This window comes from Propithecus coquereli, unplaced genomic scaffold (assembly GCF_000956105.1).
Source record: "Propithecus coquereli isolate 6110/MARCELLA unplaced genomic scaffold, Pcoq_1.0 Scaffold438, whole genome shotgun sequence".
Taxonomy (NCBI): Eukaryota; Metazoa; Chordata; class Mammalia; order Primates; family Indriidae; genus Propithecus; species Propithecus coquereli.
Window position 1 is genome coordinate 1748477 of NW_012150152.1, and position 66379 is coordinate 1814855.

General features: G+C 57.3%; 6 protein-coding genes across 8 annotated transcripts in view; 3 read left to right on the top strand and 3 right to left on the bottom strand.

Annotated features, from left to right (window-relative positions):
* Nucleotides 1–2498: 2498 nt before the first annotated feature.
* BST2 (bone marrow stromal cell antigen 2) lies at nt 2499–4874 on the top strand. 2 transcript variants are annotated; one of them, XM_012654116.1, is made up of 5 exons: nt 2499–2854; nt 3672–3726; nt 3872–3918; nt 4172–4329; nt 4559–4874. In XM_012654116.1, exons 1-5 carry the CDS (start codon nt 2543–2545, stop codon nt 4797–4799), a joined length of 813 nt encoding a protein of 270 aa, XP_012509570.1. In that variant the 5' UTR covers nt 2499–2542; the 3' UTR covers nt 4800–4874. The 2 variants fall into 2 exon arrangements, with proteins under 2 accessions (XP_012509570.1, XP_012509571.1); XM_012654117.1 differs by having other exon boundaries at nt 3872–3932; nt 4559–4613.
* Nucleotides 4875–20870: 15996 nt separating this feature from the next.
* On the top strand, nt 20871–34037 carry PLVAP (plasmalemma vesicle associated protein). The gene is made up of 6 exons (XM_012654118.1): nt 20871–21227; nt 25761–25857; nt 25953–26665; nt 28833–28890; nt 29045–29126; nt 33949–34037. Exons 1-6 carry the CDS (start codon nt 20871–20873, stop codon nt 33953–33955), a joined length of 1314 nt encoding a protein of 437 aa, XP_012509572.1. The 3' UTR covers nt 33956–34037.
* A 5662-nt stretch (nt 34038–39699) lies between these two features.
* Nucleotides 39700–43070, bottom strand: GTPBP3 (GTP binding protein 3 (mitochondrial)). The gene is made up of 9 exons (XM_012654142.1): nt 42966–43070; nt 42384–42631; nt 42184–42270; nt 41894–42096; nt 41604–41676; nt 41361–41504; nt 40996–41161; nt 40418–40696; nt 39700–40051 (listed from the first exon to the last, which is right to left on the bottom strand). Exons 1-9 carry the CDS (start codon nt 43016–43018, stop codon nt 39826–39828), a joined length of 1479 nt encoding a protein of 492 aa, XP_012509596.1. The 5' UTR covers nt 43019–43070; the 3' UTR covers nt 39700–39825.
* A 1922-nt stretch (nt 43071–44992) lies between these two features.
* Nucleotides 44993–54493, top strand: ANO8 (anoctamin 8). Its single transcript, XM_012653995.1, has 18 exons — nt 44993–45104; nt 45856–45966; nt 46091–46223; nt 46371–46509; nt 46582–46678; nt 47300–47416; nt 47498–47625; nt 47724–47885; nt 48173–48325; nt 48445–48571; nt 48692–48747; nt 48867–48941; nt 49616–50434; nt 50670–50861; nt 50983–51114; nt 51200–51310; nt 52624–53296; nt 54129–54493. Exons 1-18 carry the CDS (start codon nt 44999–45001, stop codon nt 54491–54493), a joined length of 3696 nt encoding a protein of 1231 aa, XP_012509449.1. The 5' UTR covers nt 44993–44998.
* Nucleotides 54494–56851: 2358 nt separating this feature from the next.
* On the bottom strand, nt 56852–64584 carry DDA1 (DET1 and DDB1 associated 1). 2 transcript variants are annotated; one of them, XR_001137877.1, is made up of 6 exons: nt 64458–64584; nt 59935–60015; nt 59648–59699; nt 58529–58590; nt 57406–57582; nt 56852–57018 (listed from the first exon to the last, which is right to left on the bottom strand). XR_001137877.1 is itself a non-coding variant. In XM_012654106.1 (5 exons), the coding sequence occupies exons 1-5, from the start codon at nt 64458–64460 to the stop codon at nt 57472–57474; spliced, it is 309 nt and encodes a 102-aa protein (XP_012509560.1). In that variant the 5' UTR covers nt 64461–64584; the 3' UTR covers nt 57232–57471. The 2 variants fall into 2 exon arrangements, 1 of the variants encoding a protein (XP_012509560.1); XM_012654106.1 differs by lacking the exon at nt 56852–57018 and having other exon boundaries at nt 57232–57582.
* Nucleotides 64585–65803: 1219 nt separating this feature from the next.
* MRPL34 (mitochondrial ribosomal protein L34) overlaps nt 65804–66379 on the bottom strand; it is a 1131-nt gene continuing 555 nt past the window's right edge. The window contains exon 2 of the mRNA XM_012654107.1: nt 65804–66379. This exon is cut by the window's right edge and continues 214 nt beyond it. The gene's annotated coding sequence lies outside the window, so the exon portion shown is untranslated.

Genomic DNA, 66379 nt, shown 5'->3' on the forward strand with positions numbered 1-66379 from the left:
GGACACGTGACACCTAAATGTCATGTGGGATCTTGGGACAGAAAAAAGACTTTAGGGGGGAAAAAAAGAGGAAGTCTGAATAAAGTAGACTTTAGTTAATAATAATATATCAGTATTGGTTCATTTACTGAAACAAATGCAGCATGCTAGTGTAAGATGTTAAAAACAGGGGACTGAGTGTGGGGTGTGCAGGAACTTTTGTACCCATCCTCACTATCTCCCTGCAAATCTGAAACTATTCTAAAACAAAGCCTGGTGCAGTGGCTCATGCCTGTCATTCCAATGACTCAAGAGGCTGAGGCAGGAGGATCGCTCCAGGCCAGGAGTTCTACACTAGCCTGGGCAACATAGCAAGGCCCTGTCTGTAGACAAAAATAACCTATTCTAAAATAAAATATATCTTTAAAAAATGAACAAAGCTAAAATCAGAATAATAGTGGCATGAGAGTTTCCATTTGGAATTTTATAGGGGAAAGCTACAAACTTTCTATTTGCAGGATCAGGACTGTTTATGGGTACAAAATTTAAGGGAGACACCAATCTATTATTATCCTTTTTTTTTTTTTGAGACAGAGTCTCACTGTGTTGCCCGGGCTAGAGTGCCGTAGTGTCATCCTAGCTCACAGCAACCTCAAACTCCTGGGCTCAAGCGATCCTCCTGCCTCAGCCTCCCGAGTAGCTGGGACTACAGGCATGCACCACCATGCCCGGCTAATTTTTTCTGTATATTTTTAGTTGTCCAATTAATTTCTTTCTATTTTTAGTAGAGACGGGGTCTCGCTCTTGCTCAGGCTGGTCTCGAACTCCTGAGCTCAAATGATCCACCCACCTCGGCCTCCCAGAGTGCTAGGATTACAGGCGTGGGCCACTGCACCCGGCCTATTATTATCTTTTTTTTACAGCTGGGGAAGCCAATGCTAGGAGCAGAAAGTCACTCCCCCGGGCTCCCACAGGAAGGCGGGGCTGTTCTAACAGACCATCCTGGCCTCTGACCTGCAACTGTGTCTGTCAACCCGTCCCAAATTGACTGTAAAGTTCAAAGGCCAGAACAGTGCAGCTCAAGTAAGTCAGCCTTGGCAAGAGGCGTGTCTTCGCACCTGGAGTCCTGGCCAGTGTGGCAGGGCTCTCCTCATGGGACACGCAAGCTCTGCCTGGGCCTTTTCAGCAAGATTGGCCCCCACCTTTTGTTAACTGGCCACTGAGTGGCTTTAATGAGGGGTGAGGGCCCGGCGGTGCTTCACCGGCCTTCTGGGCCCCTGAACGCAAGCACCTGGATATGGCCAACACAACAGAATTTGGAGAGTGGTCAGGCCGTGGCTGAAGAAGCCACAAGAAAAGCACAGTCCCCTTCCAGCTGTCACACTCAGCAGCTGGGCACATATTATTGGGCTGATTTCCCACAGGAAGCTCTGGCTACCTTGGCCACACGGTGGATGGTCAGTGCAGTCTGAGCCCCCCCCCAGGCTCCAGGCCCCTCCCAACACCCCCCCGGGTGCCCCCAAGCCCTTTGGGCTCAGCGCAGCCCAGATGGAGCCAACTCTCTTTCCTCAAAACGTGCCCCTCACTTGGTGGCCATGTTTCAGAGTCATCTACTTGTCCACCTGCCCTGGAGTCACAGGCCTGGCAGGTGGGCTGCACATCCACTGAGCACCTACTGGGTACCGAAGCACTTTACTCACATCTCCTCACGGGTCCCTCCTGGAGAGGCTGACCCTGTCATTATCCCACATGAGGAGACAGGCTCAGAGAGTTCACCTGGGTGGCAGGCCAGCAGACTCTGGAAGTAGGAGCAGGTTCCCTGATGACTCCCTGGACAGGGCTGTCTGCCACCTTATTTGTTGGCTGGGGCAGCACCCTGGTGGCCAAATGGGGAACTGCAACCTGGGCTATGTGGCTCTATCCTGTGTCCCAGCTTCCCACAGGCTCTGGTCCCACTCCTGCTCACACACCTTCTATGGCTCCCTTGGTCCCCTCAGTGGGGATAGAGGCACTGGGTTAACCCGTACTGGGTCCGCACAGAGACACCTGAACACAAAACCTGGCCTCTTGGATCAGACCCAGGCCCTGCCCGCAGCTCACCATACAACCTTATAGCCTCAGTTTCCCCAGCTGAGCACTGGACCAATGATGATGGTCTCTGCCTCTTTATGTCATAGTACAGGTGAACACAAGGCTGGTATGCACTCAGTAGCACACAGGAGAGGGGCAAGGATTTGAGATGGGGTGTCCCAGGCTGTCGCAGCTTCCCTCCCACTGGATCCGGCACCTGCTGGGAAGGGTGCAAGGCCATAAAGGAGGGGGCATCCTAGGGAAGAACAAAACTCAGTTCCCTCCTGGGAAACAGAAACTGAAAGCCTGAACAGTCCTCTGCCTGTACATGTCCCATTAACTGCCGTAGAGCTTCAAGTCAGGGGACTTCCTGGAACTTGCTATTGGTCAGGATGGCTCCTATGCTAATAAGGGGGTGGCCCTGGCCCGTAGAAGGTTCCAGCGCCCTCTCCTGACTCCCGTCCAAACTCCCTACATCTAAAGGGAGATCTAGATGGCACCAACTTTTTACCACTATTCACCAGTGGCCATGGATGACACCTGCAAGGGAGAGAGAGGACAGAGACTGTGGCACCGCAAGGTTCCGCTGCCACAAGTGGCGTGTCTCCTGCTTGTGGTCCTGCTGCCTCTGGGGGTGCCTCTGGTCATCTTCGCTATGGAGGCCAACAGTGAGCGCTGCAAGGATGGCCTCAGGGCAGAGATGAACTGCCGCAATGTCACCCATCTCCTGGAGCTCCAGCTGGCCCAGGCCCAGGAGGGCTTCCTGGAGGCTGAGGCCCGGGCCACCATCTGCAACCGTACTGCGGTAAGCCACCATAACTCCTTCGGATGGCCTAGTGCTCCGGGAGGCCTAGAAACTCTCCCCAGAAATCTGCCACAGGCTCTGGGGAGAGATAGGGGAAGGCCTGAAAACTGCCCCTGGGCCCCCGCATCAGGGAGTCTGGGCTTCCCCACCAGGGTTTGGGGACTTCTAAACCCACCGCAAGGCCCTGGCAAGGGGAAAGGCCTTAAACCCCAGAGCACCCAAATCAGCGACCTCAGCGTTCCCACTAGGGCTCGGGGGAACCTCCAAACTCCTTCCAGGGCCCTAGTGTGGGGAGCTTGAAACTCCTCCTGGGCACCAGTCTTGGGGAAGTGGCAATCTCTGCTAGGGGCTGAAGGGGGACCTCACCAGGCCCTGAAGAAGGGGCTCTTGAAACTTCCACTGCACCCCCGAGAGGCTGAAATATTCACCTGGGTCCTGACGTGGGGGACCTTGAAACTGTCGCCGGACATCTAACATGGGCTGGGATGGACCCTGTGTTCTGTACTTGGGAAGCCCCCTAAATCTTCTTGGGCCATTGCCAGGGGAATCTGGAAATTCCTCCTAGAGTTTGGGTATGCAGAGCCTTCAAATTTCCACAGGCAGGGTGGGGCGGAGCCTCAAAACTTCCATTTCGAAGGCCACAGGCTTATAGGTGGGCCTGGGAGGGCGCGTGGTTGTGGCCATTCTTTGAGGTTGGAGAGTTGCAAGGGGACATGGAAAGGGGCTTGCACCTAAACCCCTCTGTCCTTAGGGCCTGGGGAGGGGGCCCAGGTCCCAGGGCGAGAACCCCAGTTTCTGACCCTCTGCTGTGTCCCAGATGACCCTGGAGGTGGAGAAGGATCAGGCCCTGAATCAAACGAAGAAACTCGAGGGTGAGAAAGGGAGAAGGGAGGGGCCGGGGAGAGATGGGTCAGGTATTGAAAAGGGGAGGGGCAGGGACACAGGGTTGGGAGTGGGGTGGCCGAGCAGGGGCGGGATCACGTGCTGACGTGCCCCCTGATTCCGTCCTGCCCCCAGGAGAGATCAGTAAATTGAACCTAAAGCTGCAGGACGCTTCCGCGGAGGTGGAACGACTGAAGTCAGAGATGCCCCCCCCACGCCCTTCCCACCCCCCCCAACCCCACCCTGAGTTCCCACAAAGGGACAACCTTGTCCCTAGGGTCACACAGCCATGGGTGGCAGCCGCCCATTCCTCTCCCAAGTGACTCGGATGGGTGGGTGGCTGGGATTGGGGTGGCGATGATTGGGGGGGGCTACAGTGACATCAGCAGGCGCCAGACCCCGCGGCTGCCTGATTTGTCCCCATCGCCACCGCAGGAAAGAAAATCAGGACCTAAGGTCGAGGACCCGGCACAACCACGAGCCGGACTCCAGCAGCTCCCTGGCCGCCGCCAGCTCCACGGCGCCGCGCGCGCTCCTGCTCCTGGGGCTGGGTCTCTGCGCTCTGCTGCTCTGAGGTCGCGGGACGCCAGCCAGTGAGCAGGGGGCGGCCCCGCGGGGACAGGACAGCTGGGGACGGGTGGCGGGGAGTCAGGGCCTCCGAGGTGTCCGGGCGCAGAGGAGGAAGGGCTGGAGGGAAGAGCAGGAGCCGGGCGAGGAGGGGCGGGGGCCCTGGAGTGGGGCGGGGCTTATGGTGGGCGGGGCTGTGGTGGGAGGGACTTGGGGAGGGGCGTCCCTCTTACCTAACCTTGTCTCTTGACACAGCCTGGATTGGTGCGCTTCCAGCTCTGCTTCCTGCTTCGACGATCCCCGGATCCGGCCAGCTCTGAGCCGGTCATGGGGACAGCTCGGTTGGGGGGAGGCGCCGGTGGCAGTGCAGGGGGGTCTCTGGTACAGCCCTGGGGATGGGGCAGCAGCTGAGTTGTGGCTGCCTTCCCCCAGGGGTCAGCAAGGAATGAGGCCCTCTCTCTTGTCCCTGCTTCTCCTGGACGCGGACGCGGGGTGAGGGTGGGGTGGGGTACCTGCTGCTTGCTAACATGGCTGTTTGGGGGAGTCTTTGAACTCCAAAAAATAAACTCCCTTTTTAGAGGAACACACCTTACTCTCAAGTTCCTGGAGTGTCACTTTGTCACCGTCACCTCTGGTGCCTCCCCTGCAGATGACAGGGACACACGTTGACACCCACACCCAGCCCTCCCCATTCCAGAATGCTTTCAGGAGCCCAGGGTGTTTGGGCACGTGCCACCCCGGTGCCTCCCCGGTCCTCTTCTCCGCTGTGATCATCCCCAGGACTCTGCACCCGCATTGGCCTCACTGTTCCCGAGTGATCGTGCTTCCCTCCTCTCCAAGTCCTGGCCTGATTCCTGTGGTTGCAGTGAGGAAACAAGGCTGTGATGGGGATAACCTTGTCCTGTTCCCCCTGCCTCCTGCAGAAAGTTCTGGGCTGGGATTTAAACTGGGACCAGCGCGAGGGCGCGCGCGCGCACACACACACACACACACACACACACGCACACACACACGCACAGAGACCAGGCCTTTGTCAGAATGTTCTTCCCTCCTCCATCCCCCAAACTCTTATTCATCTTGCAGTACCCCAGCTTGGAAACCCCTCTTCCAGAGAGTTGCTCTGTTTCTGCAAAATCAAGAGCCCAGTAGACCTTTCACCCATCCTCTTGCATCCTCTCAGTCCCTTCCTCTTCTGTTATCTGCCTTCCTCCAAGGTCTCCTGGAATCCCAACTATTGTCTGTGCAATTTCCGGTCCATGGTAACGGGGCCAGGAGCCCTGAGACACAGATTTCTGCACTGTCCTCAAGTCCCACAGTCTTCTGCCCAGGTGGTCAGTGGAGTGAAGAAAGCCTCTCTTTCCATGGCTTCTGCTGTTCTCCAGGGAGAGAGGAGGACCCCAAACACCATCCCTGCCATAGGACCCCCCCAGCCCTTTTGTCCTCTAATTTCCCTTTGCTCACCACACTCCACCTTCCCTGATTTTTAAAATTATTTTATATTTTTGTTTTTTTAGAGATGGGGTCTCACTATGTTGTCCAGGCTGGTCTTGAACTCCTGGCCTCAAGTGATCCTCCCGCCTCAGCCTCCCAGAGTGCTGGGATTACAGGTGCAAGCCACCGTACCTGGCCTTCCCTGATTTTTTCTCCGTGTACAAAACTTGCCAAGCTCCTTCCTGCCTCAGGGCCTTTACCCGTGCTCTTCCTGCTGCCTGGAGCACCCATTCCTCACTCCCAAGGTCTAGGGCAGGGTCTCAGCCTCAGCACTGTGGGCGGTTTGGGCTGGATCATTCTCTATGCATTGTGGTTTCTTTAGCAGCATCCCTGGACCCTACCAACTAGATGCCAGTAGTACCCCTCCCCCAGGTTGTGACAATTAAAAATGGCCTTCACTTCTGTGTCCCTGGCTTGTAGGAGGGCTAAGGCCACTTTACAATGACTAAGTTATTTCAGATGCCACGAATAGCCCCATCTAGGTGAGGAAACTGAGGTCTAGGGAAGTTATTGGACTCAGGGTTTGCAAGCTGGTCATGCAACTAACCCTCCATGTTCAGCGGTTCCCTTTTTGCCCAGGAAACAAACCCTCCCCTTGTGAACTCAGTCCCCTCCTGCCCCCTCCTCCACTCCCCACCTTATCTACTCCTCCCACCACCCCGTCCCCCACATGCCTGGGCTGTGTTTTGCTGATAGAGGGGGCAGATTTGCCCAATATGATCAATTCGACCCCTAAATCCCCACACAATGGCCTCAGTATAAACTTCTCTCCTTCCTAAAAATCCTCTTCTTCCTTCCTATTTTGCAATCTTCTGGTGAGACCTGACACCAAGGCTGTGATCCACCCTGTGGCTGAGAAGCTGAGGGCTAGGCTAGGGGGTTCTGCAGGCCCCCTTGTATTCACCACCCCCCCGCCCCCAGAGAACAACATGTGGCAATGACCAGTGGCGGGCTGCTGTGTCCCTAGCCTGCCATTTGACCTCTCTGGGCTCTGGTTTCTTCATCTTGAATGCGAGATGGGGCACAGAGTCAGTCACACTCAGCCCACATTTAGTGCACACCTACTATGTCCCAGGTCTTACACTCACTGGCAACAAGAAAGATGCAGGCTTTGCTTTGTTGGGGGCTCAGAAACCAATACCCCAAAATATGGCGCTTTGGCAAGAAGCCTTAAGGTCTCTCTGTGACCTCCTCCCTTCCTGTCTCAGAACAGGATGAAGTTCTCTCAAGTGCCCTTACCTGTCAGCCTAAAATATTAATAATTAAGGGTCAGGACCCAGTTAAAAGAGTTTATTCAAGGGCAAAACATTAGGATAGTCAACTGTCCAGGACACATGGACATCAAAGAATGGTGATCAGTGCTCCCAGCATGGGGAAAAGTGTGGATTGCGTGGATAGGCAAAAACGGAGGTGCTGAACAGAATTACATTTTCTTTGTAATTCGAGACTAATTCAAAGGCTAACTTCAGATATAAGATTGGATTGGCTACTGTTGATCACGCTTTAAGGGAGTTGCTTAGCATTCTATTGTAAAGAGGTAACAATCACGAGGGTCTCTATTTCCAAGGTCATTTAGTCTAGACTCGAATAAAGAATAGGGAATTCAGTTAATGTGTAACATCTCAACACAAAGAAAAGTCAGGAAGTAACAGTCACTCACCAGAGAGGAAAAACAGCCTACCAAGTGACTCAGTTTCCAGGGCTTAACTTTTCCCCTTAATAACTTTTCCCCGTAATAAATTTGGAAGGTCCTAAAATTTTCTTTTCTTTTCTTCTCTCTCTCTCTCTCTTATTTTATTTTTTATATTTTTAGAGCTGGGGTTTCATTATGTTGCCCAGGCTGGCCTCAAACTCCTGGGCTCAAGCGATCCTCCTGCCTCAGCCTCCCGAGTAGCTGGGACTACAGGCATGCGCCACCATGCCTGGCTAATTTTTTATATATGTATTTTAGTTGTCCAGCTAATTTCTTTTTTTTTCTTCTATTTTTATTTCAGCATATTATGGGGGTACAGATGTTTAGGTTACATATGTTGCCCTTGCCCTCCCTCCCCCAAGTCCGAGCTTCAAGCGAGCTAATTTCTTTCTATTTGTTTTAGTAGAGACAGGGGTCTTGCTCTTGCTCAGGCTGGTCTCGAACTCCTGAGCTCAAACGATCTGCCTGCCTCAGCCTCCCAGAGTGCTGGGATTACAGGCGTGAGCCACCGCACCCAGCCTATATTTTCTTTTTATAATATCTGCCCAAAGTCTGGACCAGCCAAAGAAGAAAACAATTACCTCTGGTCCTTTCTCTAAGTTTTCATTAACTAAACTCATATTGCAGGAAGAAAGACTAAAGCCTGTCAACATACCTGGATAGACTTTTGTCGCAAACATTTACCTGCTCTGTGGGCCTAACAGGCTTTGTGCCAGGCCATTGTTTGTTCTTCAAGCCCCCGAGTTCCCCTACAAATCACTTACTACTCCCCCAAAATCATCCACACTTGCCGTCCCCTTTCCCCTAGGAAGTACACAAGGGTACATAAGCACATGTACCCCACTGGGATATTGGGCAATCACTCCGATTCTCTCCCATGCACGCCAATACATTCGTACACCATTTCTCCTTTTAACCTGCCTTTGGTGAGTTGATTTTTCAGACAAAATTCAGAGGGCAAAGGGGAAGCTTTCCCTTGGCCCCCACAGCTTTCCTGTGGTCTCGCCCAGCTCGATGAGGGGGGCAGCCAGGAATCTGACACACGCAAAGGTAAAACTAGGTGAGGCGCGGTGGCTCACCCCTGTAATCTCAGCACTTTGGGAGGCTGAGGCAGGAGGACTGCTTGGTGGCTTGCGCCTGTAGTCCCAGCTACTCGGGAGAAGGAGGAGAATGGGGCATTGAATTCTGACAGGGAAGGAAAGCTCAGGACAGAGTGTAAACAGGCCTGGATCCGATCCGCGTTGTAAGGTCGCCCCCTGGAGGCCCAGTGGAGAATGGGAGGGGAGATGGAGCCGGTCCACCCTCCGTCTACCCTCTGTCCCTCCTCGCAGCAGGTGTGGCAGCCTAAGCGGGGCCGACCTTAGGCAAGCAAGTGGTCTCTCATCGGCCAGCCTCGGTTTCACCATCAACAGAATGGGGACAACATAACCCCAAACCCTCGCCGAGCGCCCCCTTCGCAGATATGGTCGTTGGCACCTTGCGTGGATATGCTCACCTGAGTCCTTCCAACCCCTACCCAGCAAGAGCTACTACTGTCCCCATTTCACAGAGGGGGAAACTGAGGCGCAGAGGGCGGCATGTGGGATGCAGAAGCAGGGCTGGCGCCTAGGACCCCCGGCCCTTTCTTGGGCTGGGCAGGATGGGCTGGCCCCTGGAGGGGGTCCAACCCCTCCCAACGGACTCATGGGAAGCCACGGCCAGGCGGGGCGGAACCGTGGGTGTCCCTGGCTCCCCAAGGTGCCAATTAAATGCTCGTGGCCGTCTGGGGCCAGAGCTGTGGACCGCGGCATGGCCGAGCCGGAGCTGGAGCCGGAGCCGGGCCCGGAGCCCGGGCGTGCATGGAGGGTGCTCGCCCTGTGCGGGGCCGCCGTGTTCCTGGCAGCCGCGGCTGCCGGCGGGGCCCTGGTGGCCTGGAATCTGGCCGCCTCCGCTGCCCGGGGCCCTCGCTGTCCGGAGCCAGGAACCAATGCCACGGCGCCACCGGGGGACCCCCCACCTGAGGTCGAGGACCTGCGGCGTCAGCTGGCAGAGGCTGCCCAGCGCGAGGAAACCCTGGCCAGGCAGCTGGACCAAGCTGAGGGTGTCCGTCTCAAGTTGGAGAAGACACTCAAGGCCTGTGAGGGCCGCCAGGTAGGTGGACAGGGTGAGTGGCCGGGAAACCGAGAATTCTGGGGGAGAGGGCTTGCACACGCATCTCTAGGGTTCCCTCCCTGTGCCTCGGTTTCCCCAAGTCCTCAAATTGAGGGAGGCTATTGAAAACAGCACTATAATCCCTTATAATGCCAGTTCACCTTTGAGTCTACCTTCTGATCCAGAAGGCCTCATTGTCATCCGCTGTTTGTGGAATAAAGGGTGGCTGGGGAAACCCCAGGCCCCTGAGCCCACCGAGGGAGGCCCTGTACTAACACTCCCCTACGTGCCCACACACCCCACCCCACCAGCCAGTTTCCAGCAGGCCTATTTTCAGACAGGGACACTCATATCACCTGTAATTAGGAGGCTAAAGTTGGGCTGTCGGGGGAGGTGCCTGCTAGGTCCTTCCTTTTTCTCTGGCCACCTCCCCTCTGACTTTATCTTAACCCTTTCCAGCCCTGAGCCTCACAGAAGAACCATCGTCAAAATCTCAACCATTTACACTTATTGACTATTGTCAATAGTCTACCTGTGTACGCCACCCTGACAAGGTTGGGCAGCATCTGAATTTTAAAAATCAAAATGGACCTCTGCTGCCCTTTTCTGCCTGCCCAGGAGAAGGGCCCGAGGCTGTCGAGGTTAAGAACATCCTATCCTGAGGTGGGACCCCTGTTCTGGTCCTGCCTCTTGCTGGAAGATGCTCGGAGGAGGCCAGACCAGTTGTTTTGCAGACTGTCCAACAGGGGTGACTGACACAGATCCCAGAAACCCAATGATTGTCAATCACCAAATTGGCCTGTGTTCAGAAGTCTGAACCCAAAGCTCAGCCGTCACCACTTTCCGGTGGCTTAGGGTTGGGGCGGTGGACCTGGGTGGAGACATCCCTCCTGGCAGGCAGCTGTCACCAGTCAGTACCCCTGGCTTCAGAGGCCACTTCTGTATTTTACAACTACAAGGCCCCAAAGGACGTTCCAAACAAAGCTCAGGCGACAGGGCCACCAGTGTCTTCACACTATACCCCAGAAAGGGCGAGACCAATTCCCTCCTCCCCTCCACTCCGCAGAACCGGCTTCAGACCCAACTAACGACTCTGAAGATTGAGATGGAGGAAGCCAAGGCACAGGGGACCCAGATAGGGGCTGAGAACGGGGCGCTGACAGGTGCGTTGGGGCGCAACGGGGTGGACAGGGACAAAAGTGGGAGGAGCATAGGATTCCAGATACGCAGACGACAAGCACAGGTGCACAGTAATGCAAACGACATGCAAATAAACGCGAAAACGTAAGAAAGGAATGCAAATAACATGCAGAGGCCATGCAAATGTCACAAAAACAATGCAAACGCAACAAAACACGCAAACGCCTTGTAAATGATTCACAAAAGCAGTGCAAACCTATGAAAAACTATACAAATGACACGTGAAAGCCATGCACATGGCACGTAAATTTAATTCATGTAAAGCAAAGCATGCAAACGGCATGCAGAGTGTCAACTCGGACGCCGGAGAGCGTGGGGCCGGGCTGGGGGCGCAGGGTCTGCAGCCTGACCCCGCCCCCTGGGCCTGCAGAAGCCCTGGCGCGCTGGGAGGCGGCGGCCACGGAGTCTGCGCGGCGGCTGGACCAGGCGCAGCGGCGCGCAAGTGCGGCCGAGTCCGGGAGCGAAGCCTGCGCGGCCCGGGAGGCGGCGCTGCGCGAGCGCGTGTGAGTGAAGGGCGGGCCCGCGGGGCGGACGGGCGGGAGGCACGGCCAATGGCCACCCAGGGCTTCGTCCTTTCGGCCAATCAGCACTTGGGCCGTGCTGGGGGCGGGTCCCGGGGGCGTGTGTGTGTGGTGGGGCTTTGAGGAAACCAAAAGTGCGGGTCCTGGAGTCGCAAGCCAAATGGGGAGCGGAGTAGGGTCCTTGCGATCCCGCGCAGAGGGGGCCCCGGGGAGGGACGGGAAACGGAGGAGTAGGATGCAAGGAAAAGGGAATACGAAGGGAGGGGTCGGCCGTTCTAGGGGCCGAGATTCTGGGGAACCGGCTGGGAGTCCCCGGGGAGGAACGGTCGGGGTGGAGAAGGGGTGAGGACCCTGGGGATGCGGATCTCTGGGAGAGAGTTCCCAGGAAAGGGGCGCCCAGGCGGATGAGGCTGGAGTCTTCGGGGACAGGGGTCTGATGCTGACAGGCCCCTCTCCCCTGCCCGGCAGTAGCGCCCTGGAAGCTGAGATGGGTCCCCATCGCAGAGGGCCGCGGCCTCGGCCCCGCTCGGAGTCCCGACCCCGGCCCAGCCCCCGCTCGGGGTCCCGACCCCGGCCCAGCGCCCGCTCCCGCTCTCGTGCCGGGCCCTCCGGGGGCTGCCGGCGGCCAGCAAGACGGGCACGAGGGTGAGTTCGTCCCCAGCAGGTGAGAGCTGGGCCAGGAGGACAGGCTCTGTGGGGGCCCTGCAGGGACGTGCATGGAGTCGCCCACGCTGGATGCGATGCTCAGCTTTCGACGCGGGAGCCGCCAGGAACGGAAGCTACAGAGAGGAGACTCTTTCTCTGACCAAATACTGCCTATTTTACAGACGGGGAAACTGAGGCCCATTTGGGCACACAGTGAGATAGTGCTGAGCTGGAATTTGAAGTTCCCTCTAACGACAATGTTGCTTTCATCCCACAGATATGAGGACTTGAGGTCCAGCCCTGGCTCAGGAGTGAGTGACCTGGAGGGGTCACTTTCCCTCTCTGGGTCTCAGTTTAACCTATATGTAAAATGGGTAATTTGGGCTCATGATAGGGAGCCGGCATATCCTTCACACTAAAACTTGACAAAGATGGCACAATAGGAAAACTACAGACCACTCACCCTGTGAGGAGGCTACAAAACTCCCAGATGGATTTTAAACGAAGAGAACCAAGTAACATGTTTTACAAATACACTGCAACAAAAGGGACTTACGCCTGCGATGGAAGGATGGTTCAATATTCTGCCGAAGTCTGTTAATCACCATGCTAATGGATCAAATGAGAAAATTTATAAATTCTGAAAAGGCAATCAAAATCAGGGCCAAGGTGAGGATGTCCACTGTCAAGAATTTAATATTGTTCTGGAAATATTAATACTAGCCAATGCAACTAGACAAGAAAATGAAATAAAGGTATGAATTAAAGGAAGAGAATCTATAGGTTGAATAATATGAAAGAGCTGGTTATAGGGGTCAAAAATCATTGAAATGTTGACATTTTTATATGGCTCAATGTCACCTCAATGTATTTGTGTGTTTTTACATTTATTTTTTACCTTTTTAAATGTTTACCTTTTATCTAAATTTAATAACCTTTATATTTGGCATAACTTCAGACTTAGAGAAAAATTGGAATATTAGTACAAAGAGTTCCTGGGTATATTTCACCTAGATTCCTAAAATGTTAACATTTTCTTTTATCCATTTGCTCTACCCATCTTGTGTGCACTCTCTCTCTCTCTCTCTCTCTCTAGACCCTTGAACAACACCAGGGTTAAGGGCACCTCGCCCCCATGCAGTTGAAAATTCACCTATACCTTTTGACTCCCCAAAAACTTAACTACTAATAACCTACTGTTGACCAGAAGGCTTGTCGATAATATAAAAACAGCCAATTAACACACATGTTATATGTATTATATACTGTATTCTTACGATAAGGTAATCTAGAGAAAAGATAATGGTATTAAGAAAATCACCAGACTGGGCAATACTGAGACCCTGTTTCTACAAAAAATAAAAAAATTACCCGGGTGTGGTGGCACACACCTGTAGTCCCAGTTACTTGGGAGGCTGAGGCAGGAGGATCACTTGAGCCAGGAGTTGGAGGCTGCAGTGAGCTATGGTGATGCCACTGCACTCCAGCCTGGATGACAGAGAGAGACCCTGTTGGAAGAAAGGAAGAGAAGGGAAGGGAAGGGAAGGGAAGGGAAGGAAGGAGGAAGGAAGGAAGGAAGGAAGAAAATCATAAGGAAGAGAAAATATATTTACCATTCCTTAAGTGGAAGTGGATCATCATGAAGGTCTTCATCCTTGTCATCTACATGTCGAGTAGGCTGAGGAGGAGGAGGAAGAGGAGGGCTGGTCTTAGGGGTGACAGAGACAGAAGAGGTGGAAGGTGGGGCAGGAGAGGTAGACACACTCAGTGTGATTTTTATTGAAAAAAAGTGAGAGTGTAAGCGAACCCACACAATTCAAACCCCTGTTATTCAAGGGGCAACTGTATATATTCTGAACCTTTAAAAAAAACTTGTAGAAATTATGTCTCTTTATCCATAAATATGTCATTTCCTAAAAACAAGGACCTTCTCTCACATAATCATGGTATAATTATGAAAATCAGGAAATGAACATTGATAAAATACAATTATCTAATCTACAGACCTAATCAGATTTTGCCACCTGTCCAATGATGCAATTATAACAAAATGATGTCTTTATAACAAAATGCAATGGCTCACACATTGCATTTGTGAAGTCTCTTTTATCTCCTTTCATCTAGAACATTCCTCAGTCTGTCTTTGATTCTTTTTTGACGCTAACAGTTCTTTAACACCCAGGTCAATTATTTTGTGGAGTCCCTCCATTTGAGTTTCGACGGGGGGTTGTGGTTTTTTGTGTGTTTCTTTGTTTTGGAGACAGACTCTTGCTCTATTGCCCAGGCTAGAGTGCCGTGGCATCATCAAAGCTCACAGCAACCTCCAACTCCTGTGCTCAAGCGATCCTCCTGCCTCAGCCTCCCGAGTAGCTGGGACTACAGGTGCCACCACCACACCCAGCTAATTTTTGCATTTTTTGCAGAGACAGGGTCTCGCTCTTGCTCAGGCTGGCCTCAAACTCCTGAGCTCAAGCGATCCTCCTGCCCTGGCCTCCCAGAGTGCTGGGATTACAGGCGTGAGCCACCGCACCTGGCCTTGTTTGAGTTAGTTTGATGTTTCCTCATGACTGGATTCAAGTTGGCATTCTGGGTAGCAATAACCCAGAATTGATTCAACCTATTTGTATCATCTGCTGATGGCATATAGAAACCCCAAGGGAACTGGCCGAAACTTTCCTATTTGTAAACAACTATCTACGAAACGCTTCAGAAGGAAAGAAACATCCCATTTCAGATAGTCTAAAAATCTTTTTAATTGTAAAATATACATAACATAAAATGTACCATAGTAACCATTTTAAGTGTCCAATTCAGTGACATCAAGTACATTCATAATATTGTATAACTGTCACTACTATCTACTTTCAGAACATTTCATTGTCCCATCAAACATCCCATTAAACGGTTATCCCCTCCTTCCACCCCGGTAACCTCTATTCCACTTTCTATCTCTATAAATTTGCCTGTTCTAGATATTTCATGTGAGTGTGGTCATACCATTTTTGCTTTTTTGTGTCTGACTTATTTCACCGATATGTTTTCAAAGTTCATCCATGTTGTAGCATGTATCAGAATAACGTTCATTTTCATGGCTGAATAATATTCCATCATATGTGTATAGACCACATTTTGTTTATCCATTTATCTGTTGATGAACATTTGAATTGTTTTTACCTTTTGGCTATTGCAAAAAATGTTGCTGTGAATGCTGGCTTACAAGTACCTGTTCAAGCCCTGCTTTCCGTTCTATCAGGTACTTACCTGGGAATAGAATTGGTTGATCACACGATAAGGTTTTGGGGAACCACCTCACTGTCTTCCGCAGCAGCAGCACTGTTTCTTTTTCTTTTTTTTTTTTTTGAGACAGAGTTTCACTCTCTTGCCTGGGGCGAGTGCCGTGGCGTCAGCCTAGCTCACAGCAACCTCAAACTGCTGGGCTCAAGCGATCCTTCTGCCTCAGCCTCCCAAGTAGCTGGGACCACAGGCACGCGCCACCATGCCCAGCTAATTTTTTCTACATATATTTTTAGCTGTCCAATTAATTTCTTTCCATTTTTTGGTAGAGACGGGGTCTCGCTCTTGCTCAGGCTGGTCTCGAACTCCTGAGCTCAGAACAATCGCCCACCTCGGCCTCCCAGAGTGCTAGGATTACAGGCGTGAGCCACCGCACCGGCCAGCAGCACCGTTTTATTAACACATTCCCGCCAGCGACACAAGAGAGGTCCTGCCAGTTTCTCCACATTCTCACGCACACTCGTTATTGTTTGTTTTTTGACGATCCCTGTTGGATAGTTTTTTGTACCTGGGAATCAACAAATTTCCTTGTTATTACATAAAGAGCTCTTATAAATGAATATACAAATGAACACCTCTGTAGAAAAATAGGTAAAGAACATGAACAGCCAAGTCACAGAAACATTAAAAATTTGTGCTCTGTGGCTCACGCCTGTAATCCTAGCACTCTGGTAGGCCAGGGTGTGAGGATCACTTGAGCTTAGGAGTTCGAGACCAGCCTGAGAAAGAGTGAAACCCCTGTCTCTACTAAAAATAGAAAAATTAGCCAGGCGTTGTGTTGTATGCCCATAGTCCCAGCTACTCGGGAGGCTGAGGCAGGAGGATCTCTTGAGCCCAGGAGTGTGAGGTTGCTGTGAGCTAGGCTGATGCCATGGCACTCCAGCCCGGGCAACACAGAGACTCTGTCTCAAAGAAAAAAAAATTTGTGTTCAAACTTACTCCTGGAAAAGAAATATAAGGTGAAAACAGTGTGATATCCCACTTTCTACCCATTCTTTTGGCAAAGGTAATAACAAAAACAAAATCCAAAAAATAAAAAGTTTGCAAATATACTGTTGGCTCTGCTGTGGAGAAACAAACAATCCCACAAAGTGCTGGTGAGGCTGCTCATTGGTGAACCACTTGGGAGGGCAATTTTCTAGAATCCCTAATATTAAAAGTGTATAAACACTTTGACTCATCGATTCCATCTTGTAGGAATTTTTCTACAATCATATTTACATTTCTACACATTGATGGGCTAAAGGCCCAACTCGTTGATGGGTGGGATCCTGGAACAGAAAAACACATAGTGGAAAAACTGGAGAAATCAAATAAAGTCTAGAGTTTAGTTAACAGTAAATAAACTACGGTTAATTTCTTAATGGAAGCAACATCAATGTCCATCGATTGGGGACTGTTTGAATAAGTCAGTGTCTGTCAAGCCACGCAGTGGATTACTATACAACCGAAGTGGGTTTTCTCTGGGATACATTAATGTAAAAAGCAGGAGAATGATAATCTCTGTCCATTTTTTGAAATGTAGGGTGAGGTGCGAGGGGATTTTTATCCAAATATCTCTGAGGGAGACACTGCTCACAGCCGTGGCCTCTGGGGAGGCAACCAGGGCGCTAGGGGTTGGCAGGGGCTGCAGTCGCACGTTTCTCTCTGTACCTTTTTGTAAAGTTTGCATTTTAAAAATCATGCACGTGTATTGTCATTTAAAAATTAAATATTAAAATTTGTTTTTAAAACATCATAAGAGGCTTGTGTAGGGAGCGGAGCGGAAGTCCTTGAAACTCTGACACGCACCCCTCTCCGGTCCGTCCTGCTCATTTCCGCCCCCCCACCTGGGGTCCTGAGGCGCCCGATCAGGGCCTTCACCGGGACGGGGCCCGTTTGGAGACCCCACCTAGAAGGAACTGAGGTTCCGGGAGAAGAGGGTTCTGGCCGCTCTGTTCCGCTATCGGCCACCAGGGGTCGCCCCAACCTGCAGCCCCAGCGCCCCCGCGAAGGACCCCGAGCCGCGAGCCTGGCAGAGCCGGGCCTCCGGCACCCTGGCGTGAACCCAGACGCAGGCAGGAAATGGCTCCTCCTCGTGGGGGCGGCCAGAGCTGGGAGCCTGGAGAGTGGGCTGCCCAGATGGGGCCCCGGGGACTGAAGACCCCCGCACTGCGTGGCTCTGGGGTCCGGGAGTCGATCTGTGTACCGGACTGGGCTCGGGTTGTGCGCGAGACCTCAGTCATTGGCACCATTATTCATTCGTTTATTTATTCTGCTGGGTCCATCTTGGCCACACCGCTGGAACCCCTGAAAATCAGTTCCAGGAATGGAGGGTACTGGGGAGCCCTGGCAGGTGTGTGAGTAGGACGGGCACAGAGGCTGGGGCTTTAAACCCCAGGGAGGCCACAGGCCAGAGAGTGGGCGAGGATTCGGGGTGACTTGGGGAGAATAAGCCCAGGTCCTGGGCCCTCAGCGAAGCTCCCCGGCTGCCCAGGGAGGCCAACGGCACTCCTCTGGGGACCTGTGGCGACAGGGGCAAGGGGAGGGGACAGAAATGGGAAGCCCAGAGCAGCCATGGGCAGGGGACACCTGGGACGGCCACAACCTGCCCTCGCCAGTGCCCCACTCCCAGCAAGAAGCTGCGTCCGGTATTCAGCCCGGAACACAGAGTCGCAGAAAGTGGCGGGGCGTGGTGGCGCCTGCAGTCCCAGCTACTCCGGAGGCCGAGGTCGGAGGATCGCTTCAGTCCAGGAGTTTGAGGTTGCTGTGAGCTAGGCTGATGGCACGGCACTCTAGCCCGGGTGACAGAGCCAGACTCTGTCTCAAAAAAACAACAACAAGGAAAAAAAAAGAGTGGCGGAAAGCACAGGCTGCCCCTCCCAAGGGACATTCTTTGCCTTCTCTGTCACCTCCAAAAGCACAAAACTTAATTTTATTTCACTTAACCAAAAACCAAACACATAAATGTCAAAGTGGACGGTTTTCTGAACATCACTGAAATTTTTCCTCATCGGAACATCACTTCCACAAGGATCTTCCTGAAGTCCTGTGTGGGTTTCTTGGTTTGTTTTTTGTTTGTTTTTGTTTTGCTTTGTTTTTTGGTTTTTAAGCCTCATGTCCCCATGCAGACTTCAGTGTCAATTTCCAGGGAGTGACACAGAGTCAACTTCCTCATGACAGTTTTCCCTTCACTCAAACAAATAAGACCAAACCAATTGTTTTTTTTTTTATTATTTAGAAAAACAAAAGAGTTTAAAACCAAAGCCTGATTTTGCAATGACCCTTCAAGAGAATTCAGAGGGATTCATGTGCAAAATTTCCTGTGGACAAGACAAATTGTTTTCAGGAAAAAACCAAACGCTCACATCAGGGCCCAGGCATCTGACTCCATGGGAATCCTTGGACCAGGCACTCACCTTCTCCCTCTGGAATGATCTTGCCAGGGACACAGGCCATTTCCACCTTAAAAAAAAAAACACCATTTATTAAGGCTGAGCATTGCCAGTCATGGTGTCAAGAACTTTACAACCTGCTATGTTGTCTCCATCTTAAATTTTTTTAGTTTTTAGTTGTCTTTTGGGGGGAGGGTTGGGTTTTTTTTGGAGACAGTCTCACTCTGTCCCCTGGGCTAGAGTGAGTGCAGCGGCGTGATTACAGCTCACTCCAACCTGCAACTCCTGGGCTCAACTGCTCCTCCTGATTCAGCCTCCCTAGCAACTAGGACACAGTCACATGCCACCACACTGGCTGATTTTTAAAAATTTTTTTGTAGAGACTGAGTCCCACTATGTTGTCCAGGCCGGTCTCAAATTCCTGGCCTCAAGCGATCCTCCCAACCCAGCTTCCCAAAGTGCTGGGCTTACAGGGGTGAGCCACCATGCCCAGCCTTGTCTCCACCTGAGACAGGCGAAAACAGGCTCCAGAAGAGGAAGTCACTTGTCCAAAGTCACAAAGCTGGTAGGTGGCACAGCCAGAACTTAACTCCAGAGCCCTAAATGGTAACCCTGTGTCCACTCCCCCTGCGTTGCCCCCCGCCCTGCTCTGGGGGATTCCTGGGGGGGGGTGGCCAACCTGGAGAAACAGCTGGTTGGGCACCAGCTGCAGCCCCCAACCCGCCTTCCCCCACTAGCTGGGAAGGGTCCGGAATCAGGAACCACCGGGTAACTGCAAAGGCCAAAGGTCAGACTTGGGTTTCCTGCCCACCCCTGGGAACTTCCTCCCTCCCAACTCAACACCCGCCTCACTGCGCACCACCCTGGAGGACCCCTCTCCGCTGCCGGCGACCTCCCTCCCCATTACCTAGTGAGGGGATGGGTCCCCATGCCGCGGCCTTCACACTGCTGTGCCCCCCACAGGCGGTGGACGGCGATGTATTATTGTCGCCCACTCGTCCGGGGTCCAGCCTCCTTTCCAGCTCCCTGACACCCTCACTCCCTCTCAGCCAGTCCTGACCCCACGGGCCTAGGAGTGCCTGTCCCATCCCAAGACTGAGAGCTGCTATGGCCAGGCCTGGGGCTGACGCCTCTTGGGGGCCCTGGCAGGAACCAGCGTGCAGTGAGCAAAGAGGGACTCGCTCCTGATTCCGGGGGATGGGCAGCATCCTTTGCTCCTCGGTGTCCAAATCCCCGCCCTGCCTGCCTGGGGGGCGACCCCGCGGTGACCCCAGAAGACTCTGCGGTTTTGAGTGTCAGGAGTGTCAGGCGACAGAAAGCTTGGCCCCCACCGATCTGACACTTCTCACTCACCGTCTCACGGAGCCCCCCAAATAATACCGCAAACAGGAAACTATCACAATAACAACAGCTACAAGGCGACCCGGGCGCCAGGCACACCCCATCCGACAGAGGGGGAAACCGAGGCCCAGACAGGCGAGGCCCCTCCCTGAGCTCACACGGGCTGCAGCCGGCTCTTGCCGGCCCCAAGTTCATTGCTCTTTGTGCTGCTGTTTCCAGAGCACTTATTGAGCACCTGCATGGGTGAGCGGGATGCTGGGTAGGATGACAGAGCTTGGAGAACAGCGCCACCGCCATCCAGGGCTCAGCTCTCTGTGAGGCCCTCGTGTGCAATTACTGAGCACCTAGTGTTTGTCCATTCCTGGGCTAAGCCTTCCCCACATTTTATCCATTCAGTAGGCAGCTGCCCCAGTGAAGCGGGCACACGTCTGCAGCCAGCCTGCTTCGAGGTCAAGACTGGCTCCGGGAACTAACAGCATGAAATGCCAGAACAGTGCTTTCTCCTTCCTGTGCCTCAGTTTCCCCTCCACACGAGGGCGACAGCAGCTGGCTCTGGACCACTAAGCAAGCGATATGAGGCGAATGCCGAGAACAGCGCCGGGCCGAGCACAGGCCGCCAGGGCCAAGTGGGGCGGGGGAGTCTGCCCTTCCCTCGGGGGCCCCAGCTGGTGACAGCCAGAGAGGCCCGCCAGGCCGACCGCCCTGTCCTCCGCCTTGTCCGCTCACAGCCAGGGTGGGAGTGTTGTGATAACCCGCAGCCCCCGTTTCCTCCCGGCCAGGAAGGAGCCAGGCGGAGGAAGTATTAAGAGAGGTAATATAAACACGGCCCTGCGCGGCCAGAGCGCGGGGACAGTCGCCGGCCGCAGACGGGTCTGGCCATGGATCGCGGCGGGCCGTACGCGCGGACGGGCGGCGGCCCTCGGGGCTGCTGGTACTACCTGCGCTACTTTTTCCTCTTCGTGTCGCTCATCCAGTTCCTCATCATCCTGGGGCTCGTCCTCTTCATGGTCTACGGCAACGTGCACGTGAGCACCGAGTCCAACCTGCAGGCCACCGAGCGCCGGGCCGAGGACCTGTACAGCCAGGTGGAGAGGCTCACCGTCTCCCTGACCAACCTGTCCAGGGAGTTCAACCTCACCTCCAGCGCCAAGAACGCCATCATGCAGCTGCTGCTGAGCGCCCGCCGCGACCTGGACCGCATCAACGCCAGCTTCCGCCAGTGCCAGGGCGACCGGGTAAGGCTGCCAGCCCGACGCTCACCTCGGGGACCCTGGGCAAGTCACATCACTCTCAGAGCCTGGGTTTCCTCACCCACCAGACGGGATGGCCACAGAAGGCCGCGTAGATAAGCAATGCGCTTCTGTTTCTGGTATAACTGCATCCCATGCAGTATTTGGTGGGGTTTGTTTGTTTGCTTTAATTTTTTGGAGACAAGGTCTCATGCTATCCCCAGCTGGAGTGCAGTGAGTGGCATGATCACAGCTCACTGCAGCCTCCTACTCCTGGGCTCAAGCGATCCTCCTGCCTCAGCCTCCCAAGTAGCTGGGACAACAGGCACGCACCAGCACACCTGGCTAATTTTTCTTATTTTTTGTAGAAACAGGGTCTTGCTCTGTTGCCCAGGCTGGTCTCAAACTCCCAGCCTCAAGCGATCCTCCTGCCTCGGCCTCACTTCCACCATGCCCGACCCCATGCAATATTTGGGATATACTTATAACTAAAAGAATTATTCATTGCCACTCCAGAATTCAGGTTTAACTGGGCATCCTATATGTTAACAGGCAGCCCTGAGCCCATGACTTAATAGGCACAGATAGAGCATCCAGAATGTTCCAGCACACACTAGCTACAGATGAGAAGTGGCTGAACAAAAGCTCAGAGCATTTTGTTCTTACTCATGGATAATATGTACAAAGGGCTCAAATTCTCCCGATGCTGGGTGCCCGCGTTAGAAACATGTTATCGCTGAATCCCGGGGACAGGGAGAAGTTGGACACCCTTTTGCAGTCATGGAAATGGGGGCCTGAGAAGGTAGGTGGTTTCCCCAACAGGACAGAGACAGGTGGGCTCTGGGCACAGCCGCAGCTGTGCACGTGGGGTCTCATGGAGATCTTTGCCCCTGGCACCACCCGTTTGTGTCAAACACGCTCGACAATCCTCTCACACCCGCTTCCCCTAGAGGGGTCCTGCCGCCCTAAGACACCGAGAGGAGGCGGCGTGGGGGCTCCTCCGTAGGGGCGAGGTGGGGTGAGAGATGGGAGGTGGAGGTGGGAGGGGGAAGGTGGGAAGACCACCCGGCCCCCGCGCTGGGCCGGAAGTTGTGCTCAGCCCCATCACAACTGTCTAGGGGGGCCCTGTCTCTCCCTCCCAGAACCCCAGGGCAGTGTTCCCCCAAATCCCCAGGGTATGGTGAATCCCCTCTCAGACCCCCAGAATGGGATAGGTCCCCCTCACACAGCAGGGTAGGGCTATGTGGCCCCTCTGCCCCCCACCCCCAGGCCATGACAGCCTTCTCAGACCTCTTAGCTCCGGGGACTTGGCCCATTTGGGTCTTCCATGTTGCATGCCACCGCCGAGCCCAGGATCATACAACTGTAGATGCTCCAATGACCCCCAGAATTGTGGGCCCCCCATCATAGAATATTAGACACCTAAGACTGCCTTTTTAAAACTTAACAGCTTGGCCAGGCGCGGTGGCTCACACCTGTAGTCCCAGCACTCTGGGAGGCCAAGGCGGGAGGATCGCTTGAGGTCAGGAGTTGGAGGCTGCAGTGAGCTGTGACGACGCCGCTGCGCTCCAGCCTGGGTGACAGAGTGAGACTCTGTCTCAAAAAAGAAAAGAAAAATTGAAAATCATAGCTTTTTTTCTTTTCTTTTTTTTTACCTTCAAGTTGACAAATTCCACTTGCTTGCAATTCCTCAGGGTTCCATCTCCGGGGATCCTGGGGCCCGTGGTCGCGGCCACCCAGCCCCAGCCCCGAGACAGGGGGCACGGTGTGGGGAGACAGCCCCCACCCTGTCCCAGCCATGGCGGCTCCATTTGTCTCTGATCTTAGTGAGGACAAATGTTGGTGTTCCTGCTGCCCTGGTGGTGCTAAGAAATGTGATTTTGGTATTTGTTTGTTTGTTTGCTTTTTAGAGACAGGGTCTCGTTCTGTCACCCAGCCTGGAGTGCAGAGACGCAATCGTAGCTCACTGCAGCCTCCAACTCCTGGGCTCAGCGAGCCTCCTGCCTCAGCCTCCCGAGCAGCTGGGACTACTGGTGCTCACGTCACCATGCCTGGCTGATTTTTCTTTTTCTTTCTTTTTTTTCTCTGTGTTTTCCTTTTTTTTCTTTCTCTTCATTTTTAAAACAATATAGTGCAGACTGCATTTCTCACAGTAGAATATAATGGTCAATTTTTCTATAAAAAAAACATTCTCAGAGATTTATAAATGCGCTTAGTGCTTGAACAGGCCTTGGAGAGAGATACAGTACCGCTTCTGGAGCACCAGAGGGGCCAGGACTTGGGGGACTTGGGGACTTGGGGCCTTGCGGACTTGATGGAGGGGTGGACTCCTGCCTACCTGCCCCTCCTCGATGGTGTGGGACAGGCCTTGGAGGGTCATTTGCAGGAACGGAGTTGGATTGGGCCTCCCTGTTAAAACCAGTAGGTTGCCCCCTCACTGGCTCCCAGGAGACTCCCCGAAGAAGGCAAAGTAGGGTCCCTCTAAATGGGGTCTAAGATTGCAGGCCCTTTGTTAGCTCCTATGGCGCCTTTGTGTGAATAGGAAAATGGTGTTCCTTCCTCAAAATGTGGAAAATTGTAATAAATATACAAGTTTAGGATGCCAGTGGTGTCTCCTTGGATGAGGTGCACTTGTGCAGTGCACAACCTGCACAACTGTGTCCAGTAGCCCTGTAAGATGTACTGGAGGGAAGGGGGAAGATGGTAGTCCAGGGTTTGGAGAATGGGGATGGGTTAGGAAGGAATGGTGGGAGTGGAGGGTGGGAGGAAAGGGGAATCAGTAGTCCCTGGGGCCTCTATCAGAGTGGTCTTCACCTGGCTTGGTTGGTGGGGGGACACTCTGGGCCCAGTGACTTCCTATAGGCCCCCTTTCTTTGCTCCTTTTCTAGGAGACTGGGGAGGTCGTGTGGGAAAACTCAGCCACCTGACCCCTGGGGGCTGCTCTGACCCTCACCCTGACTCTGGAGCGTCCCACTTCCTCCTGCGTCCCACCCTGGCCTGAGCCCCTCTCCCAGGAGACCCAGAAAGAACCATTCCTGTTTTTAAGTGGTTTCTCTCTCCCTGCCTCTGCCAGCTTCGATAGAGGAAGGCGTGGACGTCAGCTGCTGTCCCCGGGCCCTCCCCAGGTCCTGGGGCAGCCGATAGTGGGACAGGGCCTTGGTGCTTGAGGTCACCCTGCCACCCCCCAACCGGCAGTGACATGGCAGAGGCCAGCCCGGCTTCCCTGTGGGCATTGGCGGGCACAGGGCAGGGCTGGGCGCCCCCACGAGCCACCCACCCTGTTCTGTGGGCTGCCTCCCCCTGCAGCGCCCTGTCCGTCCACCCGCGTGTCCGCTGGGCAGGCCGTATCTGTGGAAGGGCAGGCGGACGTGGGCTTGCTGGTGGCCGAGCAGCTGGGGCACAGCACCATCTGGTAGCCCTTGCCCAGCATCTGCCCCTGCTGTCGTTGGTGAGACACTCTGCGGCTGCAGGCTGCTGCTCAGCACCAACGTGCGGAGCACACTCTTGCTGGGCAGGCCCGACGGGGCGTCCGTGGGAGGCCCAGCCAGCTCCCGGGATGCCACAGGCCCCAGCTTGGTGACCGCCACGGCCGCCGCCGGGTTGTAGCCTTCGCTGGTGGGGGGAATTTTTCTATTTTTAGTAGAGACGGGGTCTCGCTCTTGCTCAGGCTGGTCTGGAACTCGTGAGCTCAATCGATCCTCCCGCCTCGGCCACCCAGAGTGCTGGGATTACAGGGTGAGCCACTGCGCCCGGCCCAGAATTGTAAATTCTTTCTTTAAAAATGGCTTTATTAGGCCGGGCGCGGTGGCTCACGCCTGTAATCCTGGCACTCTGGGAGGCCAAGGCGGGAGGATTGGTTGAGGTCAGAAGTTTGAGACCAGCCTGAGCAAGAGCAAGACCCCATCTCTACTAAAATATAAAATAGAAAGAAATTAGCTGGACAACCAAAAACATATAGAAAAAATTAGCTGAGCGTGGTGGTGCGTGCCTGTAGTACCAGCTACTCGGGAGGCTGAGGTAGGAGGATCGCTTGAGCCCAGGAGTCGGAGGTTGCTGTGAGCTATGATGATGCCACTGCACTCCAGCCAGGGTGACTGAGAGAGACAAAAAAAACCCCTACCTCCCAATACAGCCGTCCTCTGAGGTACTGGAGGTTGGGACATGAACATGTGACTTGGGGTGAGAACACAGTTGAGCTGTAACTCATCCTTGTCGCGATCACTTGACCATGAACGTGAGTGTCACGCTTTCCAAGCCCACGCAGCCGTAGCAGGCACCGTACTGTTTCCTTTCCATTTCGGAGCAGTGGGAGTCGCAGCTCGGCGTGCGGCCGGGCAGCGCGCCCCACGCGCGCATGAGCGGTAGGGATCGTCAACTCTCCTGCAGATCACAGAAACATCCCCGCGCAGGAGCAATGCCCTTGCGAACTCGGCTCTGCCGGCCATCTGGGTGCCCGATCTGGGTCTGGGCAGTCCCAGGGAGGGCTGGCCACTGAGCTCTGTCCTGTGCTGTCCCCACCCCGACCCCGAACCGGAGCAGGCCATGTACGCGAACAATCAGCGGTACGTAGCTGCGATCATCTTGAGCGAGAAGCAGTGCCAAGATCATCTCAAGGAGACGAACAAGAGCTGCGACGGTGAGCGCCAAAGCCACGGGGAGCTGGGGCGGGGCTCTGCACAGCGCTCTCAGCAGCTGCTGATCTTCCTGGGTCTCGTGGTCTTGTTCCCTTAGCGCTGCTCCTCATGCTGGGTCAGAAAGCCAAGACGATGGAGGTGGAGCTGGCCAAGGAGAAGGCGGTCTGCACCAAAGACAAGGAAGGCTTGTCGCTGAGCAGGCGCGTGGTGGAGGAACAGCTGGCCGAGTGCTCGAAAGCCCGGGAGCAGCAGCGGCAGGAGCGGCAGCTGGCCGAGGACCGGCTGCAAAAGGTGCAAGCCCTCTGCCTCCCGCTGGACAAGGACAAGTTTGAGACGGATCTGCGTAACCTGTGGCGGGATTCCATCATCCCACGCACCCTGGACTCCCTGAGCTACGGCCTCTACCACCCCCTGGGCTCAGAAGTGGCCTCCATCCGGAGAAGCTGCGACCACATGCCCAGCCTCATGAGCACCAAGGTGGAAGAGCTGGCCCGGAGCCTCAGGGCCGGCGTGGAGCGCGTGGCCCGCGAGAACTCAGACCTCCAGCGCCAGAAGCTGGAAGCCGAGCAGGGGCTGCGGGCCAGTCAGGAGGCGAGAGAGAAGGCGGAGAAGGAGGCTCAGGCCCGGGAGGCCAAGCTCCAGGCCGAGTGCGCCCGGCAGACGCAGCTGGCGCTGGAGGAGAAGGCGGTGCTGCGGAAGGAGCGGGACGGCATGGCCAAGGAGCTGGAGGAGAAGAAGCGAGAAGCAGAACAGCTGAAGATGCAGCTGGCCATCAGCAACGCGGCCCTGGACACCTGCATCAAGGCCAAGGTAGGCTGGCAGGGCCCGGGAGGCTGCACTGGAATCGGATCCAGCGCCAAGCTGGTGGTGGTGACATTGAACTTGAGTTTGGAGCGGGTTTGAGGTTCCTGGTCTACACTGGGTGAGTTTCAGGTCCCTCGAGACGCTCACCAGTGTTAGGACCAGGACAGAGTCTGGAATGGAGGTAGGAGCTGAGATGGGAGTAGGGTTAAGACTGGAAGTCAAGGTCGGTTTGTGCCTCCAGTTGCCGTGGGGTCTGGGTTTGTCATCCAGCTGCAATTGGAGTTGGGGTTGATTCTGAAGGGAGGTTGGGTTTTCATGTTGGGCTCAGATTTTTAGCAGGTTTTAAGTTCAGAATTGGCTTTGGATTTCAGGTTTTGGGGGACTGGCTCAGAGTCGTTCCAGGGATGGTGTTTAGGATCAGGGTCCAGTTGATTTAAAGAGCAGGTTGCGTGAACAGGTGAATCTAGAATTTCCATTGCTTTGGGATTGGGTTGAGTTGAGGCATTGAAGGTGGATTTGGAACTGAGGTTGGGTGACTTTGCTGGTGGCTATTGACTCGAGAGTTGGGTTTCGGATTACAGTTGTGTATGAATGTAGGATTTTATTGGTGTCAGAATTGGGGTGGAGTTTGGAATTGGTAATGACGCTGAGAAAGGTTAAGAATTGAGGCTGGGGTTAAGTTTAGGGGATGCTGGTGGGCCTCAAATTGATTTAGGGTTAGGATTAGGGGTTCATCTAAGGTTGAGGCTAGGACTGGGATTCGGATCACGGTTGAGACTGTCCTCGAGTTGAGTTGAGGAATTGGAGGGAGTGGTAAGGGTTGGGAGCGACACTGCTGAGAGGACGTCTAGAGGAAGAGTTGACGTGGACATTGAATTTGTGTTTATGCTGGGCTGAGATGAGCTCCTGGTCACCGCTACGCCTAGAGTTGGTTTGGGTTAAAGTTAGGGTTCCATTTAGGACTCCATTGATCTCAGACTTGGGGTTGAATTTGGAGTTTGGATTGTGAGAAAAGGTTACAAATTGAGTCAGGCGCCATATGTAGGGTGGTTGTTGGGCATAGAGTTGGGTGAATAATGAATCTTGGACCTTGGTGACTTCAGAATTGAGTTGAGTTGAGGCATTGAACTTGCAGCGAGGATGAGGTACGTGCAGGTGGCTGGTGGGTCTAGAGATGGTTAGAGGTTTGGGGACAAGGGTGGAATTTCAAATTCCATTGGCATTGAGATCGGGATTGGTATTGACAATGGGTTAGGAGTTGAGGTTGGGTTGGGCTGGAATTGGGATATAGTTGAGTTAAAGCATTGGGCGACCCTGGGTGAGGGCTGGGGCGACATTGGGTTTGGAGTGAGGGTCAGACCTGGATGTAGAGTAGAAGCTAGTGTGGATGCTGATCTTGGGGTGGGGCTGGGTTGAGGTGAACTTGGGGTAAGTGATGGGCCTGGGGCTGTTTCAAGTTTAAGGTCAGGGCTCCATAGAGCCTTAGGTTTGGAGTGAGGTTTGGGCTGGGATTGGGACTGAGGATGGGTTTCAGGTGGGAGCTGGGCAGAGGCTGGAATCGGGTGTGGAGCCGGGCAGGTGTTTATGGGTGGGCATGGTGGGACCAAGGGCTGGGACCGGAGAAATGGGCTCATCATAGACGTCAGGTCTAGGGGATGACTGGAACCAGAGTTGGATCTGGTCAGGTCCAGTTTGTAATTGGAGTTGGGGCCAGGTTGGGGCCTGACTCTCTAAGGGAGGCTGAGTTTTCACGTCAGGACCAGGCGACTGAGTTCAGAACTGGCTGGCATGTCAGGTTTCAGGGCATTGGCTGAGGCTGTCCCAAGGACAGCTGTTAGGGCCAGGGTCCAGCTGGCTTCAGACTGCAGGGGCCACGGCGAGTGGGTGTGTTCACTTGGGGCCACGGACTGGGACTGGATGGGCGAGGAGGCTGTGAGGGAGACTGAGGCAGGGCAGCCCTGCGGAATGGGGTGTTTGAGGACTGCCGAGGGAAGCCAGTCCCTGGAGTCCCCAGGTCATTTGAGGGCTCACGGTGGGTGCAGGTGACTGCGTTCATTATCACGTGTGTCTTTCTAAATGGGGCTCTGTTGCCCTGCCCTGGAAGGAACCTTGCTGGGGCTGGAGCTCAGGGGTCCTGGTTCCTGCCAACCTCCTTCCACCATTCTTCCCACAGTCACAGCCGATGTCAGTGCCGAGACCTGTGGGGCCTGCCCCCAACCCCCCGCCCATCGGTGAGTGACACAGGGCAGAGCCAGGAAGTAGGGGAGGGGCTCCTTTCCACTTTGCACCCCACCTCAGTCCTGCTGCCCTGGGCTGCCAGTCCATCCCTGGGGACAGGGGCTGCTGAGGCAGTAGGTCAAGCTTGACCCCTCCCTCTCTCTCTAGACACAGCTGATCTGGAGGAATTCAAGAGGAGGATCCTGGAGTCCCAGAGGCCCCCTGTAGGCAACCCTGCAGCCCCATCCAGGTAAGACGCTGGGCAGGCTGAGGTGGTTCAGTCTCAGGGCGGTGGGTGAAGATAGGACCAAAAGTGGGGATGAAGGGAGGCTGATATCACATTTGCTGTTTCCTTAATTGAGTGTCTGCTGTATACTAGGCCCTGTGCTGGCCTGGGGGACACAGCAGTAACCAAGACACACCCAGCTCTGTCCTCATGAAGCTCCCTGAATAGTGGGCCAGACAGACAATGTGTCATGATAAGACAAACCAAGAGTCTACAATTATTAGGCACCATTGTGAGCGCTACACAGTTCTAAGCACGTTGATTAAATAAGCTAACTTATTTAATCCTCACAACCTTAATTGGTGGGCAAGCTACTATGATTTCCACTCTCCAGATAAGGAAAGTGAGGCCCAGAGAGGGCATGCATTGTGCCTCGGGTAACACAGCCAGGGAGCGGCAGAGCTGCTACACGAACCCAGTGATCAGACTCCAAACAGGCAAGCGAGGCAAGGAGACCCTTCTCCTGGGTCTTTGAGCTGGAGCATGAGAAGGAACTGCCTCAGGGAAAGGAGGGGGAACCGTGTTTCAGGCAGCAGGAACAGCCAAGGCAAAGACCCAGAAGCTGGACAGGGTGAGAGAAGAGTCTGGCCCCGTGTGGTGGCTCACGCCTGGAGCTCCAGCACTCTGGGAGTCCAAGGCGTGACGATCACTTGAGCCCAGGAATTCAAGACCAGCCTGGGCAACATAGCGAGACCCTGTCTCTACACAAAATGAAACAATTAGGCAGTGGTGGCGCATGCCTGGAGCTCCAGCTACTCAGGAGGCTGAGGCAGGAGCATCGCTGAGCCCAGCAGTTGGAGGCTGCAGTGAGCTGTGATAAGGCCACTGCACTCCAGCCTCGGCGACAGAGCGAGACCCTGTCTCTTAAAAAAAAAAAAATGGGAGTCTCTGAAGTCAAGAGTTGGAAACACTTTGCTAACTGTAAAGTGCCGTCCACAAGGAGTCAGGGCCCCAGGGCGGTGCATCGAGGGCACCCGGCACACGCTGAGGTCATGGCTCGTTGCCTTTGCCCCGTCACCTCCTCCTGGGTTGGTCATCCGTCAGACTACACCGTGTGCGTCACGGGGATGTGACTCAGGCCGCCTTCCCAAGAGCACCCTGTGCTCCCTCCAGGGTCCTGGCCACTCGCGTTCGGGTGCGGAGGAGTCAGGGATGGGCGTTGCCACTTGCAGCTCAGGCGCTGAGGCTTCAGGAGGCACCAGGATGTTTGAAGTCAGATCCCCTTGACTCCAAAGACTGGGCCTGTGACTGTTTTGCCACCAGGCTTTTGTCAGAGGTTTGCCAACTCCCCAGGGTGCTCCACGTCCAGATCCAGCTCCACCATGCCTCTTACATACCCCCTCTGATGGGGAGCTCACCCCATTGCCAAGCTGCCCCTTACCCCCTTTGCTATAGTTGGGTCTGCCTGGGAGAAAGTTCTCAGCCCCAGAAAGCCCCCAAAAAGGGAAACAAGAAAGTGGGGAGGAGATCCCTGCCCCAGGCAAACACAATTCCCCCCGCATCTTGGCAAGGAAGGAGGACCTATTATTATCCCCACTTCTCAGAGGAGGGAACTGAGGCCCCAGGGAAGTAGCCAGCCCGGGGTCATGAGCGTGGCAAGTCAGGGCCAGGGCCGGGCTCCCAGCCCAGGACTGTCTGGACTGAAAACCGGAGAAGCACTTGACATTGTTTACCCTAAATGACGTCGCCCCGCTGAGAAAACAATGTGCACTTAAGCCAGGGCCGTGGCAGCTTCTCTCTTCAGGGTCGCAGGAAGGGCCGCTCCCCCCCCCCCAGAGGGGGACCAGGTACAAGTGGGCTGGGGCTGTCAGCTCTGGCTTCACCGGGCAACTTGGAGCGTGTCACCAGGCTTTTAATTATTTTTAAATTATCATTATCATTGTTTTAGAGAGACAGGGTCTTGCTCTGTTGCCCAGGCTGGAGTGAAGTGGCAGGATCATAGCTCACTGCAGCCTCGAAGCGCTGCGATTACAGATGGAGCCCCCACACCCACCCACAATTTCAGAGGCACCTAATGAAAGACACGGCCAAAGTCCAGCATCAAAGCAGCCACCCCACGCGCTGGGAGAGCTGATCTTTCTTTTCCGCTCTGATTCTTTCTACGCCTCCAGAAAGTCTCAGTTTAGCGGTGCGTGGTGGCACGTGCCTACAGTCCCAGCTACTCGTGAGGCCGAGGTGGGAGGATTGCTCGAGCCCAGGAGTTCGAGACCAGCCTGGGCAATGTTGCGAGACCCCATTTCTAAAAAAATTAACACTAAATTTGAATTTTAAAAAAATTCTCATTAGTAGGCCGGGCGCGGTGGCTCACGCCCGTAATCCTAGCATTCTGGGAGGCCGAGGCGGGCGGATTGTTTGAGCTCAGGAGTTCGAGACCAGCCTGAGCAAGAGCGAGACCCCATCTCTACTAAAATTAGAAAGAAATTAATTGGACAACTAAAAATACATAGAAAAAATTAGCCGGGCATGGTGGCGCATGCCTGTAGTCCCAGCTACTCGGGAGGCTGAGGCAAGAGGATCTCTTGAGCCCAGGAGTTTGAGGTTGCTATGAGCTGGGATGACGCCACGGCACTCTAGCCCGGGCAACACAGTGAGACTCTGTCTCAAAAAAAAAAAAAAAAAATTCTCATTAGTATCGTGGTTAGCCAAGGAGAGAGAGAGAGAGAAACTCTGAGCTCGTGCTAACTCACCCGAGCAGGAGCAGAACACGCGCATGTCCCCCAAGCTCACAGATCAACGGGAGACCCAGGGCCCTGCACCAGCTGAACTTAGGCACAAGGTCTTGCTCTGACTGAACACTTTTAGTCACCTTCTCTCAATGACAAGTGCGCAGGCTTTCTTTGCTTGATGAGAATGAGTGTCCTTTGCAGACAAAGTTAAGACTACAAAATGGACATACGGACAAACGTCGAGCAAAGCTTTGTCCAGGGCCTCAGTGGCCGGCTATGGCAAAAAGTGTCATGTGAAAGGCTTCGGGTGGGAGTTCGGCCCTGGCTCCCCGGCTCCGAGCAGGGCGCACAGTGAGCACCGCTCAGGTTCGTTGTTATCGCGGCTATGTTTGCTTGCTCACTCGGTCTGCATTTACTGAGCAGCTGCTGGGTGCTGGGGACACAGCAGGGAACGAGGCACAGAAACCGCCCCTCCTGGGGTTCACAGTCTAGTAGGGCAGACGGATGATAAACCAGATGAATGTGCGATTCGAGGGCCCTTTGGTGACAAGCAAGACGGAAAAGCTATAAGGAAGTGTGAAAAGGTTGGAATTTTGGTTGGGCACAGTGGCTCACACCTGTGGTCCCAGCACTCTGAGACGCTGAAGCAGGAGGATCACTTGAGGCCAGCAGTTCAAGACCAGCCTGGACAACATAGCAAGACCCCATCTCTACAAAAAGTAGAAAAATTAGCCAGGCGTGGTGGCACCTGCCTACAGTCCCAGCTACTCGGGAGGCTGAGGCCAGGAGTTGGAGGCTGCCGTGAGCTATGATGATGCCCCTGCACTCTAGTTCGGGTGAAGGTTGCAATTTTTCCATGGGGGACAGGGCAGGCTTCACAGAGGAGGTGATATTTGAGCAGAGACCTAAAGGAGGTGAGGGCAAAGCTATGGGGAGATCCCGGAAAAGGAGCACCAGGCAGAGGGCCCAGCCTGTGCAAAGGCCCTGCCTGGGGCGTTTGAAGCAGGAGGCCAGTGTGGCTGGAGCAGAGGGCCTGCCGAGGACAGGAAAGGAGGTGAGGGCAGGGAGGTGGCCAGGGCCTGTGGCTACTGTGAGGACTTCGGGAGCCCTGAGAGGGCTGCGAGCGGAGGAGGGACACGACCCAGCGCAGGCATTCACAGGCCCCTTTGGGCCACTGCTGGCGAACAGACTAGCGGATGACGGGTGGGAGCTGGGGCACAACGATGGGGACTTCTGTCTGTGGAAAGTGGGGTGTGGGGAAGGCGTGGCCATCGCAGTGAGGACTGGAGCTGGGTGATTCCTGGTTGAGGATGGAGCCTGGGGCCAGCGACGGGGACCAGAGCCAGCCAAAGAACGTGAGGCCACTCGGGCTCCAGGGAAGAGGGGGAAGGAAGGGAGAGGACCCAGCGGAAGTGAGACTTGGCTGCAGCCCCCTCCTCCCCAAGCAGGAAACAGCCTCTGCGCCAACCCGTGACCCCTCGGAGAAACTTTGCCAGGCCCGGGAGGGGGAAGGGCACTCCAGACAGCAGGAGGCTCGCGCGAAGGCATGGGGGGTGGTGCACGGAAGTGGCGTGAAGGCCCTTGCAATTGTTGGGACTTCATCAGGGTTGGGTTCCCTGATGGGGAGGCCTGGCAGAGGCAGCGGGGTGGAGCGTTGAATGCCAGATCTTGAGGCTCGGGCTTTGTCCTGTGGAGCTGGGGAGCCATGGAGGGTGTGTGAGAAGGGGCAGGTTCCTCGCTCAATTCTGTATAGACAAAAGAGGGAGACTGAGACTCCACCTTGGGGACCAGTGGGGTGAGGGTTGGGGGGCAGCATGAGCAGGGGCCTTGGGGCAACTTCTCAGTATCTTCAGAAGCTTAGGAAACACGGGGAGAGTTAGACAAGTTGCAGTGGAGGCTTAGGGCTCATGAGGTGCCCTCTCTGACCCTCAGTCTCTTCCTCTGTCTCATGGGGAGGAACACACTCAGTCTCATAATCCCGGGGCCCAGTGTGGGAGGAGGAAGGGTGCAGGTCTTCAGGACATCTTGCCGCCACTGACCACGAGTCTCCAGGGCCAGGCAAGATTTGTCCTTCCGTCCGTCTGATCGATTATCTTGCTGCCATTCCTTTCCTACCCTAGTGGCTGAGTAGGCTCCAGGCCCGAGGACCAAGAGGTGGCCCAGACTCGCCCGTCCGTGAACACGGTGCAGCGAGGTCCTCACAGTGCCTGACGCAGCCCCCCCCGCCCCCGCCCCGGCCGTCCCCGCCGCTGTCGGTCAACCTGCCCCACCGCACCGTTAACCCTGTCACAGCCCCGCACCGCGCGACCCCTCGCCCGTAGACACGGCGATGACATCACACACAGGCAGACATGGCGAGGACATCACCACGGCCGCGGTGATGTCGCACAGACGCAGTGACGATGTCACGCATCGGGCACCAACGTCGCATGTGTTCAGTCCCCTTCCCACGCTTTCCGCGCACGCCTCACCCGCGTCGCCCCCGCGCCGGCTCCCGCAGCGCCCGCAGCGTCCCGCCCAGACGCCTCCCTCCTCCGACCTCCTCGTCCCAGCGCCCCGCCAGGAGGCGACAGCAGGAAGCCATTCGCCTCCGCTCGGGAACAGCGTCAGGGCTGAGGGTCGCCCGCTGGCCCCACATACACAGCCCGCGCGGGAAGCCCCCCGCCCTTCCCTCTCCCGCACACCCGGCCCTGCCTGCGGCTGCGGAAATGCTGGTGGCACTTAATAAACGTTAGCAAATCCCTTCAAAGACTCTGGAGCTGTGATTTCTGCTTCGAAAAGGCACCACTTTGCCTTGAGGGAGAAAAAAAAGAAAGAAGATGGAAGCTGGCAAACACCTCCCCACGGTCCCCAGGCCCGAAGACCCTGCGCCCCGGAACAAACATGGGGGAGGCCAGCACTCCTCAGGGCACAGGTGTCTCTGTGTGGAAAGAGGAACCAGCAAAATCACGGCCAAAATGAGTTTAACGAAATGGCTGCAAAGCACCGCCTGCTGACAGAATATGTGTGAAATTTACTATTTCTTTTGTTAATGTTTAGTTTTCTTTTTTTAGAGACAGGATCTCACTTTGTTGCCCAGGCTGGAGTGCAGTGGCACAGTCATAGCTCACTACAGCCTCGAACTCCTGGGCTCAGGCGATCCTGCCTCAGCCTCCCGAGTAGCTGGGGCTACAGGCACGCACCGCCACGCCCAGCTAATTTTTCTTATCTTTTGGACAGATGGGGTCTCACTATGTTGCCCAGGCTGGTCTCGAACTCTCAGTCTCAAGCAATCCTCCCACTTCAGGCTCCCAAAGTGCTGGGATTACAGGCATGAGCCACTGCGTCCAGCTGGTATTTCTTTTAAAAAGCAGATTTGTAGCTTTGGTTTTTCTAGGTTTGCAAAGAATTCCCCAGGTACTGAGAACAATTTCTGAGGAAACACAGCCCTAGTGAATTACAGGAATTCCTCCTCATCAGAATGAGTCTAGGAGTAGCATCGCAAAAGTCCCAGGCCAGTCATTTTGTTTTGTTTTGCTTTTGCGGTGCCATGAGATTCCAGAAAAGGCACCAATGTCCGTTTGGGGAGTAGCCAGGGAAAAGTAAATTGGAGGAATACAAGGAAAACACACTGCACCCAACAGACCGGGCTGAAAACAATTTAAAAAGCCATAACACCCAGTGTGGGTGAAGATGTGGAGAAAAGAGCGTTTTCCAACAGGACTGGTAGAAATGCAAATCCTACTGTGGCCCTTCCAGAAACTATTTTGGCATCATGTAATAAAATTAAAGATGCCCAAACGCTTTGGCTTAGCAACCTCATCCCCAGGACTTTATCCCCAAGAAGGAAAAACTCCAAGACGTCAAGCAAATGGCCTTCGAGGGAAAAACTGCCTAAAAATTGTTTTCTAGAATCTCAGCTTGTCTCACCCGCGTCCCCTTGGTTCCTTCCCAGCCCATCCCCTGGGACCCTGGGCAGGGAGGGGGTGAGTCACGAGGAGCCAGGGCTGGCAGCGCCACGCTTAGGGAAGGCTTGTCTGGAGGGACAAAGGAGCGATATTTCCGGGATACGGAAACGCGGGCGAGAGACGGTCACTGCAGGAAACACTCGGCTGGGGCCCCGCCAAGCCAGGGCAGGGGGGTCAGCCCGCCGGGCTGCCCAGACAGGCTGGGCCGGAGGCCCCAAGGAAGCGGGGACGTCCCTGACCCTGCGCCTACTGTCCAGGCAGCCCAGAGTCCTGATGCTGGCCAGTTTGAGCAGCCTCACAAGGCCCGATTTGGGGTTCTAGAGCCAACCAACCCTCGGTTTGAACCTTGGCTCAGTCAATCCCAGCCTCCATTTTCTCATCCAAGAAATGGGTGCAATAATAATAATAATATTTCTAAACCCCGCAGATACATGGGTGCAGGTCTCTGAGCTTTGGGCACTTTGTGCCATCCAGAGCACCCTAAGATCTGGAATTCTCCTAACCGGCCCCGACGGCCTGGCCCTGGCTCAGCCCTCACACGTTGCACGTCAGCTGCTGCCTCTGGTACGGAGCCTGTGCTGGTCCAGAGGGATCCTCCCATCACAGAATCTGACCAAGCCCCTCTCCCACTCACCCACCATCCATGGCTCCCCATTGCCCTTAGAACAAAGTCTAGCTCCCCCACCCCCAAACACACACAGTCACAGTGCAGCTCTGCCTCCAGCTGTCCTGGACATTTAATTCTCTGAAAAAAGGCCCACCAAGCCTTTATTTGTGCTGTGCCTTCAGACTAGAACATCTTTTTCTTGCCTGACAAACTCTTCCTCCTTCAAGGCCCAACTCCAGAGATCCCTTCCTCCAGGCAGCCTTCTTTGATGCCCCAGATGTAGCCCTTGCTCCTCCTTTCAGACCCCCAGCCTCGTCACTCCCACTTTCCAGGCCCGACTCTGAGGCTCTGACTCTCCCAGGATGGCGGCTCCTCGGGAGGTGGGCTGGAGATGAGCTGGGCAGGGAGCAGTTGGCAGATCGGGCCCCTCCCTGACCCTGAGGTCCGGCCGCCCGGTGAGCCTCTGACTCTTTGGGGATTTCCTGCAACCTCTATAAATAACCCCCATGCATGGCGGCTTCCCACAAACCACCTCACCCTTCTTGGAAAAAAGGGACTGTAGCCAAGGACCTGAGTCCAGCTGTGAGCCAGGGCCCCGGGGGAGGCAGGGCCCAGGCATCTTGCCTAAAGAGCATCCCTGTCCCCCACCAGGCCCAGGCTCCGCTCGCCCCTCCTGGGGGCCTCCCTGACCCTCCCCATGTCGAGCCCCCCTGCTGGACCCACAGCATCGCTTTCCTCCTCTAGGCAGCATTTGTTTGTCTGCAAACTTGGCACAACAGTCATGATACCCGTGAACTGAGCTCATGGTGTGACCCTTTCCCTGAATGGACAAACGAATCCGTGAATGGTGGTATATTGCCATAAAGCCTGTGAACGAACAGGAGCAGGGGTCCCCTTTAGTGGGGCGGCCAGGCAATTCTGGGGCCCTCTTTTGATCCAGTTCATGCCCTTTGTCTGCCCTGGTGACCCGTGAAACCCGACAGCATGTAAATTCAACCCCTGGCGGTGGAGATCTTTTTCTGAGTCTTGGAAAGATCCTGACCCTATTTAGGACTCAGTTTCTGCCTTGTCCAGGAGTGAGCCACGCACATGCCACCAGCTAGGGCACGGAGGCCTGCCTGGGTCCTCCCTCCCAGGGCAGAAAACCCGAGCTCTGCGGGACGCCAGGAACCTCCTGTGCTAGGGCACAATGCCCTCTGCTGGCTGGTCGTCGCCATGTCAGGCTGCCCCAGATTCTCAGACGTCTGCCTGCCGGACCCCTGTTCCTGCTTTCCCTTCATCGCCCTCTCCTCTCTTCCCTCACTCTCCTCCAGTGACACTGGCCACCTCACTGTCCTGCGAACACACCATGATGCTCCCACCCCAGGGCCATTGCACGTGCAGTGTCCTCTGTCTCGGCTACTCTCCCCGGCCTGCTCCATCTGGCTTCCTTCTTCTCACCACTTAAACCCCAGCACAGTGTACCTACCTCCACCAGGCAGCCCACCCTCAGGCCTCCTCATCCCAAACTCACAAAGCAGCCAACAGACCTCACTGTAATGATCTCTATGTCTTCATTAACAAGGGCAGGGACCATGCCAGTGGTTCCCCTCAGTGTCCCCAGCACCCTGTCTGTTGCACAAGGGGCCCTCAGCAAACTCAAATTTGGATCCAAACAGACTTGTGTTCAAACCCCAAAGCTGGGGGACCTCCAGCAAATAACTACTTTTCTGAGCCTCAGTTTCCTCATCTGTAGCACTGGAACAAAATGCCCACAGCAGCGTGCTGTTGTGAAGAGTCAACAAAATCATGTGTACAATGCCTGCTCTTCGTAAGAGTTTGATAAATATTCACTGAGTGAATGAGTGAATGAATAAATGAATGAAGATTGAGCTTCAGGGAAGATTGTACAGGGAGCAGGGTCTGTGGATTTTGCAAGTCACTTTTAAGACAGAGGAGGCAAAATGTTGCCAGGCCCAGCAGTGCACGCCTAGTCCCAGCTACTCAGGAGGCTGAGGCAGGAGGATCGCTTGAGCCCAGGAGTCGGCAGCTGCAGGGAACTGAGATTGCACCCCTGCACTCCAGCCTCGGCAACAGAGCAAGATCCCGTCTCTACAAAAAATAAGAAAAATTGGCCAGGCATGGTAGTATGTGCCGGTAGTCCCAGCTACTCAGGAGGCTGAGGTAGGAGGACTGCTTAAGCTCAGGAGTTTGAGACCAGTCTGGGCAACATAGCAAGACCCCGTTTCTTAAAAAATAAGAGAAACAGAGAGAAAAGATAAAATTTTAAAAAGAGGCAAAATATCAAGACTAGTACTAAAAAAGGAAAAAGAAATGACAACTTGTAGACCAATAACACAATACGATTTATATATATGATACAAGACAAACATATATTTGATAGGTGCATCCACAAGGATGCAAATGTGCAGAGAAAGCTCTGGAAAGACACATTAAACCATGACCCAAGGAGAGGGGATAAGGGAGATTTCCACATTAAAATAATTCTGGGCCGGGCGCGGTGGCTCACGCCTGTAATCCTAGCACTCTGGGAAGCCGAGGTGGGTGGATCGTTTGAGCTCAGGAGTTCGAGACCAGCCTGAGCAAGAGCGAGACCCCGTCTCTACTAAAAATAGAAAGGAATTAGCCAGACAACTAAAAATATATAGAAAAAATTAGCCGCGCACAGTGGCGCATGCCTGTAGTCCCAGCTACTCGGGAGGCTGAGGCAGAAGGATCGCTTGAGCCCAGGAGTTGGAGGTTGCTGTGAGTTAGGCTGACGCCACAGCACTCTAGCCCGGGCAACAGAGCAAGACTCTGTTTCCAAAAAATAAAAAAAAAAAGAAAAGAAAAACAATTCTGAATCACCTGAGTTTTATACATTCCTTTGGTATTTGCAAAATAAATTAAAAACAAGGAAACAAAAACCCCTGAGATCTTCCTATCTCTGTCCCACTCAGGTCTCCTGGCATCTGGCGCCCAGAGGGACCTCCATTCAGCTCCACTCCAGGGCCTGAATCTCTGGCAAGTCCCTGCAGGGACCTTGCGACCCCTGAAGGCAATTGTTCTGCTTCCCTGTTTTGTTTTTATGTTGAGACAGGGTCTTGTTCTGTGGCCCAGGCTGGAGTGCAGTGCCGTGATCACAGCTCACTGAAGCCTCCAACTCCCAGACTCAAGTGATCCTCCTGCCTCAGTCTCTTAAGCAGTTAGGAGTATAGGCAGGCACCACCATGCCCAGCTAATTTTTCTATTTTTTGTAGAGATGGGGTCTTTCTATGTTGCCCAGCCTGGTCTTGAACTCCTGTCCTGAAACCATCTTCCCACCTCCGCCTCCCAAAGTGCTGGGATTACAGGTGTGAGCCACCGCATCTGGCCTGCTTCACTGTTTTGGAATCAGGTTCTTCCTTGAGTGAATGGGAACCCCATCTGGACCAAGCTGTCCCCTAAGACTCTGGGCAGTCCCCTCACTTGCCCACGCAGAAGTCCCGGAAGATGATGTCCAGGATCTCCTCAGTGCCCCCTCCACCTGTGAGGCAGGTCAGGTGTCCCCGGGCCACACGCAGTGCCTCAGCCGCCAGGGCCAGGTCTTTCGACTGCTTGTAGTGGCTGAGGGCATCCAGGCAACCTTTGAGGTGATGTTGGTGCCTTGCGCGTGTCAGGAGTGGTGAGCCTGTGGATGGGTCCCCACACCTGGAAGAGATAAGAAACATGGTCTCTGTCAACCTCTTTTATTTATTTATTTCTTTGAGACAGGGTCTCATCCTGTTGCCCCAGCTAGAGTACCGTGGCGTCATCATAGCTCACTGCAGCCTCAACTCCTGGGCTCAAGTGATCCTCCTGCCTCAGCCTCCTGAGTAGCTGGGACTGCAGGCATGAACCACTGTGCCCAGCCTCTCTCAACCTTTTACAACCACTGTTTGAAGGGGAAATGGTTGCACCCACTTTGTAGATATAGAAACTGAAGCCAAGGGCAAGTACGTGCCAAACAAAGCCAGTGGCTCAGCCTCCGCTGGAACTTGGATCAGGGGAAGCTGGGAGTGGGCGAGGGGGGCTCACACTGCAGCCAGCTCCTTCCTCAGGGCCTCCAGGAGATCGTGGAGCCCCTCTCCGGTCAGGCACGACAGCAGCAGGTTGGGGGGCAGGTCAGGACCGGGGCCTGGGCCCTCAGGGGGCAGCAAGTCCGACTTGTTCAGCACCAGCACAAGGCGCTGGTTGCTCTCACTGGGGCTCTGGGATCCCATGGGGGCTACAACTGTGTCCAGGAAGTTGCGGCTGGAGGGAGAGGCCAGGTCAGAGGCGTCCAGCATGGCCACAATGACATCAGCCTGCTCCAGCCTAGGGAAGCAGAAAGAACCAACTGAGTGGCGACCCCAAGTGGAGTGGGTACAGGCTCTGGGCAGGCCGAGCCCATGAGGGCAGGCCGAGCCCATGAGAGCAGGCAGAGCATGAGGGGCGGGGCAAACACATAAGTACTACAGGGGCGGAACTTAATCAGAACCAAAGCACTGAGGTCCCCACTTGAAGGAGCTTAGTGACCTTCTCCTATTCAGGAAGAATGAAAAATAAATGCAACAGGGAGAAAAAGCAGAGGAAGGGTCCTGCATTCCCCTCCCACCACCACCCTGTCTGCCCACCTCTCCCAGGCCCGCCGGACGCCTTCCTGCTCCACGGGCCCTGTGCCCTCCCGCAAACCCGCCGTGTCGCTCAGCAGCACAGGGAACCCAGCCAGATCCACGGGGGTCTCCAGCACATCTCGAGTGGTCCCTGGCTCCGGGGACACGATGGACACAGGCTTCCGGCCTGGGGGGGCGGTCAGAAAGGAGAAAGAGTAGAGGCAAAGGAGCTCTTTCCCCAGGTTCCGCCCCCTGTCTGGACAGAGCTTCTGTCTACTCTGGCCTCTTTCCCAGATCTGAACAAATCAGTTTCTCAGTTCCTGGCCCCGCCCCTGGCACTAGGCCCCGCCCTGTTCAGGCCCCGCCCTTCACCATCTCACACGCACTGAGCAAGTTCACCAGGCTGCTCTTGCCTGCGTTGGGGGGTCCAGTGACCACAACGTGCGCCCCTGAGCGCAGCCTCTGCCCACGCCTGGCATCCCGTAGATGAGCACCTAGTGCCACCTCCAGCGCCCGAACTTCGACGTCCGCTGTGGGTGAGGGAAAGCAGGCAGAGGGGAGGGAGTGAGGGGGCCTTTGGGGAGCTGAGATGCCAGGCGTCCCCATCTCTCACCTCGAAGCAGACTCACCTTGCTCCAGGACACCCTCCTCCAGGTCGTCATCCTCACCGAAATCGATATAGGCCTCCACGTGGGCCAGAGCCTGGGGGAGAGGAGACAATAGGTGGTGTGAGCACCCGGGAACCCACCATCTCACCTCCAATTTGCCCACGTCCAGCCTGATCTAAGGGGCCAGATTGGCGGCTCGTAGGCCAGTTGCTTTCGTGTAGGGAATGGAGGGCGAATAGGTGGAGGGCTCTCATGCAGGGGGTGGACAGGTGGGGTCTCCGAGGCGGGGAATGGGCAAATGGGGGACATGCCTTGGTGAGGGTCCCGGCCCAGCTGCGGCAGAGGTGGCCCAGCTCCCCGTCCAGCTGCCTCAGGGCCTGCCGCCGTTGTGCCTCGGTTTCTGCGTGGATTAGATCAGCCAACCCCTCCACCTCGGTCAGGTTCAGCTTCCCATGGGCGAATGCTCGCCTGGTGAACTCTCCTGCTTCTGCCGGCCGCAGCCCTGGCACACTGCCTGAAGGAAGACCCCGGGTCCTGAGCCCCTGGTCCCCAGCCAGGATCACTGGCAGAGCCAGGCCTTGAACCCATGGCTACAACTCACCCAGGGCCTGCAGGATGCCGCTCACCACGGCCGGGCCTCCATGCACGTGGAACTCCACGCAGTCCTCACCCGTGAAACTTCGGGGACCTAATGTGGCAGACAGCTGAGAGTCAGGAGGAGGGCACGGTCTGGGCAGACTCCTGGAGGGGGGAAACTGGGTCATGAGAGCTACAGGAGGCTCGGGACCGGAGACCCCTCACCTGGGAACCAGAGCACGAGCGCGCGGTCCAGAGGCTCCCCGGAACGGGGGTCGCTGAGCAGGCGCAGGCTGGCTTTGCGGGCTGCGGGCAGGTCCCGGGGCGCTGTGAGGATCCGGAGGGCGTAGCCGCTGGCAGGGCCGCTGGTCCTGATCACCGCGATGCCGCAACGGCCTTGGCCAGAGCTCAACGCGAAGATGGTAGCCCCGGAGCTGAGAGCCGGAGCGCCGCTGCCCTGGCGCCGGCACAGTCTGCAACGCAAGAGGGCCAGTCAGCGCGCCTGGTGGGCTCTGCCCCCCGAGCAACAGGTTGACCGAGGGCTATGGTTGGGGGACGTTCCGGGCGGGAGCTCTGCACCGCTCGGAGGTCCTGAGGCCGGAGGGTGACCGAATTGGAAGCTCTGTGGCCAGAAGGTGACCCAGATGAGACGCGGGCTCTGCGGTGGGGGCACGGACGGACTCAGGCTCGGAAGAATGCGAATGGTAGTAGCTCTGCAGCATAGACTTGGGCCCCTATAACCCAGGGAGTGGATTTGGGATCCAAGCTGCACCCCATGCTGTCACACCCCTTCCCCGGTCGTCCCACCTGCGAGGCCCACGTGCCGCTCGGGCAGCCAGGGTCCACAACCCCCGCCACATGGGTTTACAACCGCCGACCCTCCTGTCCGACCTGCCTCTGCGGCTGCAAGTCCGGGCAGGAGGCCCCACCCCCCACTCCGCGGCATGACAGATAAAATGCTCAACGATTCTCGACTATCATTGGGCGCCTTAGAAGACGTCCCGCCCATCGACTAAAGACCTTCATTTCCATTGGCTGGCGCAAGGGAACGAGGGCGGGGGCGCCACCGGGTGGGTGTAGCGAAATGCTGTTCCCCGGGCAACAGTAGGCCGACAGTTCAGGTTCCTAGAGCGGCGGGGATCCGACACAATGGAAATGAGCTGAGAGGACAGAGCTTGGCACCGAGCGCTAGTTACCGCGAGGCGAGGGTTCGGAGTCGTGTATTTCCAGCTGTTCACGCTGTAGCCTTAGGCGAGTCAAGGACCTAGGTGCGCTCAGTTTTCCCGTCCCAGAAAGGAGGGGCTGCACCTCTCTGCGCCCAGGTTGAGACCGGAAGCTCATAACAGCTCAGTGACTGGGAGGGATGAGTTCCGGGGAACCCACGCCCTGGCCCAGGGAAAATCTTGCCCGAACTTCTGGGAAGATTCCTACTAGCTTTTCCTGGAACTCTGTAGATTCTATTTCCTCCCCAGCTCTCCCTCCCGCCGTTCCCTCGGCCTCGGACGCTCTCCCTCATTTGACAAACTCATCCTCAAGGTCTAGCTCCAAGATCCCCTCCTCCTCCAGGAAGGGCACCCTCCTCCGGGAACCCCCCGCACGGCCCTCTCTCCCATCGGGACTTCCCTGACTCTCCCTCTGGCCCAAGTCCGCACCTGCAGAGCCAAGTGTCCGGTCAGTCTCTGGCTCCCCGAAAGCCAGAAAGGGCAGGCTCGGAGATTCCCTTCAGGTTGGCCCGGAACAGCGCTAGCCGCGGGCCAGGGCGCGGACGGTGGGATTCCAGGCACCGGCTGGGCGGGTCTCCGGGAGCTCCTTCGCTCCGCCGATTCTGCGGTTCTCGGCCAGAGCGGGCGGGCGGCGCGCTCTCGCTGGGGCGGGGGGATCTGTCGGACGGGCTCGAGCTCTAACGCCCCATACCCGCCCTGCTCAGTTTTTCTCAGCTGTAAAATAGCAACGAACGATGATACTCTCCAGGTCTGGTTGTTCCATCGATAACAAGTATGCACCAAGTGCCTACTGTGTGCCAGGCATAGAGAACCAGACCTAACATTTTAGGGTCACTGTGCCCCGTGTCACAGTTTGGACATACTGAACATTTATGCGTTCATCTAAAATTTACGTTTACCTAGGTGGACTGTTTTTATTTGCTAAACTTGACAACTCTATCGGATCTTTTCTAAGGGGGTTACATCCCGAAGGGAGTAGGGGTTAAGTGGGCGAAGAGGGCACGAAAAGTGTCCTAGGCCGCTGAGCGGCATGCACAAAGATCCTGAGACAGCACCTGCTGTATCTATCCATTTGCAGTCCTGCGGTGGCGTTGAGGTTGTTGCCACCAGGAATCTCCTTCGACCAGGCCCGCCCCCTCCCAAGTCCCGCCGTAGTCAAATCACGCATATCTCACATTCCAAATCGCGCCTCCGGAGTCTAGGTTTTACAGATGGGGAAACTGAGGCTCTGGGACGGGTACTGGAATGCGGCGCGGGTAGAGACGAGTCGGAGAATGCACCACCGGTGCGGGAGGGGACGAACACCAGAGAGCGAGGTGGGCGGGCGAGAACGAAACCCAGAAAACAACACGGGCGGAGACAAGAACCAGCGAGCGAGGCGGGAGGGCTGAGACGAGAACCAGAAGAGTGACGCGTGCCGGGTGGGGAAGGAGAGTCGAGGTTCGGCTCGGGCGGGGACGAGAAGCAGCACTCGGGCTCTCGAGGACGGAGGCCCGCGCGGGCGGGCGCGGCCTTTGTCTCCTCCTCCCGCGCGCTCAGCCGCGGCACCGGCCCCATGAGCCCGCGGCCCCCAGGTGCCCGGGCCGCTCGCAGCCCCTGACCTGACCTGTCCTCGCGATGTCCGAGGCCGCCTCCGGCTCCGGGGGCACGTCCCTGGAGGGCGAGCGTGGCAAGAGGCCCCCGCCGGAGGGCGAGCCTGCGGCCCCGGCGTCCGGAGTTCTGGGTATGTGTGCGGCGCCTGGACTAGACGGGGTGCAGGTGCCTGGGTGCCCTCGTCGGCTGGACGGGGAGAAGGATTAGGGTCAAACGTCCCTGGCTTGGTGTCCCGCGGAGGGGCCGGCTTCTCCCGGCACTGCGGCTGCGGCCCGGGCGGGGCTGGGACAGTGCAGCGGGCGGGGGTCCCGGCGCGGAGACGCGGACACGCCCCTCCGAGAGTCCCAGCCTGGGGCTGCGCCCCGCCACCCCGGGGCTGTGGGATCGTGGCGGGGCAGGGATGCGCTTGAGAGCCTCCCCGAGGAGAATACAGAATCATACGGTCCTGGGTTCAAATCCCAGCTCGACTGTGACCTTGGGCATGTGACTTAAACGCTCTGGGCCTCAGTTTCCTCACCTGTGCAATGGGGGTAAGAACCGCACCCAGTTCGTGGGCTGCTGTAGGGACGCGCTGTCACAACGTCGTGAAGTGCTCGGGGCTGCTAGTGAGCGCCCTACCGATTGTGGTTTCGGAGGAGGAGCTGGGCCTCCAGAATGAGTAAGATTTGTAAGAGAGGACCTGGATGGGGGTGGCATTCCTGGAGGGGGGCTTGGCTGGTGCAAGGACGCAGAGGGAGGAAACCGAGCCAAGGCCAGAGTTCTAAGGGCCTTGAATGCCAGGCAGAATGCTGAGGAGCCCTGGCGGGGGCTGGAGAAACCAAAACTGGAGGCGGGGTCCGGTCCCAGAGAGGCCTGACCCGGGCCTGCCACGCCGCCCCCAGATAAGCTTTTCGGGAAGCGGCTCCTGCAGGCGGGTCGCTACCTGGTGTCCCACAAGGCATGGATGAAGACGGTGCCTACAGAGAACTGCGACGTGCTGATGACCTTCCCAGGTACCCACGCCCGCGCGCCCGGTGCCCAGATGCGGCTCTCCTGAGCTCGGCTTCCCAGAGCATGTGCAGGAGGCCTTGGGCCCCCCGTGTGGCCAGAGCCATCGGTCCCTGTACCCCTTGGCAGACACAACCGATGACCACACGCTGCTATGGCTGCTGAACCACATCCGCGTGGGCATCCCCGAGCTCATCGTGCAAGTCCGCCACCACCGCCACACGCGAGCCTACGCCTTCTTCGTCACCGCCACGTACGAGAGGCGAGTGTCCCGCCTGTCGCGGAGCCTGCCACCGGGTCCCGCCCTGCGTGTGGCCCAGGAGACCACCGGGGGCACCGCGCTCAGCTCAGCTCCGGGACGGCCAGCCAGGGCCTGCCCTTGAGCCCGCCTCCCGCACCCTCTCTGCAGCCTGCTCCGAGGAGCCGACGAGCTGGGCCTGCGCAAGGCCGTCAAGGCCGAGTTCGGCGGGGGCACCCGCGGCTTCTCCTGCGACGAGGACTTCATCTACGAGAACGTGGAGAGCGAGCTGCGCTTCTTCACCTCCCAGGTGAGCCTAGCGCCCGTGTCCCGCGCACACCCGGGTGTGCGGGCCCCTCGGTCACGCCCTATCGCCCCCCAGGAACGTCAGAGCATCATCCGTTTCTGGCTGCAGAACCTGCGTGCCAAGCAGGGTGAGGCGCTTCACAACGTGCGCTTCCTGGAAGACCAGCCAATCAGTGAGCAAGGCGGGGCCGGCGCTCCAATCACAGGCAGAAAGCTGGGTGGGGCTCTTAGAGGACAACCTCTAAGGGGGGGTGGGGCCTATGGCCAACCAGTCAAGGGTTGACAAAGAGTTGGGCAACCAATGGGTTGAATGGGCGTGGCCTTAGCATAAGGGTGGGGCTTATCTGAGGGAGGCGGGTCCGGGCGAGGCTCTTCTCTGGGAATGGGATGTGGCTGCGGCAGGGACCATGGACAGAGCTCCACATGCTGCGCTGTGAAGCCCTGGGCCTTGGTTTCCCCTGCAGAAAACTGAGCTGCTGCAAGTTTACCTTCTGATGTCGACTTTGTACCATTCCTCAGACGTTTGGGGCCACAAACTGAAGCCAAACAGCTTTATTTAAAAACACAGTTTCCCATTCACACCCTACCCTACTGGTTCCTTCCCTGCCTGCCCCTAAATCTCCCAAATTCTAAAGGAGAATCGGATGTTCCGTCCACACAGGACTCCCCTGGGAAGAACCTCTGTGCATTTAAGAACAGGCAAAAAGCTGTGACTTGGGTTTCAGACAAAGGGGGCTGGTCAGCCTGGGGTCAGGGTGGAGGAGCTGACATAAACTGTGCTCGTCCCCCTATAGTCCCCGAGCTGGTGGCCCGTGGGATCATCCAGCAGGTGTTCCCGGTCCATGAGCAGCGTATTCTGAACCGCCTCATGAAGTCATGGGTGCAGGCCGTGTGCGAAAACCAGCCTCTAGGTGCGGCCTGGGGTAGGTGATTCGGGGGGATCCCAGCAGGCAGACAGGGGGTGACTGGGACACACCTCTGTTCCCTGGCAGATGACATCTGCGACTACTTTGGTGTGAAGATTGCCATGTACTTCGCCTGGCTGGGCTTCTACACGTCGGCGATGGTGTACCCAGCTGTCTTTGGCTCGGTCCTGTACACGTTCACGGAAGCCGATCAGGTACCAGGCGGGGGCCAGGCAGGGACTAGGGGATCCAAAGACACCCTCCTCCCTGTGCTGGCCTGGCCAACAGCTCAGCCGTCCTCTACCACCCACAGACAAGCCGGGACGTGTCCTGCGTGGTCTTCGCTCTCTTCAATGTGATCTGGTCAACGCTGTTCTTAGAGGAATGGAAGCGGAGGGGTGCCGAGCTAGCCTACAAGTGGGGGACACTGGACTCACCCGGGGAAGCCGTGGAGGAGCCACGCCCCCAGTTCAGGGTCAGTTGGGGGCTGAGTTCAAGGTCACGGAAAATGGGTTAAAGGAGAGAGTGTGCACAGGGAGGGCACAGCAGGAGCTGTAAGATGTGGTTGGTGTTCGCAAAGAGGGTGTGCTCTGGATGGGGGGGTGGAAACTGCGACTGAGGGACTTGGAAGGGCACCCTAGGTGGGCAAAGGGAGAAGGCAAAGGCGTGGCAGGACACAGAGTTCTTAGGATCAGGAAGCATGTGTGGGGCAGAGCTGGCCCCTCTGGTCTCACGCTGGGCCCGGCCCCTGCCCACCATCAGGGGGTACGACGCATCAGCCCTGTGACGAGAGCTGAGGAGTTCTACTACCCGCCCTGGAAGCGGCTGCTCTTCCAGCTGCTCGTCAGCCTCCCGCTGTGCCTGGCAAGCCTCGTTTGTGTCTTCCTGCTCATGCTCGGCTGCTTCCAGCTGCAGGTAACCCCCGATCTACCCCACCCTGCCTTGACCCAACTGGGCGACCACCCGCCCAGCTCCACCTCTAGCTGAGCCCCGCCAGCAGGGTGAGCCCGAACCTGCGACCCCCTGCTTTGCAGGAGCTGGTGCTCAGCGTCAAGGGGCTGCCCCGCCTGGCCCGCTTCCTGCCCAAGGTGGCGCTGGCCCTGCTCGTCAGCGTGAGTGCCGAGGGCTACAAGAAGCTCGCTGTCTGGCTCAACGACATGGGTACGCCCTGCCAAGGGGCCCCGCTCCCCGCACGGGGGAGGAAGGTCCCCACCACCCTTTGGGATCCCCACTGCCCTTGGGGGTCAGGGCCGCCCACTCACTGTACCCCTCGGCCCCTAGAGAACTACAGGCTGGAGAGCGCCTATGAAAAACACCTCATCATCAAGGTTGTGCTGGTGAGTTGCGGCCAGCAGGCAGGCCGGGGACAGCAGAGGGCGTGGGTCTGTGTGGGGCACAGGGAGGGCTCCGGGAAGTGGGGGTAGCAGGGCGACCGCTGCCTGCCTGTCTCCTTCAGTTCCAGTTCGTCAACTCCTACCTGAGCCTCTTCTACATCGGCTTCTACCTCAAGGACATGGAGCGCCTGAAAGAGGTGAGATCCTGTCCCCACGGCGGCCAGCGGGGGCCAGAGCTGGCTCAAGGGGTCCAAGGGCTCTCCAGCCCCTCCCCTCCCTCCTCCATCCTTCTCTCCTCTCTGTCGTCATCCGTGCGTCCTCTCTCTGCCTGTCACCCCCCCATCTGTCCGTCCACCTGTCCGTCGGTCCCTCCACAGCTCCTGCTCGTCCTGTCCTTGTCCCAGAGCCTCGAGCGGCAGCTGCGGGCGGTGCTGGTCCCGCTCGCGGCCCTGCAGTTCCGCCTGCTCCTCCTCTCCCTCCGGGGCCTCCTTCTCACGGCCTGGGCCAAAGTACGGGCAGGGGGCGAGCCGCCGGGGCCTGGTGGGGAGGGCAGCCTGGCTGTGCGGGGGCTGGGGAAGCCGAGCTGAGGCGCATGCGCGGAGGGGATCCCGGCTCAGCCAACCCCGCGCAGGTGGCTGGGGTCCCGCCTCGCCCACCCGGGGAGGCTGGGGCGCTGTGGCGTGCCAGGCTGCGGTGCGGGCAGCTGTGAACCGCGTCTGAGCGCTGGTGTCCGGGCGTGTCCGCAGGGGCAGAGTTACCAATCGGGCCCGGCGTGCGTGTCTGGGCCCAGGGCTCCCCGACGGTGCCCCGTGCTGGTGCCCAGAGCCCCGCCTGCCCCCCATGCTCCTCTCTCCGCCCCTCCTGCCCCCAGATGCTGGCCACGCTACTGATCACCCGTCAGTTCCTCCAGAACGTGCGAGAGGTCCTGCAGCCGCACCTGTACCGGCGGCTGAGCCGCGGCGAGCTGGGCGTGCGCGCCGTCTGGGAGCTGGCCCGCGCCCTGCTCGGCCTGCTAAGCCCGCGGCGCCCCGCGCCCCGCCGCCTAGAGCCCCAGGCTGAGGAGCGTGGTGGCAGCGGCGCTGGGGGGCGCCGCAGGTGTCTCAGCGGGGGCTGCGGGGCACCCGAGGAGGAGGAGGAGGCAGCCACGGTGGAGAGGCGGCCAGCAGGGGAAGGCGGGGAGGTGGGGGATGGGCCTCCGCGCAAAGAGGAGGAAGAGGAGGAGGAGGAAGAAGAAGACGATGAGGAAGAGGAGGAGGAGGAAGAGGAGGGCGAGGAAGGTGGCCTCCTAGACTGCGGGCTCCGGCTGAAGAAGGTCAGCTTCGCCGAGCGGGGTGCCGGGCTGCGCCGGCCTGGCCCAAGCCCGGAGGCCCTCTTGGAGGAGGGTAGCCCTACCATGGTGGAGAAGGGGCTGGAGCCCGGTGTGTTCACGCTGGCTGAGGAAGATGACGAGGCGGAGGGGGCTCCCAGCAGCCCTGAGAGGGAGCCCCCAGCCATCCTACTTCGCCGGGCAGGGGGTGAGGGCCGAGACCAAGGACCCGACGGTGGCCCGGACCCGGACCCCAGCTCCAGCGGCGACTCCACCCGGAGGCAGAGGCGGCAGAACCGGTCGTCTTGGATTGACCCTCCTGAGGAGGAACACTCGCCCCAGCTCACCCAGGCAGAGCTGGAGAGCTGTATGAAGAAGTATGAGGTGAGGAGGGGAGGGCGCACACAGTCCGAGGGTGGAGGTGGGGGGAGGGGTGATAACGGACCTTAGTGCAGTTAGGATGCTGCAAGAGGGGGAGACCCAGCCGGATGGAGGCCTCTGGACTGGCTGAGGATGGGGAGCCACCCTAGGTCCCCACGCGATTGTCTGAGGGAGCCAGGCTGGGTGGAAGGTGGTCCAAGAGAGGAGGCATGCAGGTCTGACACTTGCCTTCCTGCAGGACACGTTCCAGGACTATCAGGAGATGTTCGTGCAGTTCGGCTACGTTGTGCTCTTCTCATCTGCCTTCCCCCTGGCCGCGCTGTGCGCCCTGGTCAACAACCTCATTGAGATTCGCAGTGACGCCTTCAAGCTGTGCACGGGGCTACAGCGGCCCTTCGGCCAGCGCGTGGAGAGCATCGGCCAGTGGCAGGTGGGAGGGAGGCTGAGGTCTCTGAGCCACTGCCAGGAGGGAGCCAGGGTGCAGCGGGGAGGAGCTGGGGACCCAGGGAGGCCGGCCGAATCCTGCCTGAGCCCCCCCTGCCACCCTGCAGAAGGTGATGGAGGCCATGGGCGTCCTGGCGATCGTGGTCAACTGCTACCTAATCGGCCAGTGTGGACAGCTGCAGCGCCTCTTCCCCTGGCTGAGCCCAGAGGCAGCCATCGTGTCCGTGGTGGTGCTCGAGGTGCGGCTGGTGGCTGGGCCCCGGGGAGCCAGGCAGCGGGAGCGCGATCCCAGAGCCTGCAGCCACCTCTCTGCCATCCCCACAGCATCTTGCTCTGCTCCTCAAGTACCTCATCCACGTGGCCATCCCTGACATCCCAGGCTGGGTGGCTGAGGAGATGGCCAAGCTGGAATACCAGCGCCGCGAGGCCTTCAAGGTACGTGGGCCGGGGCCAGGCTCGCCTTACTCATTCGCTCAGTGGGGCTTTGCTAGTGACAGATCTCGGCTCTCAGATCTCAGCCACCAGCTCCTTAGCACGAGGGCACACACACAGATGGCACAGAGGGAGGTGTCATCATTGGTGCTCACAACGGCCTGGTCGCTCCCGGTGTCTCAGTGGCATCCAGGACCAGGCTGGCCCTCAAGAACATTCTGTCATCTGCCAGCTCCCCTGATGGCATCCCCACTGGGGCCTGGGGACATGACGGATCCTTCTAGAAGCCCAGTGTCTTCCACATTCTTCAGAAAACGGCAGAATGGGCTAAGGAGCTCCCGGCTTCCTCGCTGGTAGCAGTGCTCTGTGTGGGCGCTATCCGTGTAGCCCTAGCCACGGGCAGTGAGTGAACGTGTCGTAATTGGGGCTGGTGCAACTGAGAAACTAAATTTTTATTTTATTGAATCTTAATGATTTTTCTTTTTTTTTTTTTTTTTTTGGGACAGAGGCTTACTCTGTCACCCTGGGTAGAGTGCAGTGGTGTCATCATAGCTCACCACAGCAACCTCAAACTCCTGGCCTCAAGCCATCCTCCTGCCTCAGCCTCCCGAATAGCTAGGACTACAGGCTTGCACCATCACACCTGGCTAATTTTCCTATTTTTAGTAGAGATGGGGTCTAGCTCTTGCTCAGGCTAGTCTCGAACTCCTGAGCTCAAGCAGTCCTCCTGCCTCGGCCTCCCAGAGTGCTGGGATTACAGGTGTAAGCCACTGTGCTAGGCCACGAATCTTAATGAATTTAAATTTACATTGACAAAGTCTTGCGTGGCTATTGGGTACCAGGTTGGATGACAGACTATAGTCGGCTCTGGTCACAGCTCCATCTGGCACACGGCCAGCTGGGGACAGAGTTGGTGGCCGGTGAATATTTGTTTTCTTCACAGTTCCCAGAAAGCAATGGTGTGGGTCCAGGGATTCAGTTGGCGCCTAACAAGTGTTTGGATCTCTTCCCCCCTTCCTCCAAGAGCCCCAGTGTGGGTCCAGGGATTCCGCTGGTGCCAATGAGCGTTTCAATCTCTCCCCACTTCCCCAGAGAGCCCCAGAGTGGGTCCAGGGATTCAGCTGGTGCCCAATAAGTGTTTGGATCTCTTCACCCTTCCTCAGAGAGCCCCATCATGGGCCCAGGGATGCAGCTGGCATCCAATAAGCGTTTGGATCTCCCCGCACTTCTGCGGACAGCCCGGTTTGCCCCTGGCCTCAGCCGGTGCCGCTAAGGCCCCCTCTTCCCAGTCCCATAACGCCCGGCTCTGCCCGCAGAGACACGAGCGCCAGGCCCAGCACCGCTACCAGCAGCAGCAGCGGCGGCGACGGGAGGAAGAGGAGCGCCAGCGCCACGCAGAACACCACGCCCGGCGAGAACGCGACGCCGGCGCCAGCGGCCGGGAGGAGGCGAGGGCTGAGGGCTCCGGGCTGGACGCCGCTGCCTCCGAGAAGGCCTCTGCCAAGGCCAAGGGCGGCGGGGCCGGCGGCCACGGGCCCGAGAGGCCCAAGCGCCCCGGATCCCTGCTGGCGCCCAACAACGTCATGAAGCTGAAGCAGATCATCCCGCTCCAGGGGAAGTTTCTGTCTTCAGGGGCCGCGTCCTCGCTGGCTGCTGCAGGCTCCAGCGCCTCTGCGCGGCCGCCTCCCGCGCAGTCGCCCACCGGCAGCGACACCCGCCTGCCGGCCTTCCTCAGCTTCAAGTTCCTCAAGTCTCCCGAGACCCGGCGGGACTCCGACCGCAGCCACTCGCCACCCAAGGCCTTCCACGCCGGCAAGCTCTTCCCCTTTGGCGGGGCTCGGGCTGAGGCCGGGTCCAACGGGGCGGGCGGGCAGGCCCGGCCAGACGGGACCCCCAGCAGTGGTGGCAGCCGGGCCCAGAGGAGTGGGCCAGTGGACGAGGCCGCGGCTGAGGAGCTGGAAGCCCCCCGGCCTGAAGAAGAAGGCTCAGGTCACAAGCTTTAACTCGGGGGTGGGGACGCCGGCCGGCTTAAGGGGCAGGGGTGGGTGTCCAGGCATGGGGAGAGGCTGAAGGGAACAGACGAGGCCTGGTCCCTGGTACTGGAGGGGATCCGGGTCCGTGTAGTACATGGATCCTCTCAGTCAAAGCCTATTTCATATCTTAGGGCCCTGTGACAGCCTGGAGCCCTGTGCCTAACCCTGTCATGCCCAGGGAGGGACACCAAAGCCCCCTGTCCCAGTACCCCTCCCAGGGCATTCCCACCATGCTCCAGTGCCAGGGAGATGAGGGAGGCCCCATCACCACCTGGCCCACCCCCACAGGCCCCCACACCCAGCTCACTCTGGGGGGACTTGGACCCCCAGGCCTCTATGCAAACTCCTGCCCTGCTGCCCAGCTGTTCAGGGAGGCCTTCCTTGGAGATGGGGTGCTGGAACTGCACACCCAGGGAGCTCGGGGCACTCAGCCAGGCCACACCCACACTGTGCTGAGCAGAGGCCCAGACCTCACTGCCCCGGACCACTGTCCCTACCACACCTCACCCACCCCAGCCCCGGCCCCAGGGAGCCCAAGAGGTGGCAGCAGTGCAGGGAGATAGGTCAGAAGCCAAAGGGACTTCCTCAAATGTCCTCTCCCCAGGACTGGGCAGGCCCGTGCCCAGAGGCAGGGCTTGCACCCCGAGACGCCCACCCTGTCTCTGATCAGAAGCAATAAGGCCCTTCACGTGCCTGGAAGCCCGGGAGGGAATGTGGGCAGGGTCGCCAGCCCGGTGGGGTCCAGCAGGGGCGGCATCTCCCCGGAACGGCCCCTCTCGCCTCCGCAGGGACAGCACTGGCCCCCGTGGGCGCCCCTGCCCTCCGCACCCGTCGCAGCTGGAGCCCCTCACCGCCACCGCCAATGCCGCTGCCCCGGCCCCCGACACTGCCTGCCGGCTGCTGGCAATGGGATGGGCCATGGGGCTGCGGGGGCGAGGGCACTGCCCTCCGCCAGGCCCCAGCCACTGAGTGCCCGCCCTGTGCCCTGGTCGGGCCCCCGCCTGCCCTTCAGCCCCTGCCAGGGGACACCAGCTTCTACAGCCTCCTGCCCCCGCCACTGCCGGCCACCTCGGAAACCCCCGAGGCCCCGGCACCCAGCCCCAGCCCCAGCCCCAGCCCCCAGGCTGCGTGCTGGCCCAGTGGCTGGCATTAGCTCTGCCTGCCCACCCTGCCTTCTCTTCTCATATGCAATATCAGTCCCTCACAGGGGTGGCCGGCCCAGAAAATGCAAAATGCGCTTTGGCCTCCAGTATTGGCCGGCACCCCCCCATCTGCCGTTTTCCTTTCCACCAGTATGGGGGAGCCGAAAGGAAACCCACAAACCCAAGAGAAAACACACAGAATAGGCGATTATTTATTTGTTTTTAATTTATTTTGTCATATTTTTGTAAAACGGCAGAAATGCAATAAAAAGTATATTTCAACAGTGCCTGAGGTCAGAGCAGTGGGAGGGGCTGTGGGGGGCCCGGGTGAGCACTCCTCCCATCCTGGCACAGGCCGGCTTGACCCTTGGGGGCCTCCTTCCAAGAACTGGGTCTCGGGGCCACAGATGGAAAACTCCAGGCTGCACCGCCTCTGAGACGGCCCAGATTCGGGGGCCGAGTGCCGCCCTGGCTTCAGCCACCCAAGCAAAGGAAGAAATCTCAAAGCGCTGAAAAGATTCAGCAGTTTAGGCATAGGGTTTGTGTCCTGAACAGGCCTCAGCCTCAAGCAGGGGCAGGGGGTTGGTTTGTTAAGAGGCGGCACTTTCTGGAGTGCCAGCTGGGGTGCCAGGCACAGCAGGAGGAACTTGGGGTGTGAACATCAGAAGGCACCTGGCACCCGAGGCCACCATGGTCCCAGAGTTGCAATACTGAGAAGATGGCGCATTGGGGGCCCCCACAACAGACACAGGGTGGTGTTGGGGAGCAGCTGAAATGTCCCACTATGGGACGGATATCAGACCCAAGTGGCTGGGACGCTTTGCTGTGTGACTCAGGAACGGGAATATGGTCTCTCAGACCCTCGTGTCCGTCTGCAAGGAGAGGACAAACGTGTCCGTACCCGAAGGCCTGAGGGACAGGCTGGGGGAGCCAGTGCGAGGAAGGGGCGCTTCAGGAGGCTGTGAAGTCGGGGTCCGCTGGAGGCAGAACGGGCTGTGCAAAGGCAGAGAGGTGTGGGAAGGCAGAGTTTGGAGTCTGGGGGAACATCGGGGTAAAGTGGACCCCAAAGGCAGTGGGAGCCAGGGAGGGCATGTGCCCAGGGGCCTGTCGCGACAGGTCTCAGAGTTGGGCGAGGCGACAGGGAGGCTTAGGCGGGACAGGCCATGGGACCCCCACCCGAGGGAGCCGAGGCAGGAGAGGGGAAGGAAGGGCTGCCTGGCAGTTATGGCAGAGCCAGGGGCAGACAGCAGCGACGGGGGACGGGACCCAGCCCCTCGAAGCGGGTTCTGGGGGCTGGAGAGGCCTGGGCAAGCCAAGGGGAGGGATGAGGCTGCCGCCTGTTCCCATCTGGCCCGGGGCCTTCGAAGCCGAAGTCCCACAATCTCAGTCACTAACAAACAGTGACGCCACAAGCCTGTCCAGGGTCAGACAAGCCCTGGGCCTCGGCTTGCCCAGCTGGTCCGCGAGCCTCAGGGGAGCTCAGCCCCACCCGGCACAACCACCAGCAGCCAAGTTCGCGCTTCCTGAGCACCTGCCCTGCGGCCACGGGACCGCGGTGCAGACGCTGCTGACAGCTGGGAGGCAAAGCCACCGGGCCCCACGGCACAGCTGGGTGATTGCACTGGGCCGGGGCTGGTTCAGCCACTCCCTGTGTGATGGCAGGAACCAACCCCAGCACCGCCCCAGGAGAGCTGGGCAGGGCCCTCCACAGTGGTAACATGGGGCGGGCGCCCCTTCCCCAGCCCAGCGTCTCCTGTAGCTCTGAGGCCGCGACGCCCACCACCCCAAGGCCCCAGTACTGAGGCCTGGAGCCTCGACACCCCTACATCCCCCAGCTCAGCCCCAAACCCAGCCCAGCTGGTAGAGGAGGGGCCCCATGAGTGGCTGTGGCACTTGGCATGCCTCCTCTCTGACCCAGGGGCAGTGAGGCCAGACCACTCAGGCTGGCCGGCCATACATGCCAAATGCCGTCTCTGCTGTCGCCATGCCTCGGGGGACCAGCAGAGGCCCCGAGACCCCGGGGCGCCAGCCAAGACTGGGCCGTCTCCGCAGTGGCTGGTGGGCACTGCCCTGCTCAGCCGTGTCCTCAGCATAGGACTGACCACAGCTCCATCCTTGCGCCACCGACCGTCTCTCAGGGATGACCTGGTCATCAGGGACACCGTGACAGGGGAGGTGGGGGGGCTGGTCCAGGCAGGTCTTGGCCTTGAGCGTGGCGGCCGCGGCAAGCCCACCAGAGAATCCAGCTGGGGGTCCCCAGGGCCCTGGCACGGGGGCCCCTTCTCTCTCCTCTTGGTGATGACAGGACGACTCTCGGGGTCTCCGTCCTCTGGGGCCGAGGTGTGTGGAGCAAAGACGCAAGGTCGAGTAGGAAAGATCCTTTTATTGGGGTGGACACGGAGCACGCACTAGTCCATGATAAAATGACAGGAGAAAGATCCGGAAAGGCCGATGCTCCCCGCACGCACACTCAGAGTGAGGTCTGGGCACGGAATAGTTCCCGGTGGAACGTGAGACAAGGCCAAGTCTCAGAGGCCTGAACCGGTGGGATGGGGGGAGAAGGCTGCTCAGCTGTCCAGGAGAGCCGGGCCCCCCGGCCCCTGACCCTGCCACCCGGCCGCAGCACAGCCCCCAGCGCAAGACCCTCACAGACACACTCTGGTTCTCTGGAGGAGAACAAGGGGCCAGGAGGAGGGAAGTGGCCGGGGGGTGGCAGGGAGGGTGAGGAACAATGTTATTGTTTTCTTTGAAAAGCATCTACCAACATCACACTACTGGGTCTGACGTCCCCTTTAACCAACGCTTGATACATGTTACAGCATAAATAAAAACTCAAGGAAAATAAATACATCGGCTCCCATGAGGTTGGAAGTGGTGTGGACAGCGGGGTGTGGGGGGCCGGGGGGGCGGGCAGGGCGCTTACACACGTGGGCAGGTGGGCAGGCGGTCGAGGAGCAGACAGGGCAGAGGCCCCCGTGGGGAGCGAGTCTTAAGTGTCCTCGTGCATGTCCGGGCTGTCGGTCCGAGCCACCTTGCGGGGCGGCGCTGAGCTCTCGCCTTCAAGCTCCACTTGCTCCTGGTCTCTCTTCTTGGCAGCGTTCTGGGGACAGGGGGAGACAGGGCTGTGAGTCCCAACGCCAGCCCAGACCCCTGCAGGGGCGTCAGACCTGGGTGTGGAGCAGGCAACGCGACCTAGGGGCCCTGGCTGGGCAGCCCCTCCTGCCACCAGGCCCTGCCCGGTTAAGCCCTGCCCAGAGCAACCCCTGGACCCATGGCCAGTGACAGGCAGGCATTTCCTGGGCACCTTGGGGAGTCACCACCACCAGTCACAACGGCCCACGCACGGCCAGTGTCCCAAACACTTGAAGCATGATCCACCTGGCCCCGGGAGCCGCCCGGGATGTCCACACGCCGCCGCGGAGGGAAGTACTCGGGTTTGGGGAAATCTCCTTTCCCTGCTGGGGGCGTCAAAGCCTGTGGGGCTGGGGAGGAGGACGGGGGTTGAGCCGGGCCGCTCGGATTTTCAGAAGCAGTCATTTTGTCACAGGGTCCCCTTCCAACCTTGCCCAGGGCAGGTCGCTGTCCACCGTTCAACATTAGGTGAAAAACAAACTGACCATATCACAGAACAACATGCAGACATTTCCATTGGGAAAAAAGAAAAAAGTCCCACTGTCAGAAAGGCAACCTCTGGGTAGCGGGGACGGGGGGGACACCAGAGGTTGGGGGAGATGACTCACTGCAGTCACACACTCTCGTATCTCCTAGATTTTTAACTGGATGTATACATTTCACCATTGAGAGAAGATTCTAGGTCACACCAGTAAAGTCTACTAATGCCAGAGCTGCAGGAGGCCTGGCCTCCAGTCTCCGAGCACCGCAGCCTTGCAGCAGGGAACGCTCTTCCCTCTCCTGGATCGCCTGGCAAACACCTACGCAGCCCTCAAAGCCCCACGCAGGCCACCTGAGCGCTTCCCCCATTCAGAACCCTCTGCAGGCACCACGTCCCTGTCCCCTGTCCCAGCACTGGAACCCACACGCCTTACCTTTTTGTCCCATTGCTGATGTAGGTAGCGCAGGAGGATGTTTGTCTTTTCTGTCACGATGACTAAGGAGGAAAGACAGAGAAAGTCACAGAAGAGGCAGCGAAAGGAGCTGGCTGCGGTGGCCCAGCCTCCTGGACGGGCCCTGCTCCCTGCCCGCCGGCCTGTCTCTGCCCTAAGCAGTCTTTCAAGGGCTGGAAGGCAGCAGCCCCACCTGGGGAGATTTCCAAAAGCCCAGCGATTTCACTTCCCAGTACACACAGGCCACTCGGAGGCCTGAGCCAGCTGCTCCCTCGGGTCCCTGCTTCCTGCGTGCGGGGACCCCATCCTCAGGCAGGGGACAAGCCCCAGCACACAGGTGTTTTCCCAGGTGGACCAGGAGCACAAATCTACACAGCAGTGCCCAGTGACCACGAACCCCACCCAGCAATGTCCAGATGGATGGATTCTTTTTTTTTGAAGGGACAGAGTCTGGCTATGTTGCCCAGGCTGTCCTCCGGGGCTCAAGCGATGCCCCCACCTCAGCCTCCCCAGTAGCTGGGACCACAGGCACCACCACCACACCCAGCTTGGATTCGTTTTTACCAGTTAAAACATCACCACCACGTCCTCCTGCTCTGTGGGCCCCTCCACCTGGACCCCCTTCCCCTTGCTGCCTACCCCAGGCCTGGCTGGGTCCCCACCCCAGGCCCCTGTCACCTTCTGCTCTGCTGCCTCCCAACCCAGCAATACTCATCTTAGGGTCTAAGTTCTTGTCTGACGTGACCTGAATGGGAGGGGACGGGGCCAATGAGCAGTACCCAAGGGCCAACTTGGGCCCCATCTGGGCTGGATGTGGATGCCAGCGCGTGTAGCACCCTGAAGGAGCCCACAGAAAGCCGGTCTCCTGCTGCTCCCGAGGGAGCAGATGGGCATCCGCATGTGCACCCCTAGCCCAAAGCCTCCAAGGTCACCTCCTGCACCTCCCCCGAGGCCCTCCCCACCCAACCCTGCAGTAGCCATAACGTGAACCGGAGCCGAGTCTGGCCTGGGCGCGGCTGGAGGTCACCTCTGTATGCCACACAGTGGTCTCTGGACCCCACCCTCAGCCGCCAGGTTGGGACAGACCGACAGGCCACTTACTCTGTTCAGATGGGTACTCTCGAGTAGGCAGGTAGACTGAGGGACGTCGGTTCTGCGGGAGGGTTGAGAAGGGGTGGGTTAGGGGAGCAGGCAGGCCTGGGGTCCCCTCGCCCCTCAACTCAGCACCCACCCTTCAGTGCAGACTAGAAGACACACAAGGACGTGCAGTAGGACTGGGCTTGAAGTTCAGCCTCAGTTCTGGCCAAGACCCCGATTGGGGGACGCACGCCACCCCCAGCCCCCCGGCGGTTCCCCCAACCCCTCCCAGACCCCAAATGCACACTCACCGAGGCTTTGCACACGGAGTCAGCATGAAATCGACTAAAATTGCTTTTGTTGTAGACAGGCAAGCCTTTCAAAAAATCTGCCTAGAAGATACAGAGGACGGTAAGTGAGGAACCAGGCAAAGTGCAGGTCATCCTTTGAGCACCTACAGGGGACGGGCTCCCGGGGACTTCTGGTTTCCTTCTTCCCACTTTTCTTTGTGGGTCATGTTTTCCAGAATACACTCCTGAGCTGGCTGCTACGAGCACAGCCATGACCAGAAAAAAGTAACCAACTAGGGACAAGTGCACACTCTCCTAGGGGGTCCTCATGACAGCCCCATAACTAGGCAAGGGGTGGGGAAACTGAGGCTTGGAGAGAATGGGCCACTTGTTAAAAGTTGCACTGAGCGAAGAAGCAGCAGAGACAGGGCCCTCCTAGGAGCCCACGATGAGGTCCACCTTCGACAGAGACCTAGGATGCAGAAAGACACGTCCATCCTAAGAAACCCCACTGGCCAGGGTGACAGTAAACGGGGATCAGGGAGCCCAGCCTGGTCCACGAGCCTTGGCCACGCAGACAGGAGCTCCGCGTTCACCGAACTTCCAGTGTCCAGCAAACCCAGAAATCCAAGTTTGAATGTGTTCTCTCCAGGCTTTCAAAGCTAGCTCAGCTTTTTAAAAAACACTGTGCAGACTGAAGTAACGAGGTCTGTGACTAGTCAGCTTGGGGGCTGCTCCTGGGGTCCCCACACCCCGAAGTCAGCCCCAACACCTGAGCCCACCCTGTAAGGAGAGGATGCTTTGTCCATGGCACGGACCTCGGGCCCCTCACGCGGAGAGGGCCAGAGCCTGAGAGGGAGCAGACTGTCCCCTCCCTGCCAGTGGCTTCCTGGGGCAGGGGGCTCAGCTGCCCAAGTTTTCAGGTCCAAGTGGCTCCAGGTAGCCAGCAACAACAGAATCTGTTCACTCTTCTGAAGGCTTTTTTTTTTTTTTAAGATAGAGTCTCCCTCTTGTGGCCTGGGATAGAGTGCAATGACGCAATCACAGTTCGCTGCAGCCTCCAACTCCTAGGCTCAAGGGATCCTCCTCCCTCAGCCTCCCGAGTAGCTGGGATTACAGGCGTGCGCCACGACACCCCGCTAATTTTTCTATTTTTAGTAGAGATGGGGGTCTCGCTCTTGCTCAGCCTGGGCTCAAGTGATCCTCCTGCCTTGGCCTCCCAGAGTGCTAGGATTACAGGTGTGAGCCACCACGCCTGGCCAAGAAGCCCTTTTTGACCTGATACTGTCAGTCAGGCCTGGGGTGGGATGGCGGGGAGGGGTACGTCTGGTGTAGGGTCCCCCATGCCCTGTCCTGGCCCAGGGCCTTCCTCAACCCCGTCTCACTATATACAATCTCATGACCCAACCAAGCAAGAGGTGGTGCTTCCCTGTCAAAGACAAGGAGACTGAGGCAGAGAGGTTACGTGTGACCCATCCGAGGTCACCCAGTCCCAGCAAGAAAACAAGGGAGCCAATTTGAACCCAGGTTTGGCCAACCTCAGAAGTCAAGCTCCTTCCATTCTGAAACATGCTTAAAAATCGAGGGCTCGGAGGCCCTGCAGGTTACTGGCAGGAAGGATAATCCATCCCATCCCTGAGGCCCAAGAGAGCCGCCCTGGGGGAGGCTTCTGTTCAGACAATTTCCCACTGCCCTCTGGGACAGGAGGAGCAGCAGTGTCCTCACCTCAATGAGGTCCAGCACCTCCTCTGCTGGGCCGGCCTGGGAAGCTGGAATGTGGCCGCGTGGCCCTCACATCTGGCCGACCTACTACCCTGAGGCCAGCTCAAAGTCCCTCAAACCTGCCTCCCCTCCCATCCTAGGACCCAGCCCCAACTCGGCCAGAGACTGTGGGGTCAGCTTCATCCATTTGGCAAGGTTTGCTCGGGCCCCTACTGTGTGGTGGGCCCTGGCCAGGTACCAGGGCACCGGGGTGTGGGGTGGCCTTCAACAGACCTGCTCCTGGCCTTGCCGAGTACCCGCTGCATCAGGGCCACTGGTGTGGGTCGAACAGCCACACTGTGCACAGGGAAGTGGCTGTGGAGACAGGGTGCCTCTAGGGCACCGTGTGAGGCCTAGGACAATGGAGGGTAGAGGTCTGGCCTGCTCCGAGGTGGTGATGCAGCTGCTGAGATCTTAAGAGTGAGAAGAGGTCCCTGTCCCCCTCCACAGTCCTGGTGCAGCTTGGCCCCTGCTGGTATCCTGTCACACACACCCTCCGCCACCCTCCAGGAAATGTCCCTCCTTTCTCCGTGTGGGAAACACCTGCCAAACCCCCTCCCCAACCCCTTTGCTCCCCCACAGCTCAGGAGACTCTTCCAGAGCCTCACTCACACCCAGACAAGGTCATCTGTTTACACGTCCACCTCCCTCACTGGACTGGCACCGCCCTGAGGGCAGAAGCACTCAACCCTGGGCCCCTGGCAGGGCTCTCGTGGGGCTGGGCAGCTGAGTGGTGAGAGGTTCAGGAACCCAGACCTCCTGCGCTCAGTCCTGGCTGGGGCCCTCCCTGCAGGACCTCCCAGCCTGCTGGCCTCCCCCGTGAAATGGGGTGTTCCAATAGGGCCACCGCTCAGGGTTGTTCTGAGTCTCAACAAGACAACACGGCGAAAGCTTCAGGCAGAGTGCCCTGGCGAGGGCAGCTATGAGCATCGATGCCTCTGTGCCGAATAACTGAATGAAGGCCGAGTAGAGGCCACACTTTCTGTCAGCTAAGCTGGAAAATAAGGCCTCAAGACACGAGAGGAAATCCTCACCTCAGCCAAGCAAATCCCAGCCACGGCTGGGCCCTGAAGCCATCTACTGCCTCAGCAAACATGCACTGAACACCCGTGTGCCAGTCCCACTGCAGGTAGCCCACCAGTGACCCAGAGCAAGAGAAGGAAAAGCAACAGTGTACCAAGAGAGGAGAGACACGGAGCCTCCCGCAGGTAGGAGGGCCTCGCTCACAGGAAGAAGGGTACTCCAGGCAGAAGGAGGAGCAGGTGCAAAGGCCCTGGGGTGGCGGGAACATGGAGTGAGTATAAGTGAAAAGTCTAATGTGGCTGGAGCTTGTAGACCGAGGGGTGAAGAGGGGTGCAGATGAAGTCACAGAGGTGGGCAGGGGCCTTGGGGGTAGGGGGTGGGGGAGCTAGAAGCCTCTGAAGTATTCTGTAAACTAGAAAGTTGTACAATCTGATCTACATCCTTAAAAGCCCCTTCTGGGATTAGGTGAATTATGGACCGCCAAATGTGTGGCATCAAGGTAAGGAGACCAGGGAAAAGGCTGGGGCAGGCAGCCAGGCAGGGGACTGGGGAGGTAAGGGCAGTGGTAGCACGGACCAGGGTGGGAAGCCATGGACGGCTGCAGGTGTGTTCTGCAGGCACAGCCAACAGGATCCTCTTATGAGAATGGGTGTGGGGGATGAAGTTGTACTGACAAGTCAAGGACAACAGCCAGGCTTGGGGACCCACACACTAGGAACCCACTTCCTGTTTCCTTCCGACAGGAAGTCTTCCTTTGCCCGTCCCCAGCACATCCCAAGGACTGTGGATGGTGGGCTGGTACTCTAGGTCAGGGGGCAATGGGCCCTTCACTTATCTTAACCGAACCTCCCATCACCCCTGCCAGCCCTGAGGATGCCAAACAGTGAGGGGCTGGGCAGGGGTTTTAGCTCAACTCTAAGGCTGGGTCACTGTCCTACTTTACAGGTGGGGAGACTGATGCCCAAAGCACAAGACCCATAGCCCAGCACGAGTGAGTGCCCCAGAGAAGATTTTAACCCCCCAAAAGCCAGTTTCAGATTCCCACTTCAAGATAAGGAGAGAGCTAGGAGAGGATGTCATCAGCCCCGAGTTACCCAGCTCGTCTGTTAAGCATTCACTGTCCTAAGCCCTTTACGACGTCAGTTCCCTAAACTGTCACAACCCTATAAGGTTCGGACTATTACTATCCTCGTTTAACAGGGACAGGCCCTGGGCATTGGAAAGATGGAGTTGTTCATTCTTAGGGGCAGGTGGTGGCCCAGAATGGCGGGGGTGGAGTCAGGGCCCTGGGGGACCGGGGTAGTCGACGATGTCGCACTTCCTTTGGCGACAAAGACCCGCGTGTCGAGATGTCAAGCCCCCTCCCCCCGCCCCGACGCCCAGGCTGGCCTCCCAAACTCCCGAACGGAAGAGGACCAGGTTCGGAGCGCTGAGGACGAAGCCAGAGCTGGGAGGTCTCAGGGGACCCCATCCCCACCCCAGGCGATTTCCCGGGGAGCTGCGACCCGGAAATGAATGAGTTGGCAGGGCCTGGAATCCTAGGTGGGGTCAGGGGTCGGAAGAGGGGACTGGGGCGGGGTCAGCAGGGTCACGGCAGGGTCTGGGGGGGTCGAAGGTCACAGGTCAGAATGAGGGGCGGGGCCGGGCCTGAAGGGGCTGGGCAGGGCGGTGAAGGGCCTCGGGGAATACTAGAGGTGGGTGGGCCCACGGCGCCATTTTGTCGAGTGGAAAGGGAGTACGGGCCCGGCGGTCATCCTCACCATCTTCTGTTTCCCCCGTCGCCGCCTCAGCCACCGCCTTAGCCACCGCCGCCGCCACCACAGCCGCCTTCTTAGTCGCCGCCGCACAGTAACTTCCAGCCGCAGCACAGCCCACACTGATGGCGCCACCGCCCCTCCGTCATTGGTCCGTACTCTACCCCCGCCTCCATCATATGGCCTCTGCGTGCTCCCATTGGCCATGTCCGGCTAACTCACGCGCCCATTGGCCGCCACGCCTCCGCCCTTCATGATCAAGTTCGGTTGAGAGAGCAAAACCCCGCCCGTGCCTGGATGCGATGGGAAGTGAGATCCGGAAGTGGGCGGAGGCCGCGCCCACCAAGTCTCCTGGGAGTTGTAGTTCACAACTCCGGGAGGGTCCGCAAGTCTCCACTCTCTCTAGTGTTTATTGCGTTTTTTAGATCGTGTCTCTTGAGGTTGTCACAGCAACTGCAGAAGTCGGGAACTGTAACACGAGGTACCAACCTTGAGTTTCAGCATATTTAGACCACTCCCGCACTAGCTGCTTGAATTATCTTTGAACTGACAACTCAGACCCTCTTGACTGAACATCTCCCGTGACTCCCTAAGGATCCAGTCTCACTTCCTCAGCCCCAATTACAGGCCCCGCTGGCCTCTTCCTCTCCCTGCATGTGTCCTGACCCCTACCCAATCCCTCCTCCCTCTGGGCTCTCCCAGACTCTGCCAGTTTCTCCAGAAAGACTTTCCTGGGCCGGGCGCGGTGGCTCACGCCTGTAATCCTAGCTCTCTGGGAGGCCGAGGCGGGCGGATTGTTTGAGCTCAGGAGTTCGAGACCAGCCTGAGCAAGAGCGAGACTCCGCCTCTATTAAAAAAAAAATTAGAAAGAAATTAATCAGCCAACTAAAAATATATAGAAAAAATTAGCTGGGCATGGTGGCGCATGCCTGTAGTCCCAGCTACTCGGGAGGCTGGGGCAGTAGGATCACTTGAGCCCAGGAGTTTGAGGTTGCTGTGAGCTAGGATGACGCCACGGCACTCACTCTAGCCAGGGCAACAGAGTGAAACTCTGTCTCAAAAAAAAAAAAAAAAAAAAGACTTTCCTGACTGCGTTCTTCCCAAAGCCAAGTCAGGCGCCTCCTTTGGGCTCCTACCGCCCTCACAATCCTCCTCCCAGCCCTGACCCTGCCTGGGTCCGAATACACTCCCTCATTAGACTGACAAGCCCCTCCAGGGCAAGGACTGGGCAATCAGTACATTGCAAGTGCTCAATAAGTTGCTAAGTGGAAGCTACTAAGTATTACTATTAATATTACTCCAACGATAACAGAGCAAAGGAGAAACGAGCCCTTTATTTTACAGGAGCCAAATGAGCCTCAGAGGGCTAAGGCCTTGCCCAAAGTCACACAGCCCATCCCCAAGGGGCAAGTGGAGAATTCGAAACACCCTAGTTTCCCACCAGCCTTCCCAGACCTGGGAAAGTTACAGCACATATAAGATAAATGGAAATTTGAACATGTATGAGACATTTAATATTTCAAAATTATTAATAATTCTTTTGGGTGTGATAAGTTTTGTGATTGTTTTAGAGAGCCCTTATCTTGGGGAGATACATTCTGAAATATTTACAGAAGAAATAACCTGATGCCTGAGATCAGCTTCAAATAGACCTGCGTACTGAGTACACGGGGATACGTTGTACTATTCTGTGGTCTGTTGCATATGTTCGAAATTCTTCGTAATTCAAAAAAGCGTAAAAAGGGACTTGACAAGGTCTGACTTCCACTCCCATCCAAACTTCTCCCCCTGGGCCAACCCCACAATTTGGAGGGCACTCTCGTCGGAGTCTATTCCCGTTCTTCCAGCTTCCTGCAAAAACAGCGCCAGGCAAAGTCCGAGGTGAGGGAAATGCTTTAACGGGGGTCCCGCTGGCAGCGTCGCACTCC

Coding starts and splice junctions, on each gene's coding strand:
- PLVAP (XM_012654118.1), top strand. CDS start 20,871: ATGGATCGCGGCGGGCCGTACGCGCGGACGGGCGGCGGCCCTCGGGGC. Junction 26,666..28,832: donor ACACCTGCATCAAGGCCAAG/GTAGGCTGGCAG, acceptor TTCTTCCCACAG/TCACAGCCGATGTCAGTGCC. Junction 28,891..29,044: donor CCCCAACCCCCCGCCCATCG/GTGAGTGACACA, acceptor CTCTCTCTCTAG/ACACAGCTGATCTGGAGGAA.
- BST2 (XM_012654116.1), top strand. CDS start 2,543: ATGGCACCAACTTTTTACCACTATTCACCAGTGGCCATGGATGACACC. Junction 2,855..3,671: donor CCATCTGCAACCGTACTGCG/GTAAGCCACCAT, acceptor GCTGTGTCCCAG/ATGACCCTGGAGGTGGAGAA. Junction 3,727..3,871: donor TCAAACGAAGAAACTCGAGG/GTGAGAAAGGGA, acceptor TCCTGCCCCCAG/GAGAGATCAGTAAATTGAAC.
- GTPBP3 (XM_012654142.1), bottom strand. CDS start 43,018: ATGTGGCGGGGGTTGTGGACCCTGGCTGCCCGAGCGGCACGTGGGCCT. Junction 42,632..42,965: donor GCGGCACGTGGGCCTCGCAG/GTGGGACGACCG, acceptor CTTGCGTTGCAG/ACTGTGCCGGCGCCAGGGCA. Junction 42,097..42,183: donor CGGCATCCTGCAGGCCCTGG/GTGAGTTGTAGC, acceptor GTCTTCCTTCAG/GCAGTGTGCCAGGGCTGCGG.
- ANO8 (XM_012653995.1), top strand. CDS start 44,999: ATGTCCGAGGCCGCCTCCGGCTCCGGGGGCACGTCCCTGGAGGGCGAG. Junction 46,510..46,581: donor TGCGCTTCTTCACCTCCCAG/GTGAGCCTAGCG, acceptor ATCGCCCCCCAG/GAACGTCAGAGCATCATCCG. Junction 50,435..50,669: donor GCTGTATGAAGAAGTATGAG/GTGAGGAGGGGA, acceptor GCCTTCCTGCAG/GACACGTTCCAGGACTATCA.
- DDA1 (XM_012654106.1), bottom strand. Junction 58,591..59,647: donor AGAGTACCCATCTGAACAGA/GTAAGTGGCCTG, acceptor TTTCCTCCTTAG/TCATCGTGACAGAAAAGACA. Junction 57,583..58,528: donor ATCAGCAATGGGACAAAAAG/GTAAGGCGTGTG, acceptor CCCTGTCCCCAG/AACGCTGCCAAGAAGAGAGA.